Below are 72,089 nucleotides of genomic sequence, written 5' to 3' on the forward strand. Positions count from 1 at the left end.
GTTAGATGGAGTTGTGCATTGGGAAATGGAGTGTAGAGGATGCAGGGCAGACCTTGCCTATAATAGGTTTGTCCAGTGGGCTGGTAGTAGGGTCCCAAACCTTGGACCTTCCTTATTACTTAGCTTGTTTGGGTCTGTAGTTTCTAGCATGGGTATCCTATATTTTATAACCACTACTGGCCATATACCCAAAAGAAGCTCTGCCATATTACAGGGGCAGTTGCTCAACTATGTTCATGCAGCTATATTCATAATAGCCAGAAAACAAAAATAATCCAGATGTCCCTCAACCAAAGAATAAATAAAGAAAATGTGGTATATTACACAATTTAGGATTACTCAGCCCTTAAAAACAATGATATAACAAAATTTGAAAGGCAAATGGATGGAAATATAAAGACACTCATGGTATGTGCATAAGTGGATATTGGTCATAAAGTACAGAATAACCATGGTTTTCCTTCTTTTCTTCCATCATTTCTATAGAGAGACTGCCACATTGTAAGAGGAGCTAAGGTAGGAGGAGTAAAGAGAGGAAGAGGAGGAGAAAGAAGAGGAAGAGGAAAAGGAAGTGAAGGAGCTAAGAGAGAGATGGAGATGGAGAGAGGGGGACATGGAGGCTGATGTTATCTTGACTGTAGTAGTCAAAGGTAGTTGTTATATCTAGGTTGGGTATTGGGTTACACTTCTGATTGTAAGGATATCTTGTTATTGATCATTACTAAATATATAAGCCTTTGGATAATCTAAGCATTAAAGTCTCATCTGTACGGAGCCTGTGTGGTTGACAGAATGCTCTGGGCAATGCCCAGCCTTGCCAAGACAGCCTGGACGATTGGCAGAGCCATCTTCCATGCTGGTGTCTTGCGGGTGGCAGGGCTGGTGTTTCTAGTGGGCCGTTTCTAGCTGTGACGCACACCTGGTTTCTGGCCAAGCAACATGGCATCTGAGCACAGCAGAGCTGCTGCAGCTTAGACAGTTGGATTAACTGGCGGCCAATTTCTTTTAAATAATTACTACAGCACCACATAGTTGGAATAATTCAGCATTCAGGCTTTCCAGGGTGTTTTTTTGTTTTGTTTTGTTTTGGATTTTTTGTGACATGCAGTCTAGATTTCTCTATGTCATTCCATGGCTTCTTACCTCTTTTCCTTTTGGTATTGAATCATATTCCACTTCATATTCTACTTTCTGGACATATCCACAGTTTATCTATACATTCATCTACTATAAGGCACCTGAAATTTCTTCTAAGGACTAGCAATTGTGAATTTAGTTGCTACACATAATTTTCTGTATGCTTTCTAGTGATCCTAAGATTTCAACAATGTGGAGCAAATGTCAAGGGTTATGATTACTGAAATTTATGCTTATTTTTTCAACTTGAAAGTACAATTTTGTATCATTGACAGTAATAATGAGAATCCCTGGCGCTCTACAACCTTGGCTGTAGTGTTTGGTGCTTTCAGTGTACCAGAGGTGTATGTGAAATCTCTGCTGTGCAGGAGGCCTCATATCTAATCAGAAAGTGGGTACTTACCTCTTATCCATAATACTACTATTTTACCAGTGGGTATATGTTGTCAGGTAAGTCAGTGTTGTAGCATGCAGAGTCGAGTGCTGGGTGTTGAGTTTTATAAAAAGATAAGGATATGTGTTTTTGTAGAGCACAGTATGGTGAGATGGGTCCATGCTGAGGCATCCTTTCCCACTGAGGTACCAGCCATACAACAGGTATGGTGTAGAATAGAGTTTATTTGGGGCATATGAAGGGAAGTTGAAAAGGGATTAGAGACAGAGAAAGATAGACACATACACACACACAGAGAGAGAGAGAGAGAGAGAGAGAGAGAGAGAGAGAGAGAGAGAGAGAGGAGGCTGGCCAGGAACACAGGAACACCTCGAGAGAGAGGGAGGGGGAAGGGGAGAGAGAAAGAGAGAAATAAAGGGGTCAGGGAGAGAAGAGAGTGAGTGAGAGAAGGGGCAGAGAGAGGAATGAAGGGCCAAACAGCCCTTTTATAGCAAGCCAGGCTGACCAGGCTGTTGCCAGGTAACTGTTAGGCTGAGCCTAGAAAGAATGCCAACACCCCTCTGTTTTGGTTTAATTATAAAAGGAGAAACTAGAAAGAGGTGATGGTGAAGTAGAAATAGTGCTGTCATGATCTTTAGCTACTTCATGCTGACTTTGGGGTAGCATGTTTTTCGGAAACCTAAGAAAATGGGGGTAAGGATGTTGGTCAAGTCTTAGGAGAGTTGGCTGTTTCCTTGCTGTCCAAGGTCTGTGGAAACATTTGTAGGTAGAAGGAACAGGTCCAGTAGAAGCATCTGTAAGAGTAGGCTGAATCATCTGTGTATTGCTTCTCTGGAGCTGTCTGGAATGTAGATTTTGAATAAATGCCTGGACTTGGCTTGATGCTGAAACACACATATATTAGAGATAGAAAATAAAGTTAAGTACATTTGGGAGAAACTTTTTTTCTTAGGTGTGCATTTGATACTCTTAGACCTTGGTGGTTAAGGTAAGGGGAGTCCCAATCCCATGGAACAGGAGAGTAATACCGTCCTCTGGAATAGGTAACAGGAAAAAACTTAGGCTATTGATGGGTAGATGTACTTACCCAGATGGAGTCTGTTTGGTATATGAGAGGTGGATCTAGTGGTTTTCTGGAGCTTATAAGTTTATAAAAGAGATAAAGTTTTTAACAGCATGAAAGGTTTTTAAGGTGAGCTTAGGGAAGACAAAAACCTTTCCTGGAGCAGAAGGAGCAAGAAAGGCTTTTGCCCTCTGTCTAGAAGACTGAATGTATATAAATTTAGCATGATGAGAAACAATTTTTAATTTGTATTTAAAAAAAAAGTTAAAGGAAAGTCAAAACCTTGATCCTGTGAATATGACAATTGATCATACAAAAGGTGATCAAAGGAAACTTAGCTTTTGAAGTATGATAGCATATAGTGTAGATTTAGCATGAGAAATAATTTAAGTCTATAGTAAAAAGATAACTAAAAAAAACCTTAAAATTTGAACTTATGATTACAGAAGTGGATCGAATAGTAGAATGTTTTATTATAGAGAGGCTAATTTACAAGAACTATTTTGGTTAATGTTAGGACAGTGGCATAATAAGGGGAGGAAATATGAAGCATTTAGTCATTGGAAACTGAGTTTAGATAAGGAAGTAGCATAAGGTTATATCTGTGAAAGGTTACATCTGAACTTGTGTATCCTTTATATTGAAGCTTGTGAGCAAAGCAAACCTGTCTGTCTTTTTGATACATGATCTGGTAGTCTTAGCTAGTTTACTAATTGACTAATGAGCTAATATAGTGTAGACAACCTTGGAGTAAGGAGCTAGAGGTCTGTTTTCTAGCTGTCAAGCTATCAGTTAGCTTAGCTGTCAATGTAATCAGAAATCTGGGAAGAATACATTATAATCTAGATGTCATATATTAATTAAAATGACAGAAGTTGGTCTATAGTCAACTACTTAAACAATTTCCAGGTCCCTGTGGTTTCCACTGCAATTTGGGCAGAGTCAGTGTGGCCATCAGGCCCAGAAGATGAGAAGCTTTTTCCTGTTTGTACATGCAAAATGAGCAATAACCCGTCTTTACTTAGGCAATATGAGGCATTTAACTCTCTAGATGTCCTCTGTCCACAGTTTAGGCTAAGCCCTGGCAGCAGGCAAAGCAATGGAGCTGAGCAGTGTTTCTCAGTGGTTATCATACCACAACCCAGGTAGTGTCTTGTTGCTATGCCCACATCTTCTCGGAGACCTTGGAGATTTACTGTTATAATTTGGGAATCTCTGTCTGTCACAATAAGCTTAAACATTTAATGTTACATTTAGCAAATTTCTGGAAAGATTGAAGGCTAGTATCAATCATATCTGAGCTACACAATGTATTTCTTTTTAATTATTTGTTCTGGAATGTATCTAGCACATGAAGAGAGTATATTATAATGTAATAACAGTAATGTCAGTAGCAAAAACAAGGCCAAACATATATTTAAGGCAGTGAACTCTAACCTTTTTACTTAAATTAACATTAAAATCTTTATTTACCAAGGCAGGATAAAAATCATATGTTAACCTTATCTAACTGAAGTGTCTTTGGAGACCTTAAGTCAGGCTATTCTAAAGTGAGGAGGCATGAAATGGGACCTGCCAATGACAAAAATGGCAGATAGTCATGAGACCGCCTTTAACCAAAGTAGCATATGACCACCTTTAGCTAAGATGGGGCTGAAGCATGTGTCATACCTTAGAATTGAGGGGCAGGAGTGCTGTGTATCTTAGAATGGAAAGGTAGAAGCATGGCAGAGACAAACATAAAGACAAATCTATATGGTATGAGGAGTGCATGGTATAGCTTGGTGGGGGATGGTAGCCACAGGACTGCAAAAGTATGGGCTGGGGAAATCAGGCATTGATGCTTTGATTGGGGTGGGGGGCAAGAGAACAAGTGCACCCAGGGAAGGTGAGAGGTGGTACTCCACCTGCCTCCCAGTAACTCTATCCACTGCAGCAAATGACTAGCCATGATGGCAGTGGCAGATCAAGTGAAGGCCAAAACAAGATCTCAAGAGTGTTGTTTGAGTCAAGGGGGTGGGGAACTAGAAGCAGATAGCAAAAGAATAAGGCTGCCAGAAAATGAGGGGAAGGAGGAGCGGAAAATGAAGTGGGAGTTGGTTGGAGCAAAGCTTGTATATAGGAATCTTTCCATTTTTCAGATCGCTGACAAAAGTTGTAAACGTTTTCTTTTTAAAGAGCCATTAAGTGGCCATTTAGAGTTTTTACTTAGTGGGTATTGGGGCAGAATTTAACTTGTGAATTTGGAGGGGAGATATCCCAGTAGGGAACCTAGAATTAGCACAAAGACATTTCCTTTCTGGGTTAGAGTAAAAGTTATTAATAATATTATTCCTACCACTGTTCTGAGGTCATCACATTGTCATGTGATAAAGTGGAGGCTGAGCTTGAGCCAGCACCCAAGTGGCTAAGAGAATGGTTCACCTAGGCCTAGGATTTCTCAGCAGTGAGAAAGGAACCATGACAGGGAGAGAGAGAGATCTCATTCAAGGGAAAAGTTCCTAAAATGAAGAGCCATCGAAAAAGCTGGTCATGACTGTGAATACCTCTGTCCTTAAGGACACCAGGGGGTGGCTATGAGCTCAACAGCCCTCCCTTGGGACCATGGATGTTTACACTGATCAGCAAGGAGGAGGGAGCTTACCAGTTTGCCTGTATTTGTATGGATAGGTTTAGCAAGCAATCCAATGGCTGGAAAGCCCATGTGGTGGTAGTGAAAAATATTAACCTGTGAGTTTGTAAATCTGAGTCATGGGAAATGCAAACCTACAAGTTTCTAAATCCAAGTCTTGGCACTAAATGTTGTGTTTTATATATTAAAAAAGAGCCAAAGATATGCTTTATAGACTGTGGTATGGTGAGGTGGGAGGTGTGCCTCAGCAGGCCCTTGAGATTCCAGCCATACAACTAGAGTTTCTTTAGGGAATGGGAAGGGGAGTTGAGAAGGGAGTAAAGACAGAGAAAGACAGACGCATGGGGTGCGGTGGGGGGAGAGGAGAGGTCAGCCAGGAACACCTGGAAAGAGAAGGAGGAGGTCTGGGAATGGGAGAGAAAGAGAAGGGGTCAAGGAGAGAAGAGAGTTATATAGAAAGGGCAGAGAGACCGAGGTAGGCCAAACAGACCCTATCATAGCAAGTCAGGGCCAACTTGGCTATTCCCAGGTAACTGTTGGGTAGAACCTTGAAAGAACACCAACACTAGGTAAGACTATTGATGTCTTTCTTCCCAGCAGACTGCATAGCAGCTTGTGGCACTATAAAAGCTTGTCAAGCAGGTAGAGTTTTTTTCCTGATTACTTTGAATTTGATTTCTCTATATTCTGCATCCGAAGTAGGTAGAGAGGTAGAGTCTCTAGTAATATAGCTTTGTCATCTAGTTATAATGTGCAGCTGTGCAAGAACAACATCCTTTATGTGTGGTGGGGTTCTGTAGTCTGCCTGTTCATTTATAAATTAAGTTTTAGAAGCTGAATGATCTTTGGGATCCTCAACTTTAAAGTACTCATTGACTGTTTTTATTGTGTAGCTCAAGGAGAGATGTCCTACTTCCCTTTACAGTTAAAGCTGGCTCTACTAGTTCTGACTCAAGTGTCGCCTCTGAAAAGTGGGATTCAGCAAATCCTAATTTTATAGCAATAGTTTCATTGGAGGGTTGTCAAAAATTTACCAGGAAAGATGAAGTCCAGCCAACATAAGTTGATTCAAATAGTGTTCTATCTATAGTCTGTGTGTTTACAGCCAGGAATACTGTGTTGCTGCCTGCCAAGAAGAACATGTTCAGAGTCTATTGAGACAACTTAATCTTCAGTTTGTTAACTATGGGAAAATGCATATTGCAGACTACAGCTAGTACAGCTAAGCAAAGTGGAAACATATTCTAATGCTAAAGTTTTGCTGCCAATTTAAGTTTATTTATTCTTTCTTCTTAGAGCTTTTCAAAGAAAGGTCAGAAATATTAATGGCATGATAAGTCAGCAGAACTATTTTTCATATTTCCTTTCATGTCAAAACTGGCATCTTCTCTAAGAGACAAAGATTCTCATCTTAAGTGAAGTTTTTCAATAATATACAGCAAATCTGTCACTTTCTATAGAGTATTCTTACATGTATCAGCTCACTTTATATTCACAATCAGGTTGCAAGCAATATATTTGATGGTACCTTAATTTTATTTATTGGAGTCAGATCTAGAAGATGTTTAAAAGCAATGAGTAAACTTTTAAGTATTTCAAACTATCATGATTTTATTTAATCCCATAAATAACACGAAGAATAACAATTATTGATTTTATTCTCTTTAGAGTCAAGTTTTTAAATTCATTGTTCAGGTTGTATATGATTATGTACCTCTTTCTTTCTGATTAATGGCTCCTTTCTCACAAAATGTAGTCAAGGCATACTGAATTCAATCTTTATAAAGCATATACGATGTTATTAAAAATCTCATAGTGTCTTTTATTTATTTAGATTGGAACTAATGGAGCTGTTTCAACATTGAAAAGGATTGTTTCTCCTTACTCCATGGGTTCACATGCTTGGAGTTTTCATTTTGCTGCTAGGCAAATAGTCCACTGGCATGCCCGTGTCTCTAAAATTCCAAGCTCTATGCAGAAGAGTACAAATGTCATATGGGACAAAACTATAGGTCTGATGTTAAATACAATTAAGAATAACTATTGCATATAAAAATGGTAACTTTTAACCCTCCTTCCCCACCATAGATTTATGTGGTGGAATAGAACAAGTATTCTTTCTGTAGTTGGAGACGGGAGCATAATTTATATTTTCAGGATGTTCTTCCAAAAAATACCATGCTGTGAGGAGAAGCACAGCTGCCAAACTGAAAGGCCATGAAGCAGCCTGAGTGTACGGTCCACACATATGAATGAGGACTCTGTGTAGCAAGTCCTAGGTGAGAGATGGAAAACCAGACATTCCATGAAGTTATGACAAATAAGGGGTTGTAAAAAAAAATGGCAAAGGCATGGATATTTCACCCATGAAGACAAGTATGTAGCTAAAAAAAATCCATGCATGGTTTTTGTCAAACAAACCATATCTTTGTGGGAAATATTTTCTCAGTTTCTTAAACAGTGTTTTGACATTTACTCAAAAATTTTTAGCAATAGAATCATGCCGTATGAAAGACAATTGAAAACATATTTACACAAAAGTTGTTCTATAAATTTTAATGTTATTCATAATAGCCAAAATTGTGAATAACTCAAACATCCTCCAATTGCTGCTGAACAGGGAAACAAATATGGTATATTCATACAACAGAATAGAATCAAATGTTGATATATCCAATTGCATGGATGATCTTTGAAAGCATCTCGGTAAGTGAGGGATATATTATTGCTTTCATTTGATATGCACACAATAGGCAAATTTATAGAGACAGTGTGTGGATAAATTGTGGTGAGAATTTGAAATGAAAGTGAGTGCTTAATGAGTACAGGGTTTCTTCTGAGATAAAGAAAATATTCTTGATTTACATATTGATGATGTTTGTACAGAATTCTAAAATACACTATGAACAATCGCATTGTGTAGTTTAAAATCATTAACATGATATACTTTATGCTATATGAATTGATGTATTTTGTAATTTTCAGAATTAGAGAAACAAAACCCAACAGGTAGATGACCACTTTAAGGAAAAAATAAAAAAAAATGACAAACGTTAAGAAAACTGCCAAATGAATATTATAAACTCATTGCTGTCTTAGTTAAGGTTTCTGTTGCTATAATAAGACATCATAACGGTTTTATTTTATCTTATAATTCTCAGATCACGTTCTATTTCTCAGAGTTATAGGGACAGAATTCAAACAAAGTAAGAACCTGGAGGCAGAAGTTGATGTAGAGATCATGAAGAGGTTCTGCTTACTAGCTTGGTCTCCATGGCTTGCTTATAGAAGTCAGAACCATCAGCCCACTGCTAGCACCACCCACAGTGAGCTGGGCCCTCCCATATCAACCACTAATTACAAAACCATCCTACAGACTTGCCCACAGGTAAATTACATGGAGGCATTTTCTTCTTTGAGGGTTTGTCCTTTTAAAATGGTTCTAATTTATGACATAAAGGTAGCCAGGACAACTGCCTTCTGGTACTTTTATCACCATCAAGAATACATATGGTAACAAATGCTGACAGATGCAGTAAAAGAGGAACTTTTATACACTGTTGGTCAGAGTGTAAAATAGTGCAGCTGAAAGAGTTAAAAATTTGTAAACCTTCCACAGATGGAGTCAAGAGTGCAGATCAGCTTGTTCTGCATTCTGGGTCCTAGGAAACTAGCTATCCACAAGACAAAATAGATGATAGATTGAATAGAGTTCAGAGCTGGGAGTTCAAGATAGTGTGACCAAGCGCTATGGGTACCAGGAACTAAAAACTGACCATAAGATATATTGAATAGGGTTTGAGCTGAGAGTTCAAGTTAGCATTCCTGTGCACCCTGGATGCCAGGAGAGTTTGAGTTGGGAGTTCTCAGCGTGCCTGTACATCCTGGATACCAGGAACTTGGCTGATTACATATAGGCTCGTAGAGAATAGCCTGTTCCTTGTGCCCTGTCACAAACTGAATAATGGGCTGGGACTTTCCACAGGTGCTCTCCAATAGCCCTCCCTTACTCCCCCTGGGTTGTGGTCCTCCCACACCTGAGTTGTGGTTTTGGGCTTTAAATTCTCTCTGTCTCCAAAGCCCCGGGGTCAGACCCCATTGCCCCTGCATGGGCTACAGGTCTTGACCTCAGTATACTGATTAAAATATGCCTCTTGCTGATTACATCAAGTTTGGTGTCTTGCAGTTATTGGGGTGGCTGCGAATTCCTGAGGCTTGGGTGAGGTCCTCCCTTCGTGGAGGCCTTACACAGCCACTTAGGAAATCTGTTTGGAGATTTCTCAAAACTGTGGAAATAGAACTGGCATATGGGCCAGCCTTATTTTTCCTCTGCATACTGTTTGTTTTTGAAATACTCAAGGTTCTTTTTCTTATAAACCTCTTGTCAATGAAGTGTTTGAATCGATGCAAAAAACAAACAAAAAATTCTCCCTCCCAAAATACAGTATACAAGGGTCCTCATTGAGAGGGTCATCTCTTTCTAGCTTCAGTGTTCTAAATTCTTAAATGGCTTGCTAGAATTAATTGGGCATTTTTTTCCTACCTTGAACTCTGTTACCTTCCACCCATAGGGTTTGGCTTCATCTGGTGTTGTGTAGCAGTTTCCTCCCAGATTCATTCAATCCTACAGAGAAGCTGAAGACAGACATTAAATAACTCAAATAACTTCAGAGAGTCACTGTGGAGATTCACTAGGCCCCTTCCTCAACAAGACTATATAAAGAATAAAGACTGCAAAGATTCACTCCTAGACAAGACAAGCAGCAAAGAAGATCCTGAAACTAGATCAGCCACCTGAAAAAGCAGAAAGCAGCTGAGCTGCTTGGAAGGAGAAGCAAAAAAGATTCCCAGACAAGACAAGCCACAAAGAAGACTCTGATACCTGACTAGCTACACTGAAGTGGTTTAGACCACCTGAATCACTAGGAAAAGGGTACTCTCCAACCTGTTGAGCTGCCTGAAAGCTGTGTAGTGTGCCCCCAAGTTCACAGCATTTGTGAGCTGCCATCCATACTGTGGTGGCCTTTGGTGATGCAGCTGTCTTTGAGTCATTTCAAGTAACCCTCATCCATATTTCTTTAAGGATCCCTAATAAAACCAATGGTTGATCAAGTCGTATTTTGGTGATATCCGTACTTCAGTATGCCATGGACTCCCCAACTAGTGTTAACAGACATGGGCCTTGTCTCCCCAGGAAAAGTCTTTCCAAACAATATCTGGGTAGTTGCATGTTTTTTACTTCTGCATTTTTTAACTTGATTGCTTAATACATTTAAATTTAAAGTTCAGATTTAGGGTTAAAATTGGGCAAAGCCTTTTGTTAAATCAAAGTAGTGAACAACAAAACTTGATTGTGGTGCTCTGAAAGCCAGTAGACTATTGAACCTGCTTTGACTTTGAGATCTATGTACATTCACTCTTAAATCAAAGGATTATGGTCCCGAACACCATGACCACCACCCCCCCAGACGACCTAGATTATCTTTTGGTTCTCTACATTTAGATTGGGGTCTAGCACCTCTTGAGTGATAAAAGATGTCTTTCTTTCCTGTATTTTTATATAACTTCCTTGGGAAGATTTTGTTGGCTCAGAAAGGTAATTTTTGGTCCTCAACTCAGTACCACTATGAGACAAGAGAAGGAAGAAGGAAATCTGCCATGATGGGAGGAGAAAAAAGATGCCATGCTTGAGAAGCTGGGGGACAGAGAGCATAGCTACCATGTAGGAGCTAGGGAAGCATGGTCACAAGAGGGCCCCCTGACTGGGTCTAGGGCATCAAAGGTGGACTATAGATTTTAGTAAGTAATAATATGGGAATATCAGATGGAGGTAGATTAGCCATGTGGAGGTTAGGAAGTGGCCCAGTTATTGAGCTGTTTAAGGCTGTGTGTGTGTGTCTTTTATTTGAGATCCCAGAACATTGGGGTGGATAGTGAAAAATGTGCTACCTCCACCTGGATTGATTTGAGTAGATTTTAATTGGGTACTACTTTAAGGACTATTTTCATTAAGTTAAAAAAATGACCTTGATTCAGAATACACTATCACTATTTAAGAGCTGTTTTAGTTTGGGCAGGATAATTTAATCATTCTTATTTTAATTTTCTTATCTAATATTATTTGTATTACTTTTCATTTTTTAGAGTTATAGCTTTTAGATTGCATGTGTTATTTTTTGCACTAACAATGAGGGTAATGCAAATCAATACCAAAAGTGATATTTAATCTCACACTTGTTAAGATGTCTATTTTTTAAATAAAAGATATGTACTTAGATGTGTGGTATCAGGTATGCACTTCCTCCAGCTGTTGGCCCCATATTCCAGGTGTCAGCTGTAGAGTGCATGTTGGAGTCCTTCTGTGGTTCTTTGTCCTCCTTGTCAAATGCAGCTGCACACTGTGATGGGAATGGTGGTAGAAGAAAAGGCCTTCTTCCAGTATCTTAGTGTTACAGCTCTTTTAGATAAAGGCCCTCTCTGACAATCTTCAGTGAAACAGCTCTCTTAGGTGATCTTAGCTTGTGCAGATACCTTTATTTGGATTGGGCTTGTAAGCATACACATTTTTTTTGGGGGGGTGGAAAAGGAATATATATATATATATATATATATATATATATATATATATATATACTCTGTAGAGTGGAAAGGAGTTTTAAGAGTGAATGAAATCATTGGCTGGAGTTTAAAGTACGGTGAATGCCTCATTTATATGGAGAGGCATTCCAGGAATTCCAGGTACTTGCTGGGCAGGTTCTTATGGGGGGTGGATGGGAATTGATCTACTACATCTTCCCCAGGTTTGGGGTGTTGGGCTCCCCAGACTATTTCAGAGAAGGAAAAGCCCTGTTGGTAAAGAGAGTCCTCCATTTTGCAAGGAGCTCAGAGGAGCTATCTGGTCATGGTAGATTGTGACCTTAATTATCAGGGTTTCCCCAAATGTATGTATACAAATCAGAACCCTGATGATTTCTGTTTTTTAACGGATATTGGCAAAACTATTGGTGAGGAGAATTTCTATGGGCTTACAGAGGTTAGAATATGGGCATTCTATAAAATTTCTATGACTTCTTTTTATGTAATACTTTATTTGAATTATATTCATAGTATCAGTATTAGTAACATTACAAGAATACTTCAAAATTTGTTTAGATATCTATTTTATTAAGATCCTTATATATTCTGGACATTAGTGGATTGTCAGATATGGAGCTGGTAAATAGTTATTTTGTTGCACCTGCTTTGTCTAAATTCTGTGTCCTTTGTCTTACAAGGTTTTCAGTTCCACGTGGTACCATTTATTAATTGTTGATATTAGTGCCTATGCTATATATCAGTGTTCTGGTCAGAAATTCTTTGCTTATTCAAATGAAGTCAAAGGTTTCCCCCATTTTATCTTCTATCAGGTTCAGTATATCTTCTTTAAATAGAGTTCTTTCACCCATTGGAAGTTGAGTTTTGTGCAAGGCAGTGAGTGTTGAATTATTTGTGCTTTTCTCCATGACAAAATCCAGTTTTACCATCACCATTTTTTCAGTATATATTTCTGTACTCTTTTAAAAAATCACGTATCCATGTGTGTTTCCATTTTTTCATTAAGTTATTTACTTATTTACTTTATATCCTGATCACAGCCCTTCCCTCCTTTTCTTCCAGTCCCACCATCATATACCTCTCCCACTCTCTTTCCCCGCCCCCTTTTCCTAAGAGAAGTAGCCCACCCCACCCCCAAGGGTACCAACCCTCCCAGGGACATCATGTAAGAGGAGGAGGAGTAGGAGTAAATGTATCTTCTACCAAGTCCAGCCAAAGCAAACCAGCTAGAGGAAAAGGATACAAAGTCTGGGTTACCTCATTCAGAATATTTTCTATTTCCATGCACTTGCCTGCAAATTTCATGATGGCCTAGTTTTTAACAACTGAATAATATTCCATTGTATAAACATGCCACATTTTCTTTACCCATTCTTCAGTTGAGACATATCTAAGTTGTTTCCAGTTTCTGACTATTATGAGTAATGCTGCTATGAGCATAGTTGAGCATATGGCCTTGTGTTATGGTGGAACATCTTCCCAATTTTCTGAGAAACTTCTAAATTGATTTCCAAAGTCGTTCTACAAGCTTGCACCCCCACCAGCAATGGAGGAGTTCCACATCTTTCCAAGCACAAGCTGTCCATAGGTGTGTGGGTTTATTTCTGGGTCTTTGAGTCAAATTCATTAAACAGCCTATCTGGTTCTGTACCAATATCATGAATTTGGTAATGATCTTTAGGTATTTATTTTTATTTTATGGAATATTTAGAGGATTATATGTATTAGTTCTTCTTTGAAAGTCTGGTAGAATTTTTCAGTAAAACCACTTGGCCCTGGGGTTTGTTTGTTGTTGTTTGATTTGTTTTGGGTTTTTTTGTTTTGGCTGGGAGACTTTTAATGACTACTTTTATTTCCATAGGGGTTATAGGATTATTTAAATTGTTTATATGATCTTGATTTAACTTTGGTAAGTGGCATCTATCAAGAAATCTTTCATTTCATTTAGGTTTTCCATTTTGTGGAATACAGGATTTTGAAGTACTACCTAGTGGTTATTTGGGTATCCTTAGTGTCTATAGTTATGTCCCTACTTTTATCTCTGACCTTGTTAATTTGGATATTGTCTCTCTGCCTTTTAGTTACTTTGGCTAAAGGTTTGTCTATCCTGTTGATTTACTCAAAAAAAAAAAAAACAGCTCTTCATTTCATTTATTCTTTGTATTGTTCTCTTTGTTTCTAATTTATTGATTTCAGTCTTGAATTTGATTATTTCCTGCTGTCTACTCCTGTTGGGTATGTTTGTTTCTTTTTATTCTAGAACTTTCAGGTGTGTTTTAAGTTGCTAGTAATGAGATCTCTCCAAATTGTTTTATACAGGCACCCAATGCTATGAACTTTCCTCTTAGCACTGCTTTTTTTGTGTTCCACAAATTTGGGTATATTTTGCCTTCATTTTCATTGTATTCTAGAAAGACTTCAATTTATTTATGTCTTCCCTGACTCATTGGTCATTGAGTAGAGAGTCATTCAGTTTCCATGAGTTTGTAGCTTTTCTGTTGTTGTTGAAGACCAATTTTAAACCGTGGTAGTCTGATAAGATACAAGAGATTATCTCAATTTTCTTGTATCTGTTGAGGCTTGATTTGTGACTGAATATATTGTCAATCTTAGAGAAAGTTCCATGAAGTGCTAAGAAGAAGGTATATTCTTTTGTTTGGGGAAATGTTTTGTTCGTATCTGTTAAGTTCACTTGATTCATAATATCTGTTAGTTTCATTATTTCTGTTTTATTTTTGTCTGGATGACCCGTCAATTGGTGATAGTGGGGTGTTTTAGTCTCTCACTATTAATGTCGGGGATTCAATGTACAATTTAAACTTTAGTAATATTTCTTTTACAAATGTGGGTGCCCATTAGGGCGTAGATGTTCAGAATTAAAATATCAACGTGGTAGATTTTTCCTTTTATGAGTCTGAAATATTCTTTCTGGTACCTTTTGATTAATTTTGGTTGAAAGACTATTTCATTAGATATTAGAATGGCTATTCCAGCTTGATTTTGGGGTTCATTTTCTTGGTTTCTTGGGTTTTCTAGCCCTTTACTTTGAGGCAATGTCTATCTGTTGCTGATGTGTGTTTCTTATATGTAGATCATGTTTTCACATCCATTCCATTATCCTGTGTCTTTTCATTGTGTAAATGAGCCCATTGATGTTAAGAGATGCTAATGACTAATTTTTGTTAATTCCTGTTATTTTGATGGTATTGGCGGTTGTGTGTGTGTGCTTCCCTTCTTTTTATTTGGCAGATGTTATTTATTTCTTGTGTTTTCTTGTGTATACTTAACATCCTTGGGTTGGAATTTTCCTTCTAGTATCTTCTGTAGGGCTGGAGTTGTGGATAGATGTTGTTTAAATTTGGCTTTGTCATGGAAAATCTCATTTTCTCCAGTTCTAATGATTCATTTACTTCTGGTTATAGTAGGCTAGTCTGATATCTCTGGTCTTTTGGAGTCTAGAAACTGTCTGGCTAGGCCCTTCTTTCTTTTAGAGTCACCGTATAGAAGTCTAGTGTAATTCTGATAGGTCTGTCTTAATATGTTACTTGTATTTTCCCCCTTGCAGTTTTCAATATTCTTTCTTTGTTCTGTACATTTAGTATTTTGATTATTATGTGGTGGAAGGATTTTCTTTTCTGGTCTTTTCTATTTGGTGTTCTGTAAGTTTCTTATATGTTTACAGACATTCTTTAGGTTGGGGAAATTTTCTTCTGTGATTTTACTGAAGATATTTTCTGGGCCTTGGAATTAGGAATCTTCCTCTATTCCTATTATTCTTTGGTTTGGTCTTTTCATCATGTCCCATATCTCTTGGATATTTTGTGTCAGGAACTTTTAGATTTAACATTTTCTTTGACTCATGTATTGATTTCTTCTAAAGCATTTACTATGCCTGAGGTTATCTCTTCCATCTCCTGTACTCTGTTGTTGATGCTTGAGTCTGTAGTTCTTCTTCTTTTCCCTAGGTTTTCCATCTCCAGGATTGCCTTGGTTTGTGTTTTCTTTATTGCTTCTATTTTTTTCATATCTTGAATAGTGTTATTCATTTTTTCACTTGTTTGATGATTTGTCTTTTATTTCTTTAAGGGATTTTTTTTCTTTTGCTCTTTAATGGTCTCTATCATCTTTATAAGAGTAGATTTAAGAACATTTTCTTGCTTGCAATGTGTTAGGATATCCAGGGCCTGCTGTAGTAGGATAACTGGGCTCTAGTGGTCAATATTGCCCTGGATCTTGTTGACTGTATTCTTATGCTGGTTTATAGCCATTTGCTTTTCCCTGGTGTTGGCTGACAGGCCTCTTCAGGGAAACAAGCAGAGCAGTAAGCCTGATAATGGAGTTCAGGGAACAGCATGCTGTTCTCTCTTCTGGCTGTGCCCCAGGTGGATCTGGATGTTCCTGGAGCTGCTTAGGACTCTTCCAGAAGTCAGGCAGAGTCTTGGGTCAAATGATGGAGATCAGGGTACACTGTGCAGCTCAGCTCTGCTCTTGAAATTATTTTGTGACAATTACTACAGCCTAGTTAATATCTAAGCCAGTAATATTTCATCTCCTTCCTGTAAGTTTTAATTTTCCATTTTCATAACAAAAAAACAGTTCTAATATCTGTTTTCAGGATAAATTTATACTTTTACCATCAGCATCTTTGACTACTTTGAACCTATTTGTATTTTCAGAAACATTATGCTATTGTAGTTTCTAGACAAGAGAATTTAAAGTTGGCCCTAACCTCTTCATATAATGATCAGAGATCCTCAATATCTTTTGTGGACACATTGGAAACCTAGGTGACAATTTACCACTTCTTGTCACTTCTGAGTCTTTGTAAAAAAGGCATATTCAGATTGTGTGAAGCACTCTTAGACAGTACAAGGAAGACATAGAGATTGCCTGAATCTCATGGAGTCTTTGTACAACTCAGATGAAAGTTATATTCATAACAAAAGGGGAAAATTTAAAATAAGAATGGAATCCAACCTTAAAATTTTTACTCCTTCAGAGTGAAACTGTAAATAATCATATCTAGATTTGTGGAATGTGATGTTTAATTAGAATTTAATAAATGAAGAAAATAATAGCTGTATAAAAGAAACAATATATCTAAACAGATATCACAGATAATACATAAAACTATACTCTCTTCCATGGGATATTTTTCTATTTTCTTTTGCAATATATTTTAGAGGGAAGTCAGCAAACTTTTGTCTGTAAAGGGCCAGTTGGAAATTATTTCAGACTTTTCTCTGCACATATGATTTCTTCTATTTTCATTGTGGGCTCATAGCAAATACACACAGCATACAAACAAATGACCATAGTTATATTTAAATTTTATTCATGGACAATAAAATAACAATTTCATACAGTTTTCATGTCACAGGATGCTATTCCTCTTTTTGATAAGTATTTTTGACTCTGTAAAAATGAAAAGCATAGACTGGGAGATGGTTCATGAGTATAGTGCTTTCTGTGGAAGCATGAGGATCTGAGTTCATTTTCCTAGCATCTATATGAAAGGCTGGGTGTAGTGGTGCCAGCTTGGGACCCCAGCTCTTGGGAAGTTGAGATGTGAGTATCCACAGGACTTTCTGACCAGCCAGGCTCATTTAAATGCCAAGTTCCAGGTTCAATGAGAAACTATCTCAAAAAAATAAGATGGAGAGCAAAAGAGGAAGATATAAAATGTTGACCATGTAGCCTTCACAGTCACAAACATGGGTACACACATGTATACACCACACACAAACGTGCACACATACACAAACACACATACACATACATACATACACACAAACATTAAAAACATTGTTAATTCATACATTGTTCCAAAACACATGGCAGACTGAATTAAGCTTACAACTTCGAGTCAGTTCTTGTAACAGGAAATGTAAAAAAGAAGGCACCATCCCAAAATAACTCTTGCTGCTTTCTGCCCCTCACCCCCAACTGCAGTCTTACCTCCATGACTAGCCCCATGCTGCGACCACCCATGTCTGATTCAGACCTGCAAAATCTCGCCACCCAACTAGCTATGTTCCCAAGGCTGGTTACTACCACGCCAGCCCCTCACTTCCAAATTCCCATGGCCTTTTGGGGTGGACTCCCTGCAAACACAAGTTTGCCAATGTACCTTTCTCCCTGGAACCTAGTTGAGTCACTGCGTGAAGGAAAACATCACACAAACTTAGTTCAGAATCAACACTTAACTAGTTGATGCTGGGTGCAGCAACTAGCATCCTAAATTGTAAACTATACTAAATTTAACTCCTCTGGTGGTGAATCCTGGTGGATCTGCCATCTAATCCAGGGGCCTCTTGTTAGCTACATATTGTTCTCTAACCTTACCCAGTCCAAAAGCAAGTATCTGCTCCTGACTCCCCCTTTCTCTCTCTGACCTGGAAGTCCTGCCTACTCCTCACCCAGTGATTGGTTCCTAGAAATCTTTATTCATTAGGGGATGGTTCACAGGAAGTCACTGAGTATGTGATTCACTTTTCTTCCTAGAAAGCCCCTCTAGGGGAAGCAGAATAAACATCAAAATACAAACAGCACCAGGGCTATCCACATCAAGTTCTGACCAATATTTTAGAAAGTAAAGATTTATGGGATAAACAAAAAATATTCTATATTCATGAAAAACTGATACTTAGCACTATTTTAAAACAAGTACTACAAGACTGAACTGCTAAAATTGTCACTAGGTGGCTCTGTATTCTTCATGTTACCTTCCTTGTAACTAAGCTTTATTCAGAAGCTATCATTGCAATGTGTTCAGCACTAGGTGGCATCAATTACTGACAGCATCTGTTTGCATCCTCTTGTTTTGAAATTTAGATTCCTAAGAATATTTGTGATTCCCATTTTTTTCTGTGTAATGTGGAATGCATGATTAGGTTCTATTCTTATTATAAGACTGAATAGTTGCTTTCATGACAGTGTAATTACTCACTGTAACTGTAGAAACTAAAGAAAATTAACATGTTTTATTAGTAGGTTTCGGTTTCTTCTCCTTAAGTACTTAGTAAAATAGGTACATACCAGGTAACTCAATAATTCAGAATGGATGTTGACTTTATTGAAAATATATTCTGAATATATTATCATTGAGGTGGAATCACCTTTTGTACTGACTTGCTAGCCTTTGGAATACAAACTTGATTCTGGGGATTGAAACATAGGTTCTCATGCTTACACAGCAATTTTTAAAATTAGAAGTTATTGTCAATAACTTGCATGATGGGAAACTAACTTTCAAATTTTACAAGTTATATAAAAGTGCCTGTGTAATATGTAGACAAATTACTAGCAACTTTAAAAGTAAAATGTTTGAAGGATAGTGATAGTTAGCTTTGGGGTTTGCTAATTTTACCTTCTTTATCACCTCTATAATTTAAATTGCCTTCCAGTTGAAGAAGAATAAGTGAGGGAATCCACTCCTATTGTTTTATTTTTATTTGTATACCCATGAGGCTAGTTCTGTTTTTTCTTAACTTAAATGTTTCTGTGTATAAGAAATAAAGTGTATTATGTGTTTGCATGAATATTCACAGTTTGGTGAGTATTCACAAGAAATGATACTAAAAACAACTCATCAATTAGCAGGTTTTGAAAATCTAATAAAAATGTTTAAATTGTTGGGCAGTCCATTGTGGTAGGGTCGAGTAAAACATACTCAATTATTGTTGTCTCTTCATTCCTTCACATTTCCAAATAAAAAATGAATTTTCTTTTGATCTTGCTTTTATTCATGTGTACATTAAGTCAAGGAGCTCCATAATTAAATTGATAGATTCTGAAACTGGTAGTATGCTCTTATCACTGCAAACCAATATCTATTTGCTGTCCCAACCATTTATTAAAGGACTAATAATGGTTATATACTATAATTTTTCTTTTAATTAATTAATTTATTCACTTTGCAACCCTACCACAGCCTCCCTTCTGGACCTCCAAAGTCTTTTTCTATTCTGAGAAGGGGGAAGTCATGCCCTGGCCCTCAGTATCATGTCACACTGGCACATAAAGTCACTGCAGGACTTGGCACATCCTTTCCCACTGAGGTTTGACAATGCAGTCCATTAGAGGAACAGTATCCACAGACAGGCAACAGAGTAAGGAATAGCCCCCATTTCAGTTGTTTGAGGACACACATGATGACCGAACAACACTTTTGTTACATGTGTTGGGAAAGGGATAGGTACAGCTCATGTTGGTTGGTGGTTCAGTCTTTGTGAGCCAGTCTCTAAGGGTTCAGGTTAGTTGACTCTGTTAGTCTTTTAGAGTCACTATCCCTTCCAGGTCCTTTAATTCCTCCTCCAACTTTTCCATAGACTTCCTGTGAGTCTCTGCTTCTGTTTCAGTCAGAAGCTGGGTGGAGCCTCTCAGGGGACTTCTATGCTAGTATACAAACAATTTAAAAGTACACCTGAATGCTCTAGGTTTGTTTGTATAATAATGTATTTTAAAGGAGGATTTTACATTCCTCCTTTAAAGAATGTCCTTCTTGTTAATGCTGAAGAGTCCTTGATAATCAGACAGCATGAATCCAGGGGGCGAAGGTTTGGCTAATGTCTCAGCAAAATGGAAAATGCTGGGACATTCAGTACAGCACTTAAGGCTGTGGAACAAACTCTAAAAATATGGGATCTATCTATCTATCTATGTATAATTTTTCAACTATGCAAAATATAAGGATGCAATATGTATTATGAGGGGCTTCACGAATATAAAGGAACAAAGGCAGCTAGTTACACTATGAGCCCAGCATGTCAGAAAGATATAAAAGCAGGCAGATACAAAGGCAGGCAGATTCCCGAATTCAAGGTCAGAGATAGAAGTTCCTCCTTTTTAGAATTTTTCTCTATTGAGACCTGAGCTATCTGGAGATCTCCAGATTTCTGGAGAGCAAAAACAGTTCCTCAGTATTTTTTTTTCTAAAAGGATTTCTGACTTGGTTGGAAGATTCAATAATTTTTTATAGCAGCTTTTCTGATTTTGGTCAGAAACACCATGAGCTATCTAGATAGCATTTACAATTTTTACTAGCAGAGCATATTGTCTTGACCAAAGAATTTTTTTAGAATAGTAAGAAAAAGCTGTTTACAGCACAGCAGAGCAGAAAACACACACACACACACACACACACACACACACACACACATGGGTGGGGAATCTGGAAAGCCATCTGAGTAGAACCTAGTTCTCTAGCTTGGATTCACAATTTGACTTCCAGTGTCTTTTAGCCACTCTCAGACACCCTTTCTCTCAGAACCCCTCTCCATGTTGAGTCTTGTCCTTGGCAGAACCTGAATATGATACCTCCTGTAACCAGGCAGGAACTCCAGGGGAGTGATAGGGACATCAATTCCCCTACAAAACTTAGAATCCAAAATTTATCCTGCCTACAAGAAATGCAGGGATATGGGATTGGAGAAGACCGAGAGAATGGCCAACCAATAACCAGCCCAAATTATAACCCATCCCATGGACAACACCAATCCCCAACACAATTAATCATACTCTGTTACGCTTGCAGAAACGAGTCTAGCATGGATGCCAACTGAGAGTCTCTACCCAGCAGCTGACTCAAACAGATGCAGAGATCCACAGCCAAATAATGAATGGAGCTTGGGTACTCTCGTGGAAGAGTAAGGGGAAGAATTTTGGGCCCTGAAGGGGATAGGAACGCCACAGGAAAACCAACAGAGTCAACTAATCTGGACCCTTAGGACTTTCAGAGACTGAACCACCAACCAATGAGCATACACAAGATGGACCTAGACCCCCCCTCCCCTGACACACACTTATATATGTGCAATTTGGTCTTCATGTGGGTCCTATAATAACTAGAGCAGGAGCTGTTCCTAAAGCTGTTGCATGTCTGTGAATCCCACTACCCTAACTTGGCTACCTTGTCTGTCCTGGGTGGGAGAGAATGTGCCTAGCCTTGCAGAGACTTGTCAGAGTGTGAGGATATAAGGGGGAGCTCTACCCTCTCAGAGGATAAGGGGAGGGGAGAGATGGAGAGGAGAAGGTTTGTGGGAAGGGTGACCAGAAGGGGGCCAGTGAGCAGGATGTAAAGTGAATAAATGAAAATAAATTGAGAAAAAGAAAAAAAACTGCTTTTTAAATCATCACTTTCATACATAAATCAAACTATCAAGGAAAGTGAAGTAAATGTTGGCATTAATAAAATGAATCTCTATCAATTGCACATGGTATGCTTTGAGTTACATTTCTATTAGAAAATTTCTAGAGTATATCAAGGTTAAACCCCTATACAACATGCTTAAGAGAAGTTGAATAGCTGAGAAAAGAAAGAAGTAAAAGTTGGTAAAAAGATTGAAAAACATAAGGTGTTATTAGCCTTGGCATATAGTATAATGAAGAACACAAATGTTAGACTTCCATTTGAAAATCTATAATCAGTATTTTTCTGTAATTTTATTAAAACCAGTGTTTATATAGAGCTGTTGCATATAGTTGTAAAGACCATTTTCTATATAAAATTCTTGAACTCATAGTCTCTACTGATAGTTAGCTTTTTGTCACTGTACCAAATACCTGACAAAAACTATTTAATAGAGTAATGGTTTATTTTGGCTCATAATTTCAGAGGATTGACTCTAGGGTTGCTTGGCTTCATTTCTGTTGGCTTCTGTTGAAGCAAGGCATCATGCTAAGGTGAATATAGTCTGACAAAACTGCTCACTGCTCATCCATTATAATGAGGAAGGAGAGATAGAGATAATATCTTAGTTAGGGCTTCTATTGCTAGGAAGAGACACCATGGCCATGGGAACTCTGAGTTAACAGTTTCAGAGGTTTAGTCCATTATTATCATGGTGGGAAGCATAGGCATGGAGGAAGACATGGTGTTAGAGAAGCAGCTGAGAATTCTACTGCTGGATCAGCAACCAGCAGGAAGAGAGCATGGCAAGGGGCCTGGCACAAGCATTTGAAACCTCAAAGTCCACCCCCCACTGAGACATTTCTTCCAACAGGCCACACCTCCTAATAGTGTTCTTCTCTATGGGCCTATGGAGCATTTTAATTCAAACTACTACATGTAGAGATGAGATAGAGATGGAATAGAGACAGAGAGAGGTAGCAGAGAGAGGTGGAGTAGGGGAGGAGGGAAGGGAGAAGAAGGAGGAAGGAATGGAAGCAGAGAAAAAGAGGGAGCGAGGGAGGGAGGGAGAGAGAGAGAGAGAGAGAGAGAGAGAGAGAGAGAGAGAGAGAGAGATCCTATTTCAATTGCTTCTTCCAAGCTTCACTTGGAGTCACTTGTGATTGAAGAATGAAAAATTATGAAAATCATTATATATTTTTTTTTCTTTAGGTTTTTCTTTAAAGGACATGGAAAACTCTCTGAAACGAGCCAAGAACGTAGATCTGGTTCCAGATCCAGCTGACTACATGGAAAAGATAAGTCATTTAGGTGTTGACCACAAATGACCAGGCAGGGTTGTGTCCAGAGCAAGTGAGAAATAGTTAATCAGAAATAGTTGGTAAATGACAGGGTAGGGCACAGTGACATGGTAAAACTACATTTTTGAGAGGAATGAGTATACAGAGTGTTTTTCACATGACCCTGAATTATTTAGGTTGGGTTGCTCTGGAATGTTCCACTATTTTTATGTTATGTATCCTTGACAATCCCTCACCCACCTCCTCACTCCTCTGGTTTGTGGTTTTCCCCTTTAAAAAGCCCTTCAGCTTGCAGGTCTTTTGTCAAATTCAGCTAAGCAATTTGACTATTGGCCTGCCAACTCTCCCTAATAAGCCTCTGCTAATTGCATCCAGGTACAGTGTCTTGCGATTTTTGGGTGGCCGTGACTTCCTGAGACTTGAGTAAGGGTCTCCGGAGTTTGGGGGTCTTCAGTGATCAGTCACTTAGAGATAATACCTTTAACACACCAACCTTCTTTTGAGGCAACACATCATATTACGTGTGTATTCAGCAGAAGAAAGGGAATCCTTTAAATAATTTACATTCAAGTAATATGAGGCTACCTGTCATACTGCCTCTGTGCCAGTGTCCTTGAGTCATCTGTAATTTTACATTTCATACTGTATATATTATCTGTAGAAATTTGTAAATTTAATTTTTTAAAAAATGTTTGTCATGACTTATTCTGTGCTCTACTAAGTATTATACTAGTTCCTAATGTTGTGAAAATACTACTTTTATTTAGCTTTTTCATGAATTAATCATGTTATTTTTGCTCTATTGAGTTTAATCCTTTATTATATAGTTTTATAATAAATTGGTGACCACATTTTCCTTATAATCTGTTACAATTTTTATCTGTGATATGTTTTGTAATATGGTAGCATAATGTGGTGGGAGGGAGTCTGCATTAGCAGACTCATGCTAAGGCATCCTCCCAAGGTACCAGTCATGTGACAGGTCTACTATAAAATCAAGTTTATTTGGGGGGCATAAGTAGGGGGATGAGAAGAGAGTGGAGGCAGAGAAAGAAAGGGCAGAAAAGGATGAAAAGAGAGAGGAGAGAGAAAAAAGGGAATAGGCTTTGAATATAGCTGCCCACAGAGGCCAGAATTAGCCATAGGATTCCTTTTACCTAATTACAGGTAATTAATTGTAAATTATCTGCTGAGGTTTCTGAGAGGCAAGCCTTCATCTTCTGCAAGAGCAGTAAAGGGTCATAATCTCTGAGTACCTTTCCAGACTTGAATCTGTATTTTAAAGTACAGATCTAATTTTGTTAATAATTTGCATCATCTGTAATCTATTTTGGTTAGTTTAGTTTTGATTTCTTTACCTCTAGATGAAATACTAATTGGCTTATGTTTATAGTTTCTAGTTTTCTACACATATAATTATATTCATACATCTTCATTTCACTATTGCTTAGGTAAAAACTCAGGTTTAAAAAATAAACAACTTGGTTTTCTACTGTAAAACTACTATGTAATTTACACTTTGAGTTTTACCAATAGATTATGTAGAATTATCCACCAAATATTTGGGATATTTGACTACTTCTTTGTGGATATTGACAAATTGCCATTGATTTCATTTTGCAACATTTCTCCCCTTGTATCATAGCTACAGGAAATTTAAAAATATTTTGTTTATGTATTTATTTTTTCACAGTATTCTGAGAACTCAAAAAGAGATACTGTTTTTCTCATACATGTATTATGGTTTGTTCTAGAGTTTTGAGTATTTGTATCTTCAGTCAAGATCTTTTTCTTTTTTGTTGTTCATTTTGTTTTTGTTTTGTTATTATTATTATGTTTTTGGAGTTTTTCTTTGTGGGGCAAGCTGGCTTAGTACTTCCTTTGTGGCCCAGGTAGGACTTGAACTCCTGGAAATCATCCTGTCAACTTCCTGATTCCTGGTATTACAGGGTTATGACACCATCCCTTCACTATTTTTTCCTTTCAATATTGTGGCTAGGGCCTTGAACATATCAGGAAAGCATGAAGCTCCATCTCCAAAATAATTCATTGAATAGATTGGATCTAAAAGATGTATTACTCTCCCCACACACTTTAATTTTCCTTTTATAGTTCATTCATTTTTAGTTTTCTCTTTTCTTTCTTCTCCATTTATCTACCTTTCTACCCTCAAGTGCCTTAGCAGCAATAAGAATCCAAGCCAGGTATTTGCTCATGCTAGATAAATAAATACTCTACTATTGAAGTATAATCGCTAGTTGTTTGAATGAAAGTGTCCCCTGTAGGTTCACATATTTTAACCCTTGGTCCCCAATTTGTAGCTCTGTTTGGGGAAGTTTTGTAAGTGTGGCCTTGTTGGTTTAGGCTTTGAGAAAAAAATAATGGCTCATGCCACCCACTTTCAGTTCTCTCTCTGGTTTGAGCTGGGGTTTGAAGATCTGAGTTCTCAGCTTCTTGTTCCTGCTGTAGTGCTTGCCTTTTGCTGCTTACTTCTATGTGTTGGCTTGGTCATGGTGTTTTATCACAGGAACAATTGAGTAACTAACAAATCAGTTTTTATCTAAAATTTCCCTTGGTTCAAATGAGAAATAGGAATAAAATAGTTCAAGTAGAGCTGCCTTAATCATTGAAGAGCAACTACAAATTTTATATGATCTTATAAAAATATTGTTATGATTTTGTCCAACCTTCTATAGAATGGTAACAAAATTAATTGTCACTCTTCATGTTGTATTAATCCACAGTCTTGTTCAACAAATACTCTCCTATAGTCACCATGGTTGCTTTGCCTGGGGAGTGCTACTACTGTCAATTTTTTAGCCTTTCAGAAATATAAAAATTCTAAGATATTTCTCAAAATCAGGTACTCATTAGCTATCAAAAATTTGCACTATGCCTTATCCAATATTTTCAGTTTCTGAAAAGTATGGTTACACTTTTAACTATTCTTTGATTTAGAAGTGGAAGATATTTTTCTCTATTGATGTGTATGATTATGTAATCTTCACCCATATAGATAGTTGGAAATGATTATAAGAGAATATGTACTGAATACATGTTGTGTGCTATGGCAGTTTCATTTTTTTGTTCCAGGCTCTTAGGCAAAACTACTATAGTAAATGAATTGATGGTACAAACTAGGACAGTGAAATATTATAGGACCACTTTGCTAAGAAGAAAACAAGCTTCTTTATGTACATTTTATTTTAAATAAGAAAAGTTGTCTTGATATTTCCACTTTATTTTTTAAAAAATATAATTATTGGACTGAAAAGGGGGGAAAGCCAGTGGCCATGGTGGGGAATGGGCAGAGACTGCTGGTTTCATAACCATTGCTCTTCCTCTCTGACTCAAAGAGCCTCTTGGAATGGAGGCCCTCTAGGGGCAGGTGGGCCAGAGGCGCAGGTACATATAAAGATTTTTTGGCAGTTGAGTGTGGCCTTCCTGGCATCACATTGCTCTGATTTCTTCCTGTTCCATCTTGGCAAACGAACATGCCCAAATGAGCAAGCTGCTTTAGCCAGTCGCTACTCTAGGAGTGAATGGAATAAATGTCATTTATACTCAGGTACATGCCAGTGGCTTAGAGCAGGTTCCTCAGCTGGTGCCCATTGGGTTGGGGCAGGAGACAAAGCTGTGCTTTTAAGCAAACAAAGCAAAAGGAGCCCACCAATGGATCGAAATAAAGGAATACTGCCAGTGCAGAGAGCGGAACAATATGGTGGCTGAGAAAAAGAGTCAGTTAAAAAGCAAGCAGAAAGCTCAAGCTACACTGCAAAGGGTAAACCAGCTCAAAGAAGAGAAGGAAGGTTGGAGTCAAAATTAAGTTGCCGACAAAGTGTACTGAAAGATTTATTTCTTGAGCATGCACACAACTCCACTGACAATGTGCAGCCCATCAGCACTGAAACTGTGCTAACAAATTCTGATTACACAGGACAGTAGGATCTCTTTCCAGGCTCCATGGCTTTGTGACTTGAACATGAGAGGTGTGACCACCCTGCACCCCTTGGTTCAATAGCTGGACTCATCTTGTTCCATTGGAAGTTATTTTCTAGGCTCAGCTGATTAGTCACATAACTTATCTGGTCTTAAATGGTAATGGATTTTTGAAGCACTAAAAGAAAACTTAAGGTTTATGGTTAAAACGAAATTCCTGGCATTTAATATTCTTTATCAATCCTCACTTTCTCTGAAATACTTCTTTTGTAGGAATGGGAAAATGGAAGGTCATATGGGTTTTAGTGAGACAATACTATGGTTTAGAAAAGCTGAATTCCCTATGTTCCTCAATTTGTGATTTTATTCTAAAATGTGTATGGTAAATTCTAGGGATACAGAACCAATCATAATAATTTGGCCCCATTTTATTGATATTATAAACCTGTGTTAGCATAGTTGGCATTTTTCCAACATGTACACATTTTTAAAAATGACTTTATGTGAAGTAAAGAAATTCCAGCTTTCACAAAAGATGTTCTTATGGAATTTGTGGTTATCAGTATTAGAACTTTAAAAAGCTGCAGGGAAGTCGGTGCTCAATGTTTCAAATCAGAACATACAAATGAGTTCCAGCTTTGCTCTTACTTTGTGAGATTGTTAACACAAGCAAATTGTTCCACATTGAACACAGATGTTAGTTGGTGTTTGAACTTTCTTACTCAAGTGGGAATAATGTTTAGCTTGATAAATTTCTCTGTAAAGTTGGGGAAAACTAAGTTTGGTGAATGAATAAACTTAAGGCTTTGGAAATTGTAGAGTGACTTTTGAAAGTCTTGTTTCCAGGGAACATTTAGAGTTTGATCTTGTGGGTCCCTTGTTATAGAGGGCATCCCACGAGGATCTCCAGCCTGGGGACAGGGTAAGAGCAGGGAGGGTTCACTACTGTTTCTGCTGCTGCCTACAACCATGTCTCCACTGTCTGTCTGTCTCTGACCCTGCCTGGTGAGGGAGATCTGAGCCAAAGGGCACAGAGTGTGAGGAGGGAGGGGAAATTACCTGACCGCACTGCTGCTTCTGCTTGCTCGCTGCTGTTGCTGCCCGCTCACTCCCAGGTGCTGCACCTGTCTCTCCACACTGAGCTGGTCCAGGCCCAGGTTGGGTGGATAAGAAGCCGGCTAGCTGGCAAGGAGGTAGCTTGCTGTCCCAGGCAGGTTCTGGGAGAGCAGATCTCTCCCCAAGTGTTACAGCGCTTTCGACAGAAACTCTGAGACACCAGGATGATTCTCGCTCACTTTACTTCCCCTGAATAGAGCCCTTATATACAGTTTCAGGGTGGGTTAGGGTCTGGCAGCAGATTACCCCTATTGGCTTGGTCTCAGAGCTTGGAGATACCTCATCTACATGTGGGAGAGCCTGAGGCACTGTTCCTCATGACTGATGGCCGTAGACCTCTTTGTGGGAGGGGCTCTGGAGGGCTGAAGCTAAATGAAAAGAACCAGGCCCGGGAACAGATCTGAACATCTGCTGTCCAATAAGGGTCTGGGGTACAAGGCCTATGCTGGACCAAGCACCCAGCTGCTTCTTACAGCCCACCACCCCACAACTCCCCATTTTCTTTTATAAAGGAGAGGTGTCATCAGAATAAGTGTCTCCTGTGTTGGGAACAGTTTGATACTGAACCAAGACCTGATTGGTAGTTACCTTTGCAATGCTACTTATTTTTTGCTTTAGAAACTAAATGAGGCAGGGTGCCAAAGAGAAGCAAGGTTCCAATGGCTAGTATGGGGCCGAGGGGCGGGGAGAATCCAAGCCATCAAGGGGTTAGAGTACCAAGGAGTAGAGGCATTGGGAGTATATTGTGCCTGGAGGTTCTCCCAGAGCTCTTTAAGCTTTTGTACATCTCGTTCTACCAGCTCAGATTCATTGACATAGAAGCAACATTCCTCCCTCAGCAAAACACAAGTCCCTCTCTGGTTAGCAGTCAGCAAGTCCAGGGCCCTCCGAATTTGGAGAGCAAGTCCTGCTAAAGAGGTTATCTGGCGTTGAAGAGAGTCAAGGCTCTTCATAGTAGAGGCCATTGCCTAGTCAAGCTTGTCCTGGAAGTTGCTGGCCAGATGTTGTGTTTGGACAAGGGCTGCTCCAGCAGTTCCAGTAGCACCAAGTGAAACAGCAAGGCCTGGTCCAATGAGCAGAGGGATGAATATCTTTCTCTTCTTTTGGCCTCCTCCGATCTGCAAGGCGAGTTCTTCAGGTTCGTAGAGATAAACCTGAGGGGCAACAATCACAGGGGCACAGGAGCCCTAAAAATGAGGGTTGATACAGGCACCTGTAGTGCCTTTGCACCAGAGGAGGGCAGGAGGGTTGACACATACTGATGTGGTAATGGCGATGTCATGGGCACATGTGAGATGGGGTTTTGAGGAGGGCCCTACAAGGCAAAGAGGTGGGGGTAGGTCAAAGAGAGGAGTGTCTTGTGTCTTCCTTGTGGACGGGAGTCATAAAGGGAAAAGTTAATGGGAATGGCTATTAACAATGGTTGAGAGAGAGAGAGAGGCATAGAAAAAGCATTGGGAAGAATTAGGGTGGGCCATTAAGGGAAGGAGGTCTGCTGCATATTGAATGTACTGTAGCCAGGAGAGGGTAGCTTGTAGTTCTTCCTGAAACTTGTTTCCCTGTTGGATAATATTAGCATAGATAAAGGCAGATTTGGTGGGGAGGGACAAGTTCATGGGAGACATGTAGGACAGCTATGAGGTATCTGGCATAGCCGTTGGGGTAAAGTTTACCCATGATTTCAGTTCGCCAATATTTATTCCATGGATCACTGATGGAAAGCTGAAAATGAGTTTTAAGGTCGGTGAGCATGGTGCCACCTCGACAGGTGGATTCCATTCTGCAGCTCCAATATCTACAACCTCCATATGTGGAGACCTCCAGGAGACATTCACCTGTGTTTTTTGGTAAGGAAAGCAGAGAAAAGGGCTGGAGATAGTGGAGATAGATTCTGGGTGTAGGGGAATCTCAATCCTGGTTTGACATCCTTCAAGTGGGCAGTCGTGGGTTCCTATAACTTTGTTGTGTTTCTTGTAGGTTTCCCTAGCATAGAATCTTCAATGGTAGGTGTTGGGAAGACTAGGGAGAGGCTGGGAAGTAGCACAGTTAGCATGAAGGATGACAAAAATAGCCAAGAGAATAGAGGAGGGGGAGCTTGTGGAGGGCACATGGCCTGGGCAGCCATCACCAGGTCATGGATGTCCTTCCAGGAGATTCTGTTGTTTATCTGGGTGTGGTGACTCCTCCGCCTTCTCTTGCCCCTCCTTGGTTCTTGATCTGTCAGTGAGAGGTGGGTTTGTAAAGCTGGGGTGGTAATGAGGGATACACAGGAGGCACATGTTTTTATTATTCTTTGGAGCTGAGCAAGGGGAATGTTGGGGAAGCAAGCATGAAGCACTTTATATTTGTGTGTGTGCATGAATGAAATTGGTCTGCTTGCTCAGTGGAGGCTATGAATGTCCCTGTTGAGGCAGTTTGGTCAGCAAGTGCATTTCCCTCACATACAGAACCTGTCAGGGGACTGTGGGATTGGATGTGCTGGATATAGATGAGGGTGGTTCTCTCCTGTGGGAAGGCAGAGACCTGTATGAGTAGAGGGGAGAGTGGGTTGTCATCTAGTTTGACAAATGATCTTGACAACCAGGGAAGCAAACAACATCCTATACATTGTTTGAAAATAGGTTAAGGGAGGCCTTGACTTGGTGGCTGGAAGTGCTGAAAGTTCCTCCAGGTGGGAAGTTAGGCACGGTGGCTGTGGCTACAGAGGCTCATTAAAGGCCTTCTCTACGGTTCCCCATGGCGTGGCCCCAATGGCACAAGAAAGTCTTTGAGTTTCCAAAATGACTTTATTGGCATGATGGATGATGGTTGAATCTGGATGTGCACCCCTGGGGCTGGCCTGAGTTAAATAGGGAGGGAGAAAGGTGGAAAGGTCTGGGGAAGAATTCTTAATTGGCTCCCCCCTCTGGCCTTCAGGAATCTCATTAGTATGTAAATCTCTCTAGGGCCTGAGGCCTATAGTCATGCCCTCTCCCTGTGCTCTTTGGGTGAGGCTGCATTGCCGTGACTGAACAATGTAGGTCAATGGAGTTCCACACCATGTGTTAGGAGCCTGAATTCTGGGAGTATTGCAGAATAGATGCCCATCACTTACAGGCAATGAATACCTATTGGGTCTCTGGACTTTCCAGCCAGCGCTTTGACCAAAATCAGCCATCCTACCATGGTCCTATATGATCTATCTTGTGGAGAGATCCTGTGGCTTAGGAGTCAAACTGTAGTGTGGATTAGCCATGTCTGTGTCTCCTGGGATGGCTGCTCTTTGACTAGTTCTGGACATAGAGAAGAGATCAGAGTTGCCTTCTGTGTCTGGCCCATTGGGTCACAGGTGACTTTGGAATCTTAGTAAGGATTTTTCTCAAATATGATTGGTGTTTGAAATCCAGGTCATGAGTCCACACAGTTTTTATTATTCTCAATTTATGGAAATAGAGACATGTACAGTTTGATAAGAAAGGGATGCAGCCAATTTTGATGTTTCTTAACCTCTCTCACCCCCTTCCAGGGAAGCTTTCTCCCTGGACAACCCATAGAGCATGTACAGTGTTCCTGATGCCTTAGAAATAGGAAAGATGCTTGTTTGTGGGACAGGCTGGGGAAGGTTCCACTCCACAGATAATCAAATCTGCCTCAGGAAAAGTATTAATTTGTGTCACGGCCTGAGCAAAATGTTGAGGCCTGGGCTGTCCCAAGTTTGGCGGCCACTGTATCCCAGCCAAAGCTGCTGCTCCGGTCTGCTGGTCGGGGTTCAGCAAGAGAGAGAGAGTGAGGACGGTCTCGAAGAATGGAGACCAGACAGGGTGTGATTCAATCCCGTTTATTCTTCAGTCTCTCTTCCTAGTCCAAGTCCCAAGTCTAGCTGTACTCTCTAAAGAGTCTCCCTAAAGAGTATATCCCTCTGCTGTCTGCCTCTGCCTTTTATATGTCTCACTTCTAAGCCATACCTCTAAGTTACACCTTTAATCATGCCCTTAGGTCTTGTCTCTAAATCTGATCTCTAGGTCACACTCTTAAGTCACACACCTTTAATCTCACACACCCAAGGAAAGTCCTGGGTATCCAAAGCAAGATGTTATCAGAGTGTGCTCAGCTGTTGTAGGCTATTGTAATACAAGTCTCATGTCAGGGTATATGGCTCAAGATGGCTGAAAAGCTGATAGCCGCTTTCTGCTAAAAGTCGGCCCCCAACAAACTTGTTCTGTTTGTTCATGGCTTTCAGTCTGTGAGATTTCTCTTTTTTTGTAATACAATTTTATTTCTTTCAACTAATTAAAAGACAACACCTTTGGAACAACAACAAAAGTATAATTACTTCTACAACTTGCATTGAAGAAATGCTTTCAAATATCAGTATATTTTATATTTCTCCACTGTTTCACTTATAATCAGAAAAGTTGGTAAACACACACACACAAAATAAACTCCACCATGCCCATCTTGTTTTTGATGAACTAAGGTTTGGAAGTTGAAGTTCTTTCACAACCTAACTGAAGCAGAACAGAATTAAAATGAGATTATCTGTATCTTTCTCATAGGCTTAATAACTTGGATGCCAAACTATACACTAGAAATATTACTTCCATCTCAGTGACAAAGTAATAAAACCCATGTTTCTGAAGCAAAATGCTATAAGAACATAAATAGCTGTTCTCTTTGACATTAGCATAAAAATAGTATTTTCCTGGTCACAAAGTGCATAACATCAAAATAATAGTAATTATAAATTCTCTAAAAATAAACCAGTCTGCTACTGCTATTTTACACTTTCCTTATGCCCAGCACCTGTTGAGTCTAAGTGTGCATTCTTTGACTATGATATTGCAAGGACCATGATGCCAGTACTTAAATAAAATGACCTCTTAAGATCTCAATTTCCTTGTATTAGTATTTATGTAGATTCTAATTCTGTGACATCAAAAATATACTCCCTTATTTTGTTTTTACTTTAAGTAAAGCTTAAAGAATTAGTGTTTTTAAAATGAGTGAGTTTATATTATTTCAAGGGCTTATGTCCTAAGAACTTCTTCAGATGCCCTTTAAGGGAGTGAAAATAAAGATATAAAAAGAATCACACAAGATCATTTAAAAATAGGGCTTTATATATTGAAGAGGGGAATAAAAATGTTTTAGAAGCTGTAAAGTAAAAATAATCATGCAAGTGAAAGCTATGTTATTTTCTCTGACCTATGACATGGAAAAGACAGTTTCTTGCCATGGCTGTTAATAGATTTGTGTAAAAATAGAATAGATACCTATAAGGTTATTAGGGAATTGTGACCCAGTAGAACTTTGGCTTAGCTATTTGTTGGTACATTTCTATTTTGAAATGTGTTACATTGTAGTTATGGGTCTCAGAATATAAGCCTAGAAATATCTGGCAATGCTCTATACCACAGGTGATCTATCACTATCATTGAATCATTCAAAAAAGTAGTATACTGTTCAGAAGAGGTAAGAGTGCAATGGTACTGGAAAGAAATAACCTATATATATTTATCCTAGGTGCAGTCAGAGAGAAGTAACCAAATGTAGTGGTTTAAGCAATTGTAATATTTTGTATATGTTTATCCAAGTGCAAACATAATTCTAAGTGATACCAGTCCATTCTTTTAAAAATCTTAGAGTTCTTGTACAGAGATAGATTTTATTTAGTTTTGTTTCAACAGCTCAATAGCTATATCATCTGATGCCATAATAATTTTTCAGATTCATATAAAAAATTGAATTAGAATTGTAAATTCATAAAATGATTTGCCTATGTAGTCTAGAGTGACCTTTGTGGGCAAATTTTCAAGCTTTTAGAAGCTAGATATATAATGTCGTTTGAAGCAAAAAATATTTAAAGACTGTTTCCTACATACTACAGAATTTGCTTTCACTGATGCAGGGGGACTTTAAAAACATAACTGCTTTTTTACTAAAGTAAAGCTCTTTAAAGGGAAGGTGAAATGCTGTGCAGAACAAATTAGTGTCATATAATAGTATCCCCTAACTCAGACCCTTCAGAGATTCCAGAGACTAAGCCATCAACTGTCTGTATTCCCCCATGCCAGTGCATATATAGCTGAGGACTGCCTTGTCTGACCTCAGTGGGAGAAGATGTGCCTAATCCTGTAGAGATTTGATGCCCCAGGGAAGCAGGATACTGGGGTGTGAGGTATGGGTGCGTGGGTGAAAGGGGTGGGTAGGTGGAGGAGTACCTTACCTTCTCAGAGGCAAAAGGTAGAGGGGCATGGAGTGAATAACGCTAGGAAGGGAGACTTGGAAGGGGAGAAACACATGGAATGTAAATAAATAAAATAATTTAATTATAAAAAAGAAATAAAAGAGAACTTAAAGTAGAAATTCTAGTGGGGTAAAATATGTATTTGAATCCCTCCCTAGCAAAACAACATAAGCAACAAAATGAGCAAAATCCGAATTTTGAGAAATGATTGTATTAGTTGCTTGGCTTGTTGCTGTGACAAAATACTGGACAAAAACATCTTATGAAAGCAAATGCTAATTTGGGCCTAGAGCCCATGGAATTTCACCACTCATAATGGACAGGTCTTCCCAGCTCAATTAATATAATCTAGATAATCCATCAGCCATCTCTAGAAGCTTGTCTCCTAGATAATTCTAGGCCCCCTTAGGATGACAATCAAGATTAATGATTATAACAGTATAGAGAAAATGAGAAATTTTTTGTTTTGCTTTCAAAACAAATGTAAAAGACAATAGAATAAAAGAAAGGTGTGATGAAGAATATAAAGCAAGCCAAGGTATATGAACTCTGGAAATAGAACTTAAACCAATTATAACAAAATACATATAAACAAAAGGAAATTTAAATGCTTATTAGATATTGGATGATATTATACTTATAAGTTAGGACAGATAATGATCCCAGCTCTTTTTTAAAAAAAATTTTATTTAATCTTGGATTTTTGCACTCCAGATTTTATCTCCTTCCTGGTCTACCCTCTGACTGTTCCCCATTCCATACCTCCTCCCCCACCTTGTCTCCACAGGGATATCCTTATGAGCAAACCTCTACACCCACCCTACCAGAACTCCCCACTGAGGCCTCCAGTCTCTTGAAGGTTAGGTGCATCTTCTCTGACTGAGTCCAGACCCAGAAGTTCTCTGCTGTATATGTGTTGGGGGTCTCATATCAGCTGGTGTATGCTGCCTGGTTGGTGGTCCAATGTCTGAGAGATCCCACCTCTTAAGACATCTTTTTTATTGAGAGATGTGTTAAAAAATCTACAGGTGTATCACACACACACACACACACACACACAGCTGATATATATATATATATATATATATATATATATATGAAATATATATATATATGAAAGTATACCTAGGGTAGAGTGTTTAGTAAAGAGATAAGCTTTTATATGGCTGAAACAGTTGAGGTGCATTATATTTTTAATCTACTTTAAATAAATAATATATAATTTCTCATAATAAATCATTAAAGCATTTCTTTACTAAACAATAAAAGGAATAGTTTATAATGATATACCCTTTGGACATGATATTCCATGTATTCTTAATTCACAAATATTTTAATCTTAAAAGTGTATGGACTATAAAATGGTATCTGCCAACTTGTTAGTATTTTCATTTAAGTAACTGCTAAGCATTTTATTGATATTTGACTTTTGTATATTTTAAAACTTTGAACCTTCTTTAATCCCCAAGATAAATTCTGCCTTATGGTTTGCATGCCAAATATACAAACTATAGAAATCAGATAGAAGAATGGTTCAGTATGTGACTAACTTGATTTTCTAAAGAAGATCAAAACAGTGTAACAAAATATTCAAAATCAAACTTTAAGAAAGTGCTTTTGGAGTAAAGGATGGAAAAAAAATATAATTTTGAATGTTGATATTATACACGTGATGGAAATGATCCAGAATAAGATGTATTTTTGGAAAAAACATTAAATGTTGAATTTGAAGTAATGGTTCCTTGGCAATGATAGCAAAGTTAAACAAAATTGGGTTGGTATTATTTTTTCAAAATATCATTATTAAATAGAAAAAAGCATCAAAGTAGGTGTGCTCGTGTTTTCTAATGAAAAATTCACAACAATCATTTCATATTCAAAATAGTTTTCCTTCAAAAATATTCTAGCCATAATGAAGTAAATGTAGCATATATTGTCTATTAATCGATAAATGAAGAAAATAAATGTATTACACAAAATAAAGCTATCCATCTTTTTAAAAGAAAGAAACCTTGTGATTTGTAACAACATGAATGGAGTCTAAATAATCCAGGTTTAGAAGGACAAGTATCACCTGTGCTCACTTATTTGTGAACTTTAAAACGACCAAACTCAAAGCAGCAGTAAATAGCATAGTAGTTACAAAAGGCTGGGGTTTGATGGGGGGCAGCATGAGGAGAGAATTAAATGATATATAACCTTTATTAGATACAAAAAATGCTTTATTTAACCCTTGAGATATATTTTACAACACAGTGAAGACAGAAAATATAATGTGTCAAAAACCTAGTAATTTCCAATGTAACATAAACCATTGACTTCCAGTTCTATTTTATGTTCCATATTTGCTAAATTACCTTATTCAATAAAATATTTGTTCAATGAGATATATAGATCTTTGGTGGAACATAGAGCTTGTAATGTTCTTTCCAAAAGTTGTGCAACATAAAGTGATAAAGGAAATTACAATTGCCCTTTAGTCATGGACCAATATTTATTAAACATATGATCTTGGCTATTTAAATTCTTTGGACCATGGATTTTTAAAATGTATATATTAAGTAGAACAAAAATGAAATTCTAGGAGTTGTTTTTAGTTAAAATGTTGCATTCTAGTGAGAATAGAATTTCATAAAACCTGGAATAGTTGTGCCCTGTAAAATGAAAGTATGTTGGTATGACTGCTATGATACTGTGGAAATGTTGTGAAATTAAACCACTAAGTGAAATCCCTACTGCTCTTTCTTACACATTGTTTTATTGTGTGATATTAAATAGCTGCTTTGTTCTATTATGGCTGTAGCCCCTTAGTTCTTCTTGAAATACCTTTCATGTGTATACTGAGAAGTAGGGCTATGCATGTTTGAGCACATTTATAAATCAAAGATTCTGTCACAGGCAGAAAATAGTCAACAATAACAATACTATTACACTTCAATGACTTTAAAAAAAAAAGAGAATACATCAAGTGATGAACATACATCCTCCCTCTTTTACTCTCCAATTCAATAAAAAAAAACTATGCAGGTTTTAAACATTTTCCAGTTATTTGTATATTGACAGCTTTATTAAATGTCATTGTCCTGGCTGCATCTCCACATCTTTCTAGAATACAACTTATCTTTGTTTAAAGTCTATTTTGGCAGATATTAAAATGACTACACTCACTTGCTAAGTCCTTTTGCTCAGAATATTTTTTCCATCCTTTTACTCTGAGGTGATTTCTATCCTTGATGTTGAGGTGTGTTTCTTAGATATAGCAGAAGGCTTAATCCTGCTAACTAATCCAATCTGTTAGTCTATGTCTTATTGTTGGAGAATTGAGATCATTGATGCTGAGAAATATCAATGAACAATTTTTGTTGATTCTTGTTATTTTCATTGTGATATAGGTTTTTCCACCCTCTTTTGATTTGCTGATCTGAGATTATTTTCCCTTGTGTTGTCTTGGGTGCAGTTAATATCTTCAGGTTAAAATATTCTTCTGACATCTTCTGTAGAGCTGGATTTGTAGACAGATATTGCTTAAAGTTGATTTTATTACAGAATATTTTTGTTTCTGTATTTATTATGATTGAAAGTTTTGTTGGTATAATAGTCTGGGCTGGCATCTGTGGTCTCTTAGAATTCATATAACATCTGTCAAGGCCCTTCTGGCTTTTAGATTCTACATTAAGAAGTCAGATATTATTGTAATAGGCCAGTTTTTATATATTATTTGGTATTTTTCCCTTGAATCTTTTAATATTCCTTCTTGTTTTTCTGTACATTTAGTGTTTTGATTAGTAGGAGTTGTAGGACATTTCTTTCCTAGTCCAGTCTAATTTGTGTTCTCTGTGGTTCTTATATGTTAATGGACATGGTTTTTATTTAGGGATATAAAATAAAAAAAACATGTCCACTAACATATAAGATTTTTATTAGGGATATAGTCTTCAATGATTTTATTAAGAAGAGACAGAGGGGGACTTTAGATTTCCAAGGCAAAAAAATCCAAAGAAGAAGAGCCATAATTTTTCATACCTAGTTTTATTTCAGTTTTGGATTTTCCTTAGTGATTTTATTCTACTTTGGTCTTTGAAGTGTTTTCTTTATTCAATTTTGCTGCTTATTTTTGCTTTTATAGACTTAATGAATGGGTTTATTAATTATTTAAGACCCTTGAGTATATCCATAATAGCTATTTTGAAGTCTTTGTCTTGTTCTTTAGCTATGTTGTATTTCTTACGGACCACTGTAGTAGCATTGCTTGGCTCTTGTGAGGGAAACATTGTCCTTGCTGTTAATGATTCTACATTTTTATGCTGGAGTCTAAGTATCTGGGTTTTGGATGATTCTAATTTAGGTGCTAGTATTTAGTCTTTTCTTTGTTGGATGGGTGTTCTTTTTTTCTATTTCCCTGTTAGGAGAGTATGGTAGGTCTTGGTTGTACTGTAGGCAATATGTGGGTCTCCCTACCCTTGTGGATTGTTGGCCAATATGGTCCATATGAGCAAAAGGAACAGAGATGTTTAGCAGGATGTTTGGAAACCGTGTGAGTATGTATGGTGAGTAACCACAGCAGAACCAGCTATCAAGAAGCAGATTAACTTGATTTTGGATGATTCAAGGCTTATAACATTTTGAGAGACTGAGGGTAGGAACATTCAGGATGGGCAAAGGTCATTGGCTAGGGGCTTAGGATACCTGAAATGCCTCATTAACAAGGGGAAGCATTTTAGGAATCACAGGTACTGGTTGAACAGGTTCTTGTCAGGACAACAGAAATTGATCCTGTAATCTAATTGATGGTATATCACATTCCTCAGGTAGAGTTGTATGTTCAGGCTTAGAATCCCCCAGACACAGAGAAGGAGAAGCCCCACTAATAAATTGAGTCCCCCATCACTCCCTGAGCTCCAGAAGGCTATTTGGTCAGTGGTAGAGTTGAACCTTAATTAGCAGAGCTTTCCCAAAGGAATGCTTCTGTGATTTTGCCAAGTGAGATCACTCAGCTTCCTATATTTCTACATTTTAGGGGCTGTCAGGAATTAATGGGGATGGTCTAAAAGTCAGGTGATGAGAGGGCCCATAGGAAGGAGGGAAGCTATATCTGCCATGAGGAACTATAGATTTTCAGGGAGAGCAGAGGGAAGAAAAGCCCCTGCAGGCGGTCTAGAACTGGGAGGAGACTCTGAAATTTGCAATGATGGACAGAAAGTAAAGTAAAGATCACTTTTGTTGGCTTTCTAATTGTGTTCCTGATGTTATTTTGTATTTATTCTGTTTGATTTTTTAAATTTTTGAGATAATAGTATTAATATATCATTTCCCTCTTCCTTTCCCTTACTCTGATCCTTCCCATGTAACCTGCCTTGCTCTCTTTCAAATTCATGGCCTCTGTGTTCTTTGATGATAAATACATATATTCCTAACTGTATAAACACAACCTTCTTAGTCTATATGTTTCTTGACCTCTTTGCAACCAATGTAGAACCATTATGGAAAACAACCAATCAAAATTCAGAGTTATGAATCCCAAGTCCCAGCTGGTAAATCTACAATACAATTTCAGCACCGAAGTCTTATTGATGGTTAAAGAAGAAGGCGAAGAAAGACTATACAAGCCAGAGAAACAGTACATTTGCTTAGAGCTTGTGTATTTTAGTAATGTTAGAAGCTATATTCATAAAGTTTCACCATTTCTATCTGTCCAAACACAAACCAAACAAAGCATGACATCAGTATACCTGCTATTGTGGAAGTGAAGAAATATTATAAAGCCTCAATCCTAGACAAAGGACTATAAGCAACTAAGGAATTTCAGGCGTGGGAAAAATTCTCTTCCCAAGGAAAGAACACAGCAATTGCTTGTTCAATACCAAAATGACCAGCCCTGAAATCATATGCAGGTAAATATTATACAGTTTGCTTAAGGTTTCATGATCTTTCAAAAATTTCTCTATTTTTAAACTTTCTATTTCTTCTTTTCAGTCTGTAAACACACTCAAATATGCACATAAATATAATCAAATAGGTGAAGAAATTCTTAAATATTTCTTATATACTTACACCAACAAGTTTTAATCTTTTCTCTTTCTAGGAGCTTTATTTTTGTCACATTAAATCATAAATCTAAAATATGTTATATAAAATGGGATATATGATACATATCTATAACCCCAGAAACTGAGAAGTAGAGGCAGGAGGATTGAAAGCTAGAGGCCAGACTGGGCTACATAGCAAAACTTTGCTTAAAAACCAAAGATAATAAGCTCCGTGGATAAAAGCATTAGTTACCAAGTCTAATGACTTGAGTTTGATTCCTGAAAATCGTGTGGTAGAAGGTGAGATTAACTCACACAAGTTATTCTATGACTTCCACAAATGAACCACAGCGTTTCCTTCAAATAAATAAATAAGTGTAAATATATTTTTAAATCAACAATAATAATGATAATGACAAAAATATGTGATAACATCCACAAATAGGAGAAAATATGTGACCTTTGTCTTTCTGATTCTGGGTTACCTCACTTAGCATTTTGATTGCTTCCAGCTCTATTACCATTTACCTGAAAATTTCATTTTTTTTCTTAACAGTGGAATAACATTTCATTGTGTATATATGTGCCACACTTCATTATTCAGTCATTCATTGGTGGACATTTAGGCTGTTTTCAATATCTGGCTATTACGAATAGGTCAGCAATGAATATGGATGAGCAAGTATCTCTGTAGTAGGACACAGAATCTTTTGGTTATCTGCTCAGAAGTGTTATAGCTGGGTAATGTGGAAGATATATTTCTAGCTTTTTAGGCAAAGATTCATCCTGAGCATACAAGTTAGTAAATCACAGGAGCAGTGAATAAGTGCTTTACCCACATCCATATCAGAATTTATTACTTTTTATCTTGGCCACTATAACTGTGGTAAGAAAAAAATCTCAAAGTAATTTTAATTTGCATGATGTCTAAGGAAGATGCTCATTTAAAATTTTCTTGGCTATTTGTAGTTTATCATTTGAAAATCCTTAGTTTAATTTTAAGATCCATTTTTTAAAAAGATTTGTTTTTTAATTTTATGTATAAGAGTTCACCATTGCTCTGTTCAGACACACCAGAAGAGGGAATCAGATCCCATTACAGATGGTTGTAAGTCACCATGTGGTTGCTGGGAATTGAACTCAGGACCTCTGGAAGAGCAGTTGGTGCTCTTAACCACCGAGCCATTTCTCCAGGTCAGGATCCATTTTTTTAATTGGTAGTTTGCACTCTTGTTTATTTTTTGTCTTCTAGATTTTAGTCCTCTGTCAGATATATAAGTGATAAATATATTTTCCACTCTATGGATTGCCTATTCACTTGAATGATATTGTGTTTTATTGTACATACACTTTTTAGTTTCATGAAGTCCCACTTCTGAATTGTTAACTTTAACACTTACACTATTTTGGACCCTGATGCCAACATATATATATATATATATATATATATATATATATATATATATATATATATATATACATATATATATATATATATATATATATGTTTTAATTTATTTGTGTTTTTCTAAGTATGTGAATTAAGTAATTTCTCTTATTTTCAAACTAAAGAAACTGTATTAAAGATTATCCTATTTTTCCAAAGGTATTGGTCCTAAGAAATTTTTTCAGATGTATTTCAGGAACTAAAATGCTATTAGGTAGTTCAAAAAAATCATTGGCTCATATTTACTATAATTGAAAGTCATGGGCTCTAAGGATAGGTGAGAATTGTGTGCACTAGAAATTTAGTTTATCTCTTTATGACTACACTCCAACTTAGATTTTTTTTTTAAAGTAACAATAATGACTTTCAAAATTCAACAAATAGATGCAGGGTAATTGATAAAGTCATTATGTATTTGATGTCTTGTTTTAGACAAAACAGTGTTTGTTGTCACAAGGAACATAGGCCTCTAATAGTATATTCTCAATCAATTCTACATGTGATTTGAAAGAAATAACTCAGAACACTTAATAACTTTTTGGTATCATTTCTGTTTATTTTGTATTTATAATATTCCTCAAAAATCTCATGTTCCCAGCCCATGGTACTGCTGTCTGGCATAGAGCTACTAAGAAGTTATTTATAGTAGGAAGCCTTCAGGTCACTGAAGATATGTTCTTTCTGGGGATAGTGAGAAGCCAACCCATCTTTTTCCTCTCCTTCATCACTTAGTATTGATGAAGTAATTGGCTTTGGACTGTACATGTTCCGTGTCATGATGCACTTGTCACCACAGACTTGGAAGGAAAGTAATGAAACCAACATATCACAGTCTCTCTCTCTCTCTCTCTCTCTCTCTCTCTCTCTCTCTCTCTCTCTCTGTCATATATATATATATATATATATATATATATATATATATATTCAAAATTGTAAGCCAAAACAAGCCTTTTATCTTAAAAAATTCATTATCTTGGGTATTTATTACAGAGATACAAAACTGATGATCTCAATTGCAAATTCTTAAGTAACAGGGCATAATATTGACATATAGTTGACCTATGAAAATTTACCTGAAGAGTATAGCAACCATTAAAGTCATCAAATACTGTAAATATGACCTTGCATAAAGGAGGGTATATGCATGAAATTTGTCCTATATACATTTGGATAGACATGAGGTTTCACTGATGTAGGAGAGATGAAACTCCTTCTATCTCAAGCAGTGTTACAATAGAATGGATAGGTAGAGCTACAAAATTTGTATATGCATCATATCAAAGAGCTTGCAGGGTCAGTTTCATGGGAACTTCATTCATTCACATAGCAGTGGAGGGAGAGTTTAGAAAATGAGCTGGAAGATACCTGACTAAACATGGTAACATTAAAGAATAAATTATTACTGCCCTAAAACTACCCTACTAATGAGAAGTAATATTTGGAGTTTGTGTGTGCTTGTCTGTGTACTATCTCACAAGGTAGCTTTTATATTCTGGAAACACTATGCATTTAGGTTAATTTGGGGTTTAAATATATTTGGCTTATTAAAGTCATAAATTTTAATACCCACAGCTTCAATAGGCTTTAGGTTTTACTTTAAAATATTTTATCCTTTTAAGTCTAGAAAATTTAACAGTCACATTTTGAACTTTATTCATTTAATTTTTAGATAATTTTACACACCTAAACAATACAAAACAACCATTTTCATGTCTCACTGTCCAGCCTCTTCAGCTATTCCATCTTCTCATGCATCTTTCTCACATTCAAACCAACTAGTTTTACTTCGTGATTCATTGAGATTAAACAGGACTGTTTGTGTGTCTCTGGGTTTAGAGCCATCCACCATAGTATGTTGCTTTCAGGAGTGAATATACAGCTAAAGGTAGTGGGTTTCCATCTCCCAGTGTCTATCAATAGCCAGTTGTTTAGAGGTAAGTACTAGAACCCGCTGAGCTTCTCTACCTTTTTAAACTTATTTTTGACTGGGTTGGGTTTGTGTGGATCCAGTGCAGGTTACTATAGTTGTGGTGAGTTAATAATTCCAAGAGTTGTATTAGTCTGAAGAATGGCATTGTAGTTCTTCATCCTATTGTTTCATTCTTACGTGTACTTCCTGTCCCTGTTTCTCAGTGTTTCCATGGCCCTAGAAGGAGTTGAATAAATGCCTTGTTTAAGGATGGGACAACAACCATATGCCTGTGTATTCATAGCCTTTCATTGTAGAGAGAAGGTTTGCTGATTAAGGACAGGAGCTAATTGTGTAAATATAATGTTTAGAAGGCAGTTTGTTGCCTTGTCAATTTAAACATCAGTTATAAATTCCCTCCTTCGGCATATGATTTTCCCATATGTGTGGGTAATGTGTGTTCATTTTTTAAAAGGTGGTGGGACCTGGGAGAATAAAGCCTAAAAATGAGCAGACTAAAGTTGCATACAATAGCTAACTTTATTAAAAGCATAAAAATTTTATACCCTGAGGATTAACAAAGGTCATTTCAGTAAAGTTCTTTTGAGTTCAAGCTGTTTACAATCACAAAGACAAGATGAACATTGCAAAAATATGCTTTTCCTTAGAGGCATATAAACAAATAAGGATAGCCAGTTGTGAAGAATAATCCAAAACAAACTCATTTCTATCCACTATAACTGGGAGGACACGCCAGCAAATTATAAGAATAATTTTGTGTTTTTGAAGAAACTGAGGTCATAAGCCTCTTCTTTTGTTTACGTGGAGTTTTCTCACAAGCACTGAGCATTCCCCTCACAAGCCTGCATTCTTCACTGTGTTCTAATAAAGGTTTAATCAAGGAGGAAAGTGGTAAGATTGGAAAAATGAGCATGCAGAAAGGGAAGGGTGATTAACTGTGATAAAGAGTTTGTAAAGAAGCTATGTGGAACTTGCTTCAAAGCTCAAGGCTAAAAACATATAAAAGCAGGATTGAAGGAGACTATCCTGCATGACTGGATGGTGTTGCTCCTTAAAGGAGGAATACTGATCATTGTCATTAGTTCCAGGTATGAGATACATCTGCAGAGGTATATCAGGAAGCCTCAGAAGCACCCAGAACAGTATCAGTTCTTAATCTTTTTGGCCCATCAGAACTAGAGGGTAAGATTTATTATAGAAGACACAGCATATTTTGGCTATAAGATACTGGGAACTTAGTGTGACACTGAACTAGAAACTTCCTCCATGCTAGGTAGCATGTAATCCAAGGAGGATGTTGGGTAGGTTTCTGGAGAAGAAAATGTCTTATCTCTCATGCTTAACTGTGAATTTTATGAACTAGAAGTCTAACCTTCAATGAAGGATATGCCTAGCTGTATGATAGTGTTTGACTGTGGATGGGGGGCAACTAATGCTCTGTGATTAGATTTGAGACCCACTCAAGAGGAGATGATTCATAGCTGACAATTTTAATCTTGGCTAACAATTATTTCTTAAGGTCCTTCAGAAAATATTTGGTTTGGTTAAAATCATCTCATGGGCCAGTAAGATGGATCATCAAGTAAAGGCACTTGCTGCACTGGTGTCATTACCTGAGAACAGTCCCTAGATCCCACAAGGCAAGAAGAGAAAAAAAACCTGAAAGTTGTCTTTTAATTTCTACACATATATTATGACATGCATACCTGCATTTATGTATGTCATGTACACACATGTGCATGCACACATGCACACACACAAGCACACACACACACACACACATATACACACACATATTTAGGAGAAATATGTCAGTAGACTTTAAAGCAAAATAGCTAAACTATCCACTTTAACATTGCTTACTGTAAGCTTAGGAGGTAACAAAAATGAAATATTTGTTCTTGTCTCAAGTATTTTGCAATATTTAATTGCCATAAATTGTTGCCCATCTTAATAAAATGTTGCTTTTATTTATTCAGGTTTTACAATGTATTGTCACTTTTCCTGCTGACACAGTTGCTAAACATCTCTCTAAACAGTATTCTGAACTGAATATGACTATGAGATATGAGAAGACAGAATACGGAGGTAAGACTGGAAAAGTGTTATTACTAATAGTTTTTGTTGGAGAAAATGGCAGATCATTTGTCAATGTATCATATTATAGTTAATTTAAAAAATATTTTGATTTATATAAAGTGTCCAAGTTTGATGTTTCAAACAAACACATTTTAATACAAGTAAACTTTCAAAATATTTAACAAGAGTATTTCCCCCGGTTTTATTTGCATTTGGTTATCAAAGACTAAGAACTTATGCTTTGAAAAATGTTCTGTTTAAATTTATATTTTATATTTTATTATAACTATTAATCATATGGCTGTCAAAAAAGTAAAAACATGTTCATCTGTACCTAATAGAAATGTGGATATAGTAGCCCATTATCACTAACTGGCCTCTTTCTTGTGCTTAGTGGGGCTAAGCATGGGCTAGAAATTTATGGATGCTTACAAATCATTGTCTGTTTTGTTCAACTTGAAGAACATAAAGTGTCAAGCCAAATTTGGAAAATAATAAACCAAATGAATCTCAATTCCTTGCAAGGAACAGCACTGTGCTATTCTTTTATTTGATTTAAAGCAAGTGTGTATTTATATTCAGAGGAAGATCTTTGTAATTCATGGACCGATCTACTAGAAACATCACTCCATCTCTTTTTCCTTATAATTACAAGTGATGAAAGACATGACAATTGCAAATCTAAGCTGCTGTTCCATGAACTTAATGGCAGACTACAGGATTTTGGTAGCTAATCTTATTGTTCAGTATTACTAAGGTATGGGAAGTACAAGTTTTATTTTACTTTAGCCAAATCAGAAGTTTTATAATTAATATAATAGAGATCATTATGACTTAAAAATAATCTCATAGGGCATAATACAAGTATTTTTGAAATAGCAATAGGTTTTATTTTATATCTTCACAAATGTCTAGACTATGCATGATCCTTAATCTTGTGGAACTATATGAGACTTTATAGATGAGACTAAAATTTCATCAAGTTCACACATATTTTGTACATAGAGTGAAACTATTTTCATTTGTACTCACACCCTTATGTCATTTGTATTGGAAACAAAACATTTGGAATAATAAATAATTTAATTAATGTCACTTAGTCATGAATATGAGCTTTCTGAAGTATTATGTACAGCAAAACTATTTTGTAATTTAATTCCTCTCTTGCCTGCTTTCTGTGCATTTGATTCTCTAGTATATATTTTACTTTGTGGCAAATAATCAATGAAATATATCTTAAATCAGAGCAAGGGGAATTTAGGATGCATTTAAAGAACTAATTTTTCAGTTCTCTGATTATTGGCTTCTTTAGCCTTCACTCAGTTACTTTTCCTGATGCAGTAGTATGAAAAGCAGCCATGCTATTCTTTTCTAAATGGATCATGGCAGAAAAGATAGAGAATATCAAAATTTTCTTCTAGACAAGATTTGGATTGTTCTCAGCACAGTAAGTTCTATTCTTTGGGAGGTTCATAATTCAACCAAGAGAGAAAAGTTTAAACTGTGGAGAAGCAATGCATGCATAACAAAGAAAAGGAAGCAAAGAATGAGAAAATATTCCCAAATATGAAGTGAAAAGGCTTCTCTGGCTTTTACAATCTTCCCACATCTTCTTCCACAGTGATGGGGCAGGCTGTATTTCAGAATGTGTATGTATTTATTATACATATATAATAATATATACATAAATGTTGCCATGACACACACACACACAAAAATGTACACACACATATACATACACACACATACAGACGCACACCCCCACACAATTAAAGAAAAAGAGACCATAAATTTGAAAAAATGCAAAGAGAGAAATATGAGAAAGTTTGGAAGGAGGAAAAATAAGGAAGAAATGTTGTAAATGTTGTAATTACATTATTGAAATGGCTAAGGTAACACTATCTTCTCCTGACATGTCTGCCTCCGCAGTCTGCAGCCTTACACACACACACACACACACACACACACACACACACACACACACACAAACCTCAGCCACTTGGCAGAACTTTTGGGACTGTCTGTGAACCTGATAATGGTTCAAACATAATAACCAGAATAATCAACTTTTCTGCAGTCTAAAACAGAAAACTAAAATAAGAGAAAATGCAAATCAAAAATAATTTTCATGTGGTGTCATTAAGCTTTACAAAATGACAAATGTTGTTCCAACCCTCATCAGACACTGACATAACTATGAATTTTGTCTTTAAGATGTTGTAGCTCTGAGTTTCCTGACCAAGATATTCTGACCACTCTTGGTCACCAGCTTATTTTTAAAGGACTCATATACTATACTCTTAATTGGCTTAATTAGTATGGTTTTCAATAACTATCTTGTGTAGATAATTTCATTATAATTTCTAAATGATTTTTGAATAAATAATTAAAAATAGATAAAATAAAATGGGGTAAGACATTATTCTAGTTTTCCTTTTAATTTTGTAACTATTTTCTCGTAGCAGAAAAGTTTAAAATAGTATCAGAATTCCAATAATATGCACATAAGAAAGCAGGTTTTTGAAACATACATCTTCTGTTACATCCTCTGCTACATATGTATCTAGAACCATGGATTTCTTCATGTACACTTTTTGGTTGGTGGTTTAGTCCCTAGGAACTCTGGGTGGTTCAGTTAGTTTATATTGTCCTTCCTATGGGGTTTTAGTCCCCTTCAGCTCCTTCAGTCCTTCCTGTAGTTCTTCCATTGAGGTATCCTGGTGCAATCTGATGGTTGGCTGTGGGTATCTGCATCTGTATTGGTGAGGTGCTGGTAGAACCTCTCAGGGAATAGCCGTACCAGGCTCTTGTCAGCAAGTGCTTCTTGGCATCAGCAATAGTGTGGGGGTTTGGTGTCTGCAGAGGGGATGGATCCCTAGGATCAGTCTTCTCAAGACTTAGAAATGCTAACAAGAACTCTTTGGTTGATTATATATTCTTGCATGAATTAGGTGAATATCAAATGTCTTATGAATACAAGGCATCACCTACAAGTTTTTCCCCATCATGTCTTTTCTCCAAAACAGCCCCTTCACTTACCATGAAAAATGGGGTTTGCCTTTTATTAACATGGCAGGACAATTTTAGCTGTAATTTTAGTCCAGATCTTTCCTTGAGCAACCCTGCAATGAATGTCATCTTTTAACTTGCTACAGTACATATAGGCATGTTTTAAGCTAAATAGTAAATTCACCTGGAGAAATCATAATCACTTCAACAAATGTTGCTGGAAAAATTACATATCTACACATGAATGAGAAACTTAATCCTTATATTTAATCCTGTGCAGGTGTTTGTGCATCTCATACACAGACCCACAACTCTCCAAATGGATCAAAGATACTGTGTAAAACCCAAAATACTATAACTGCTACAAAAAGCTAGGGAATATACTACAAGATATAGGCATAGATAACAGATTTTCTAAATAGAACTCAAGATGGTTAGAAGACAAGATCAACAATGGAGAAATGAGACTTCTTGAAATTAAAATGCTTCTGCTCAACAAAGGAAGCTGTTGTTGGGCTTGGAGACAGCAAAATACACATGATATGACAGTAGACAGGAAAAGAATACTAGGAGCAGAAAGAATTGAAGTGGGATGGAGACGAAGGGATATAGAAAAGGGGATACTGGTAGCAGCACAACAAAACTAAGGACGTATGAGAAAACAATACAGAAACCTGCTACTGTACAAGGCAACTGAAAAATACAATTGAACAAAGTTTAAATGAGCTCATAATTTATGAGTAAATAATATTTCTCCCAGAAGTCATAGATTATTAAACAGAAAACTCAGTACCAGATATAACATACTTCCCTATTAGTGATTATCCAGAGAATCCCAAAATAATATATGCTATTACCATTGATCTCAGTTACCCATGGAAACTGCATGGTAAAACAGAATCATTGAAGATAGAATAGACTTCAGATAAAAGATACGGAAAAAATCATGCTATAAACCAACTAACAATTTCTTCCCTACTGGCTAGTGTTCATAATGTTAGAAAGTGGTGCACAGACTGCTGAGAGAGAAAAGTAATCAACATATGGACCTTGTAAACTGTTAACTAAGATATAACTACTTCTGCAATAGTGGCATGGCAGGTATAAGGATAGCCAACTGCTTTCTAGTAGTGTTTGAGGGCCTTCTCATCAGAGTGAAATCCTGAGGTTGTGGAGCAAGGGGAAACACTCCTTCACTGCTGAAGCAAACTTGTACAACCACTCTGAAAGTCAATTTGGCAGTTTCTTAGAAGTTTGGGAATACCTGAAGACCCAGCTATATCACTCCTGGGTGTATACCCAATAGATGCTCCACCATTCCACAAAGACACTTGTGATCTGATATAAATCTGGGGATAGGGCTGAGAAATTGGAATTGGAGAATGAGAAAGACAAGGAAAATTGTCTACCTCATTCCCTGGCTATTGTGTCCAAAGGGTTTACAGGGAGCCACTTCTATCCATTATTTTCCAAACAATCTTTATTACTGAACTGTACCCTTTACTATTATTAAGTAGAAATGGGACCTGGGATGGAGAGAGGAGACAGAGGAAAAAGGGGGGAAGGAACAGGTAGTAGAAGGAACAGAAGAGAAATACAGAGGATCAGGAAATCGAATGGAAACATGTAGCAAAGAGGGATGGGAAACTGAGGGTAGCCACTAGAAAGTCCCAGACTTCATAGAAGCAAGAGGCTCTCAGTAACCAATGTCGATGACTTTAGATGAAATATCCAACAAAGGGGAAATATAACCTGTAGAGACCACCTCCAGTAGATAGGCATAGTGCCCACTAGAGGGATGGGGTCACTAACGCTTGTCAAAAACTTTAACCCAGAAATGTTCCTATCCAAAGGCTAATCAGGGACAAAAATGGAACAGAGACTGAGGGAAAAGCCATCCAGAGACCACCCCACCTAGGAATCCATCTCATCTACAGACACTATTGCTGATGCCAAGATGTTGAGAACCGAACTAGCCCCACGTTGGGGCAGCCAAAATAAATGTTGCAGCCCAGGCAAAATGTTGAGGCCTGGGCCGACCCACGTTTGGGCGGCCACTGTATCCCGGCCCAAATTGCCGCTCCGGTCTTCAGGTTGGGGGTTCAGCAAGAGCGAGGGTGAGGGCAGATTCAACCTAATGTCTGATGTGTATGAATCTCTCTCTCTGGTCTCCCTAATGTCTGGTTCTGTCTTCTATAGTCTCCCTAATGTCTGAATCCTACTGTCTGCCTCTGCATTTTATATGTCTTACTTCTAAGCCACGCCTCTAAGTTACACCTTTAATCATGCCCTTAGGTCTTGTCTCTAACTCTGATCTCTATACTTCTAAGTCACACACCTTTAATCTCACACACCTTTAATCTCAAGGTATCTAAACCAAGATTATCGGAGTGTTCTCAGCTGTTGTAGGCTATTGTAATCCAAGTCTCATGTCAGGGTATATGGCTCAAGATGGCTGCAAAGCTGATAGCCGCTTTCTGCTAAAAGTCGGCCCCCAACACCAAGAAGCACTTGCTGACAGAAGCCTGACAAGCATGTTCTTTGAGAGGTTCTACCAGCACTTGACAAATACAGTTGCAGATACTTGCAGCCAACCATTGGACTGAGCCTGGGGACCCCAATGGAGGAGTTGGGGGAAGGACTGAAGGAGCTGAAGTGTATTGTAACCCCACAGGATGAAAAATATCAAGTGGACCATGCAGAGCTCCCAGGGACTAAACCACCAACCAAAGAGTATAATTGGAGGGAGCCAGGATTCCAGATACATATGTAGCAGAGGATAGATCTATCTGACATCAATGGGAGGAGAGAGAGGGTTGATGCCCCAGAGTAGGGAGATACTAGAGGGGTAAGGCAAGAGTGGGTGAATGGGTAATGAAGCATCCTCATAGAGGCAAAGGGAAGGGAGGAGAGGTGGGATAGGATGGGGAGGTTGGTGGAGGGGTAGCCAAGAAAAGGGATATCATTTGCAATGTAAATTAATAATAATAATAATAATAATAATAATAATAATAATAATAATAATAATAATAAATCAGAAGACATCATGAACTTTGGAGGCAATTGGAAGGAACATGAGAATATCAACCTGAGGTAACCCAGCCCCCAAAGACATGCATTACAGCAGCCTTGCATGGCTGTCATCTGAGAGGCCCTACAAACAGCTGACTGAAACAGATACAGATACTTATACTCAAGCATTGGACTGAAGTTGGGGACCCCTATGGTTGAGTTATGGAAAGGCTAGAAGAAGCTGGGGAGGAGGGTGTATTCATACAAAGATCAGCAGTCTCAACTAATTTAGTCTCCTAGGAGCTCCCAGAGGCTGAGCCACCAACTAGGCAGCATATATGGGCCAGGGCCCAGGCACATATATAGCAGACAATTGCCTGGTCTGGCATCAGTGGGAGAAAATGTGCCTTATCCTTGAAAGACTTGAGACCCCAGGGAAGGGAGATGCCTGGTAGAGGGGTGGATGGGGGTGGTGAGCACTCTCTTGAAGGCAAAGGATAGAAGGAATGGAATGAGGAACTGTGGGAGGGGGAACTGGGAAGGGGAAAATGGCTGGAATGTAAATAAATAAAATAATTAAAAAAAAATAATGTGTAGCCCAGGCTGACCTCTAACATGTGCTCCTCCTGCCTCTGTCTTCTTCAGCAAATTCTACCAGTGTGTGCTACCACATCTGGCCTTATTTGTGATTGTCAGAAGCCAGAAACAACCCAGATATCCCACAACAGAATGGATACAGAAAATGTGATTTGTTTACACAATAAAATAAATACTACTCAGCTATTAAGAATGAGGACATCATGAGTATTGCAGGCAAATGGATGAAGCTAGAAAATATCATTCTGAGGGAGGTAACTCAGAACCAAAAGGACATGCATGGTATGTACTCACTAATAAGTGTATATTAGCTGAAACAGCACAGAATACCCAGGATACAATCCACAGAACTCAAGAAGGCTTTGTCATTTCAAGTTATAGTAAGACTAGACATGGCTTCTCCTATTGAGGCTAGAAGAGACAGTCCAGCAGAGGGAAATGGTAGCAAAGGGGGGCAACAGAATCAGAGATAGGCCCTTCTCCTGCTATTAGGAGTCCCACATGAAGATCAAGCTGCACAACTGTTAAAAAATTGCAGAGGGCCTAGATCAGTCCCATGCATATGCCATTATTGGAGGTTCAGTCTCTTTGGGTCCCTTTGTGACCAGGTTAGTTGATTTTGTAGGTTTTCTTCAGATTAAATATTTAATTTTAGCATTGATATTTGTGAAAAAATACTTTCATTTTGGGATGTTCTTTATCCCTCTAGCTCCTTTAATCTTTCCTCTCCCTCTTCTGCAGGATTCCCCAAGCTCTGCCTAATATTTGGTTGTGGGCCTCTGCATTACTGCCTATCAGTTGATGGGTAAATCCTCTCATATGACAGTTATGCCAAGTTCCTGTCTGCAAGTATAGCAGAACTTGAGCTTGCTCCCATGGCGTGGGTCTAAAGCTATGCCAGTCACTCTTTGGCCCTTCCGTTAAATTCCCTCAACTTATGCTCTATCTTTACTCTTCTTGCATAACTTGTAGGCAGGAAAAATTGTAGGTCAAAGGTTTTGAGACTGGCTTGGTGTACCAATCCCTCCACTGGAAGTCTTGCTAGGTTACGGGATATGGTCTGATCAAGTACCATATCCCTCATTGCTAGGAGCCTTACCTAGGGTGACCGTTCTAGATTACTGAGAATTTCCATTGCCCTAAATTTTTAGCTTGTCCCAAAGATGAATTCTGCTCCCCCCACAATTTTAATTGTCTCTCCCGATACTCTTTCCCTCTGTCCTCTCTCCACCTGATCCAGTCTACACACTTATGGACACTTGACTTTTGACAAACTCCAAAGTATTTATTCATCAATGAAAGTATCTTTTCTCATAAATATCAATGCTAAAATCAAACATTTAATTTTTGATAATTTTTGCCTGAATGTATGTAAGTGTACCATGTGTGTACAGAGCCAGTGGAGGTCAAGAGAGATGGTGAATTACCTGGAACTAGAGTTATAGATGTTTGTGACTGCCATGTAGTTGCTAGGAAATGAGCTTAAGTCTTCTGCAAGAGCCACGACAGGTCCTAACCCTGGAGCAAACTTTCTTTTTTTTTTTTTTTTTTTTGTTTGTTTGGTTTTTTTGTTTTGTTTTGTTTTTTTTTTTTTTTTTTGCTTCTATGACTTTTATTTTTGCATGTAAACCACTGGGGAAGTCTTGATGGTGGGCACCCTAGAGATTACACTGGAGTTCTGAGGGCTCCAGACACTAGCTGGGAAGTCAGGTGACAAAAACAATGATTCAGACCAATCTCATAATTACAAAGCTCGGGTCCCCAGCAGGGTTCCTGGTGGTCAGGTGTGGATGTCTAAGGAAGCAGTGACAGGAGAGGGGCAAGCACTGGGCCGGCCTTGAGCTGCCTGGATGACATCAGGGACAGAGGACCTAAGCAGCTGGTGGCTCCAGGCTCTCCAGTCCATGCTTTACTGGGCCAGGGGGTTCCTGAAGGACCTGCCAGCAAACTTGGCTTTGCTGCCCAGCTCTTCCTCGATTCTAAGGATCCGATTGTACTTGGCCAGGCGCTCAGATCGGCAAGGGGCACCAGTCTTGATCTGTCCAGTGCAGAGCCCCACCACCAGGTCGGCGATGAAAGTGTCCTCTGTTTCCCCAGATCGGTGGGACACCATGACGATCCAGTCATTGGACTGGGCCAGCTTACACACCTGCAGAGACTCAGTCACTGAGCCGATCTGGTTCACTTTGAGCAGGAGGCAGTTGCAGGACTTCTCGCCTGCGGCCTTGGCAATCCACTTAGGGTTGGTCACTATGAGGTCATCGCCCACCACCTGGATGCCTGCACCAGCTGTGAACTTCTGCCAAGCATCCCAGTCGTCCTGGTCAAAGGGGTCTTCAATGGACACCACTGGGTAGTCCTTGATGAAGGATTTGTACAGGTCCGCCAGCTGGTCGGGTGTGATGTACCTGCTGGGGTCATCTGGAGACCTGAAGTTCAGGTCGTACTTGCCAGAACTGTAGAACTCGGAGGCGGCCACATCCATGCCGATGACAACCTGGTCCGTGTAGCCGGCCTTTGCGATTGCAGACTTGAACAGCTCCAGAGCTTCTTTGTTCTCCAGGATGTTCGGTGAGAATCCACCCTCATCACCCACATTGGTGGCGTCCTTCCCGTACTTCTCCTTGATGACATTCTTCAGGTTGTGGTAAACCTCTGCTCCAATGTGCATGGCTTCCCGGAAAGAGGATGCCCCCACAGGCAGGATCATGAACTCTTTCATGGCCAGCTTGTTGCCAGCATGAGAACCGCCATTGATCACATTGAAAGCTGGGACTGGCAAGATGACCTCAGGGTTGCCGGCCAAGTCAGCAATGTGACAGTAAAGGGGCACCCCCTTTTCCACGGCACCAGCTTTTCAGACAGCCAGGGACACTCCCAGATGGCATTTGCACCAAATTTAGACTTATTCTCGGTGCCGTCCATCTCGATCATCAGCTGGTCAATCTTCTCCTGCTCCACAACATTCACTTTCTTGCTAACCAGAGCAGGTGCAATAGTGTTATTGATGTGCTCCACAGCCTGTGAGACACCCTTCCCCATGAAGCGGGTCTTATCATTGTCTCAGAGCTCTAGGGCCTCGTAGATGACAGTGGATGCACCACTGGGCACCGCAGCTCGGGAGAGACCTTTTGCGGTGTACAGATCCACTTCAACAGTGGGATTCCGACGGGAATCAAAGATCTCTCTGGCATGGATCTTGAGAATGGACATGGTGAACTTCTGGGAGTCGGCTCGCTGCAAAGGAGAGAAACTCGAGCAAACTTTTCAACATTAAATCAAATGTTTAAAAATAGATTTTATTTTTCAGAGTAGTTTCAGATTAACAGCCAAATTTAGTAGGCATTCACACTTGTTCTTCCTTCTTCATGAGCTTCATGTGGTCTGTTAGTTGAATCTTTGTTGTTTCAAGCTTTTGGGCTAATCTACGCTTATCAGTGAGTAAATACCTTGTGTGTTCTTTTGTGATTGGGTTACCTCACTCAGGATGATATTTTCTAGTTCCATCCATTTACCTAAGAATTTCTCGAATTCATTATTTTTAAAGCTGAGTAATATTCCATTGTGTAAATGTACCACAATTTTTTGTATCCATTCCTCTGTTGAAGGGCATCTGGGTTCCTTCCAGCATCTGGCTCTTATAAATAAGGGTGCTATGAACATAGTGGAGCATATATCTTTGTTATATGTTGGGGCATTTTCTGGGTATATGCCCAGGAGTGGTATAGCTGGATCCTCAGGTAGTGCTATGTCCAATTTTCTGAGGAACCGCCAGACTGATTTCCAGAGTGGTTGTACCAGCTTGCAACCCCACCAACAATGAAGGAGTGTTCCTCTTTCTCCACATCCTTGTCAGCATCTACTATCACCTGAGTTTTTGATCTTAGCCATTCTGACTGGTGTGAGGTGGTATCTCAGGGTTGTTTTGATTTGCATTTCCCTGATGACTAAGGATGTTGAGCATTTCTTAAGGTGCTTCTCGGCCATTTGTGTTTCCTCAGTGGAGAATTCTTTGTTTAGCTCTGTACCCCATTTTTAATGGGGTTATTTTGTTGTTTGGCATCTAATTTCTTGAGTTCTTTCTATATATTCGATATTAACCCTCTATTGGATGTAGGATTGGTAATGATCTTTTCCCAATCTGTTGGTTGCCATTTTGTCTTATTGACAGTGTCCTTTGGACAGGCGAATTTTCAAGGCTTAAAGTTACTTTCTCTTCTTCTTCTTCTTCTTCTTCTTCTTCTTCTTCTTCTTCTTCTTCTTCTTCTTCTTCTTCTCTCTCTCTCTCTCTCTCTCTCTCTCTCTCTCTCTCTCTCTCTGCTCTCTTTCTGTCTTGCTCGCTTGCTCACAGCTTGAAGCTGCACATACTCTGCATTCTCCTGTGTACTCTGCTTTTTTCCTGTGTGCTTTTCTTTTCTCGAATGCTCATACTACTATACACACATCTCTCACACACCACATGCACTCTCCTTTCACTCACACATACACTCTCCACACACACCTCACATTCTCTCTTTACTCATTCTTTGCATGCTCTTCTCATGCTCTCTGCATTCACCTCACATTCTCTCTCATTCAATCTTCACATGCTCACTATGGGCTCACTCACTCACTCACTCACTTGCCTTTCTCTTGATCCTGTCTTTTATTGATACTCCAAAAGCAGGTTGAAAAAAAGACATTGTATAATCATTGCTAAGTCAAATTCAAAATAATGAGCGCATCCCACAAAGAATCAAGATTTATAATTGTTCCCCAAAGTTTCAAGCTTTCCATATTCCCAGGCCTGTAGCCAACATAATAATAACTGCAAACTTTTCATTACTTAAACTTTAACTTTGACTTACTATACTTCAGAGCTCACAGCTCCAAGATCAGCTACTTGCATTTTCCTGTGAAGCTCTAATGGTAAATGACATGGGCAAAGCTGCCAGGCAATGGCCAGAAAGAATCAAGTTAACCTTTAACTCAGTAGTTCTGCTAGCTTTCTGCTTCTGTACACTGCACACAATGACTCTCCTAAGAGTCCCAGTGTTTGACTTAGTTTTACTAGTATAAGATTTTATGTATTTTATACTTTCTTATACAGGAAACAACTCTTAAATATTGTGCAAAACTTTTTTTATAACTTCAATAGATTTTTCCTTTTTTGAGGTCCCAATGTTGGCTCTATTTCATTTTCTAATAATTTCTACAAACTTTCGTTGCAAGTCAAGCATTAATCTGGAATTACCATTGTTCAGTTATTGCATTGTTTCCAAAATGAGAACACACAGCATGCACTTGGTTCATTAGGACTGTGCTGTGCCGTGCCCTATGCCTCAATTTTTAATTGTTTAAGAATCATTACATCAAGGAACATCTAGTTTCACAGAATTCAGCACAGCAGAAGGAAAAAGAAGGAAGAAAGTCAGATATAATAGAATAATTATGCACACCAAGGCCAATTGAAAAGCAGTCACGCCCAAATTAAATCTATACAGCCATTGTCCAGGGCTAAGGTTAGGAGAAATGGAGCAGCTGTTTTTTACAAAGAGCTTCTGTGGGCTTCTCAGATGTCTTCATCCCGGCCTACTGCTGGCAATCTCTGTCATGGTATGGTGTCCTTAGCATATGCATGAGAGAAAAAATGGAATATCTGTCTTTCTGTTTCTGGTTTATTTATTTAATACGGTGATCTTTAGTTTCATTTTGAGCAATGAGTGTTACTTCATTCTTACTTACAGTTGAATAATACTTCATGTTATAGACATATTATAAATGAACACAATTTATATACATATTATATATGAACACAATAAAATATCACAACAATATGAAATGAGAGATCTAGTGAGAGGGCACATGGTGTAAAGCAATTTGCTGTTAATCCTGATAAGCTGAGTTCCATCCCTAGTACTCAACTCTTATGAGTTGTCCTCTGACCTTGACATGTGTGCTCTGTCCTACACACATGTACCCCTAGTAAATAAGCAAATACATAATAAGCAATAAACACTGAAATGAATGTAAGTTTTGTTTTGAGACATTGTTTCTCTGTGTATCCCTGACTGCTCTGGAACGCATTCTCTAGACAAAGCTCACTTTGTACTTAGGGATCTGCCTGCCTCTGTCTCCTGAATGCTATGATTGAAGGTATGTGCCACCATGCCTAGTGATTTTTTTCTATCATACAACACTATTTTCATTATCCAGTTCTCTACCATTACATCATTTCTCACAATGTTTGTTTAGTTAGAGTCAAGCTTTGAGCAATTCACTTCCATTTTAAATAATCATGATATTTTATTATGTTCCAAGTAGTACTCAAGTTCTTGAGCATGGCTTTCCAGTAATTCTAAATGCCTAAAACTAACCACTGCAGGACATGAGAGTCCAACTTAGGATCTTATGAGAAGTCCAGGGTAGAGTTCTCTAGGGAACGCCACTGAGGATGCCTTACTTGTGCAAAAGGTAAAATGGAGAAAAGACTTAGAAACATGATTATTTGAAGGCAGGGAGTTTCACAGTGCTGACCTACCACCACAAAGGCTCTGAATGAGCGTTCCTGTGTTTTCTAAGAACTGTAAGGACTTCATGGAAAATGGCTGAGACTGAGTGAAGGAAGGATGGAAAAGACTAGGGAACAGAGAGGTCAGAGAAGTAATGAGTCAGGGGATGAGGATTGGTGAGGGCATGTTGACAGCACAGAAGCTCTGCTATAGACTTCATACCTTATTCTGCAGGAAATGTGAAGTTAATTGAAGGATTTTGATTTAATTTATATTTAAGAGACCTTATACGTATATGTATGAGCATATTCATGTATGTATTTACTTGTGATATGTCTCTAGGCCACTAAAGTCATTGAAATGTGAATCTGTGTTTGACTTGTATTTTCTGTATTTCTCCTCACCTAGTTTCAAGTATTTATTGATATCGTGACTGGATGAATAGCTGTCAACTAACTGTCAACAGAAATGATACTATCTAACCTAAAACTTAGCAATGCTTAAAAGGTAAAAACTTTACATTTTAATCACCAAAACCATGTAGTCACATTTTGATCTCAATATTTTACTTTACAGAATTTAGAAGTGTCACTTTCTGGCTTTAAATAACAGGCAATTATTAGAATTTACATTGATATATCTTCTGAATTGCTGCACACACAGGCAGTCAGGCTGCTTGAAGTCATAAATGAAATGGTAATGAAATTCTTTTTGAGTTGTTAACAACTGGAGCTTCATATTCTGTAACTTGTGGGAAAAATAAAGTGATTCTTGCTGTCATGTATTGTTTGAGCCTCATAACACCTGTCATTATGTGCCCATAGAGGAACTGGCTGGAACTACCTTCCATTCTTCAAGTGCACTCCTTCCACTGTTGTCCACAGAATACAATGGAGAAAAATAAAAATTGGTACACATTGTAATGCTTGTCAATTCGATTGTATTATATAGTTGCTAGAATGTAAATTAATGCTAACACATAATATAGGTTCTTTTTTCCTTTATTGAAAATATTTTTTTTCATACAATTTATTCTGATTATAGTTTTCCTTCCTCTACACCTCCCAATCTCCCGCTTCACTTCCATCTAGTTCCACATACCCTTTGTCTCTCCTTAGATAAAAAAAAACAGGTGCAGGTGAGCTAGCTCTGCCTCCTGTCTTCTGGGCAATGGTTCCATTGAGGAAGAGATGCCCTTCTTGCAGCCCCATCCCTTGCAATCTATGTCAGACTGAAGAGCTTGCTTCAGGGTCATTAGAGTGACAGAACTAGCCATATCTCTCATAAGCTACAACATTTGAGAGGGCAGGTTCTGTACCTTGCCTGGGTAATAGGGTAGAGCTGGCCCTGTTTGTGGGGTTTATGAGTGAGCCAATATATTCTTTTGCGTTTGGGTGAAATGTTATGTAAATACCTGTTATGTCCATTTGGTTCATAAGTTCTAGTATGAGTTTGAGTAAGAGTAAAGAGTTTGAAAAAGAACTTGCAAGAAAATGGACCAAAGAAGCAAGCTGGTATAACCATTCTAATATATAACACAATAGACTTCCAACCAAAGTTAATCAAAAGAGATAGATAAGGATACTTTTTCAAACTCTGTACTCTCAAATCTAGTATTTCTTAGTTTTTGTCTGTATGTTCTGTTATTTGGTGAAAGTAGTGTATTGAAGTCTCCCAGTATCATTGTGTGAAAATCAATGTGTAATTTAAGGTTTAGTCAAGTTTCTTTCACAAACCTGGGTATACTTGCCTTCAAAGCATAGATGTTATGAATTGAAAAGTTATCCTTTTTTAGATTTTTTCTTTGATGTGTATGAAATATTCATCCCTATCTCTTTTGATTAACTTTGGTTGGAAGTCTATTGTGTTATATATTAGAATGGTTATACCAGCTTTTTTCTTGAGTCCATTTGCTTACAAGTTATCTTTCAAACTCTTTTCTCTGAGGTAATGTTTACCTTTGATGTTGAGACTTGTTTCTTGTATGCAGTGGAAGGATGTATCCTATTTTTACATCTATTTTGTTAGTTTCCATCTTTTTATTGGGGAATTGAGTACATTGATATTGATACATATCAATGACCAATGATTGTCAATTCCTTTTATTTTGTTGGTGGTGGTGGTACTGGTGATCTTGTGTGTGTGTGTGTGTGTGTGTGTGTGTGTGTGGTGTTTGAATGTTTGTGGGTGTGCTTCCATTCTTTAGGTTTTCTTGGTGAGGGGTTATATATTGTCTGTGTTTGTATGGTGTAGTTAACCTCATTGGATTGGAGTTTTCTTTTTGGTATCTTCAGTAGGGTTATATTTGTAGATAAATATTATTTAAATTTGGATTTATTATGGAATATCTTGTTTTCTCTATATATGGTGATTGAAAATTTTGTTAGATATACTTGCCTGTATAGCATCTGTGGTCTCCCAAAGTCTGCAGCACATCTCTCCATCTACTTTTGGCTTTTAGATTCTCCATTGAGAAGTTAGGGCTAATACTAGTAGGTCTGCCTTTATATATTACCTAGATTTTTCATTTCCCATTTCTAGAATTGCTTACCTACATTTTTCATTTCCTGAATTCCCTCACTTTGTGTATTGTATGTTACTTCTATTTCCATTTTCAGGTCTTAAACAGTTTCATTCATTTCTTTTAACTGCTTGTTTTGTTTTGACTTTCTTTAAGGGATTTACTCATTTTCTCCATTTTTTTGTCTTTTTCTGAATGTCTTTACGAGATTTATTTAGTTCTTCATCAAGGACCTCTATTGTCTTCTGTTGCTTTGGAATATTCAGGGTTTGCTGTAGTAGGATAGCTGGTGTTGACATATTGCCCTAGCTATTGTTGATTGTGTTCTTATGCTAGTGTACAATTATCTGAGATTGGGTTGCTTATAAGTCTAAGTGTTGACTTCTGAGTTTTATTTTGTTAGACACATATTTTGTTCTTTGGTTTCTGTTTCCTCTCGTGTCTTCTGGCCTGCATGGTCTGTGACTGAGCAGATTGTCTCCACTCAAGTTGGAAGCTGGAATTCTGGTGGCTGGTACAGTATCTTGTCAAGCAGGAATTCTCCTCCCAAATTTGGAGCTGGAGTTTTCATGGCCTTTGTGACCACTGATCTAGCAAGGAGTCTCTCCCTGGCTTGGAGGCTGGAGTTCTGGTGGGCCTGTGTGGCCTCTCATCCAGTAGGCAGTCTCTGTCCAAATTGGGGCCTATACCTTCTGGCAGGCATGGCCTGTGTTTGGGCATGATGTGTCTATTGGAATTGGAGGCTGGTCTCCTGGCAAGTGTGTCCTGTGGTTGGCCAGGTGTTTGCCTGAGGGAACTGAGAAAGTTTGGAAAGGCCATGGGCTTACCTTGTCTTCTGGCAGGCATGACTCATGGTTGCCCACAGTTGTCTGCTGGAGTTTGAGGCCTGTGTACAGTGACAAGTTCGGGGGTGGACTGATATTAGGTCCACTGGAAGTTAGAGTGGAGAGAGTCTGCAGGCAGTCAGCCTATATAGATTCTTTGGTATCTGTCAGAAGATGATAATGTTCAGTCTGCAGTTCTTTACAATTCTAGCCCAGCTCTTCAGTTTTGACTTTATGGAAATAACATGAAGTTAAAAAAAACCTAATGAGTGTGTAGGACATTTGAACAGTGTTATTTCTTTCTAAATTCATCTACATCCATATTGTACAAAATCATGACTTAGTACCCTCAAGTTCAGAATTCCTTGGAAAATTAACCTAAGTGTGTAAACTAATTCCAGACTGCTTTCTTTTGCTGCTGTCTATTTTTTACCGTTGAAAGATCCAATTTATTATTTTTTGAACTTTGAGCCCTCAGTACCTCTTAGCTAATTGAGAAGGACTTCAGCACTCTGGAAATTATACCTTGTATTGAAAACTAGAGCAGTTAGGATTTAATTGCCTCAAATTTTCTTGAAATTTTGTTACTTAATTTGCTTGTCTGAAAACTGAAATTTAAGAGGTTGTTCACGGACATGACAATATCACCATCAACATATGTGATTTAGATATTGTCTTAGTTAGGATTTTTATTGCTGCAAAGTGACATCATGACCAAGACAATTCTTATAAAGGACACTTAATTAGGGATGGCTTACAGGTTCATGTTGCCTGTGCCCTGGATAGCTCTCAGCCCGACCCTACCTGCTCTTGGGGTTTGGGGGCGAGTTGGCATGGAATCAAAGACACAAACTCCTCCAGGAGCAGGTGAGAATGCTGCAGCAAGCTCATCTGAGCACTGATGCAAGCTCCTTTAATATCCTCTACCCACATTCCCATTGGTTTCAAAAAAGTATCTATTCTAAACAGCAGTTACTGATTGGCTGGCATTATTTGCACCAGCAATCCTTGGTCTCTCAGGCAGTCCTCAATTAGGTCCTCCTGCACGACATGCCTTTTCAGCTGCATATACCCCTGCCTTTACATAGAGGCAGCCTTACCATTCCTGCTATAGTTCAGAGGTTCAGTCCACTATTATCAAGGCAAGAAGTGTGGCATGATGCAAACAAGCCTGGTACTAGAGGAGCTGAGAGTTCTGTATCTTGTTCCAAAGGCAAACAGAAGAATACTAACTTTCAGGCAGCTAGGATGAGGGTCTTAAACCCCACACCAACAGTGGCACAATTCGTCCAACAAAGCCACACGTCCTAATAATGCCACACCCTAGGTAAAGCATATTCAAACAACCACAGATACATCACATCAAACAAATGTACATATATGCTATCAAATATACATACCACTTAATGTACATTATACATATATGCTCTTATTATGTGTCAGTTTAAAATTTCATACACAGACACACACACACACACACACACACACACACACACACATTTCTTAAAGTTCTCTTCTATGTAACAGGAATTTGTCAAAGAAGAATTCTATCCTTTGCTTTTAAATGACCATTGTTATCATATATATTATTTGTTTGGAATATGACGTGTTACTTAAAAACTTAAGAAGATTTTTACAGATGAATTGGTAAAAATGATCAGAATAGACAACATACATGTGTAAATTTTTTCAGTTGATTCTATTTTTAATTAATTATTTTATTTTTTTACATTCCAAATGTTGTCACCTCCCAGTCACCCCCTCCCAGAGTTCTTCACTCCATCCACCCTTCCCCTTCGCCTCTGAGAGGTTGGCCTCCTGCCCCAGGCATCAAGTCTCTATGGGAGTAGGTGTATCCTCTCCCTCTGGGGCCAGACAAGTCAGTTGGTCCTCTGCTACATATGCTCTTTTGTTGGTGGCTTAGTACATATGTAAATTATTATACTAGTTAGGACTTTCACATGCATGCCATGTTCAAAATACAATCTTAATTTTGTTTATATTTTCCTTTAGTTCAACATTTTTGCCAATTTTTGAAAAATATATGAAAGCCTAATTTTTGTTTTATTGTATGTTGCTATAATGAAAATTTGTTTACAACTTTTTAAAAGTTAAGAAGTCAGATTATCATTTTCTTGGTTAAATTAGAACAATATAGAAGTCTCATGGAATCATGTTCAGTACAGTTTATAAATCAAGGACTTCCTATTTAGTCCATGTTACATGAACACAAGATATATTATTATATACAAAATGGGAAAGTTACATAAAAATAGTTTTAATGCTGAAAGACAAATGTCTGTACCACAAGCTGCAAGTCATATTAAAGGATCAGAGTTTTGAGTTTGGATTTTGAACACCTTGATTTTGAATCTCTTAATTGTACTTATTATTTGTCTGGCAAGTTAAGCAGATTACCTAATCCTTCTGCACTTCTGTGTAAAAATGAACTAATGAAAACAGTTACTCCTTAGGCTGTTTTTTTTTTGTTGTTTTTTTTTTTGTTTTGTTTTGTTTTTTTTTTGTATCAAATCATTAAATCTGGACCTTAGCAGGCTTTAGAAAACTGTATGCATTTTCTTTTCAGAAAAGTTTAGAAATCATAGGGATGAGAAAAAACAGCAAGAAAGGAACATACGAATGTGCAGGCAGTAAGAGAGGTTAGGAAATCAGTAGTTGAGAAAAGAGTCAGCAGGAGTGATAGCAGGATGAGAGGGGTGAATGGAATCATAGTGCGTTATATGCAAATACACAACTGTCAAAAACCACAAAAAATGTGCAAGAAACTGCATAATGGTAGAAGAAAATGTGAATGAACTAGCAAGCTGACCAGGAAATTTTACCTGAACAATGTAGAGGAAAGCCAGAGGAAGACTGGCGACAGAAAAGATATTTTAAGGCATTTACATTATAAACGCAAGAGGGCACTGTGTGCCTTGAAGATAGCACAAGCTGTGCTCCTGAAAGCTGCTTCTGAGGAAAATTCAGCCTACTGAAATTCAAATAACAAAAAAGGAAGCTTTGCCTACACACAGGGACACGGTAGAATAAGAGATAAACAGAATCAATGTATATTACTATTAATAATTAGAGAAAATTTCTGGAATTGGCTTCTACAAAGCAGATGAAAATTGTAACTTAACTTTACAAAAGAATTAAATCAATCAACAGAACACTAACAGAAACAAGATCTTAAAAGAGCACTTACTGTCATATAGGAACACATTAGAACAGAGTGGAAAAACTCAAGAAAGTGACTACAAAATAAGGAATGTTTGCCAGAAAACAGAAGTACATGTGGTTTAAATCAATTTCACCAAATAAATAAATCTCTGAATAAGTCAAAAATCAAAATTCTAAAATGGAGACATATTCCAGATTCTAACATTGAAGAACAACAAACACAGAAATCACAGCCATAGAGAGTACAGAAATTAAAAATAGTTTGCAGAAAAAGAAGCAAAACAAATAAAAAAATACAATGTTTTTTTGTTTTATTGTTTTTTCTTTTTTTCTTTTTTAAAATTTATATTGGATATTATAGTTACATTTCAGATTTTATCCCCTTACCCCATTCCCCCCCACCAAGGAAGCCCCTATCTTATTCCCCCACTCCTGCTTCTATGAGGATGTGCCCTCACCTACACCCCTACTTCCACCCCCCCCCCACCTTTGAATTCCTCCCCACTCAGTGTTCAGCCTTCATGGGATCAAGGATCTCCTCTCTCACCTATGCCCAACAAGGCCATCCTCCCCTACATATACAGCTGGAGTCATGTGTTCCTCCCTATCTGCTCCCAGGCTGATGGTTTAGACCCTGGGGAGCTCTGGTTGGTTGGTATTGTTGCTCTCCTCATGGGACCACAAACACTTTCAGCTCCTTCAGTCTTTTCTCTAACTCCTCCATTGGGAACCCATTGATCAGATCAGTGGTTAGCTGTGAACATCTGCCTCTGAATATGTCAGACTCTGGCAGACCTCTAAGGAGACAGCTATATCAGGCTCTTGTCAGCATGCACTTCCTCACATCCACATCAGTGTCTACATTTGGTGACTGCACATGGGATGGATACCCAGGTGGAATGGTCTCCAAACAGCCCCTCCTTCAGTTTCTGTCCCACACTTTGTCTCCATATGTGTGTGCTCTCTTGAGTATTTTGTTACTCCTTCTAAGTAGGACCGAGGCATCCATATTTGGTCTTCCTTCTTCATGAGCTTCATGTGGTCTGTGAGTTGAATCTTGGCTATTTCAAGCTTTTGGGCTAATATCCACTTATAAGTGAGTGCATACCATGTGTGTTCTTTTGTGATTGGGTTAACTCACTCAGGATGATATTTGCTAGTTCCATCTATTTACCTAAGAATTTTCTGAATTCATTAATTTTAATAGCTGAGTAGTACTCGATTGTGTAAATGTACCACATTTTGTATCCATTCTTCTGTTGAAGGACATCTGGGTTCTTTCCAGATCCTGGCTATTATAAATAAGGCTGCTATGAACATAGTGGAGCATATGTTCTTGTTATATGTTGGAGTATCTTCCGGGTATATGCCCAGGAGTGGTATAGGTGGGTCATCAGGTAATGCTATATCCAATTTTCTGAGGAACTGCCAGACTGATTTCCAGAGTTGTACCAGCTTGCAATCCCACCAAAATGGAGGAGTGTTCCTCTTTCTCCACATCTTCACCAGCATCTACTATGACTTGAATTTTTGATCTTAGCCATTCTGACTGGTGTGAGGTGGTATCTCAGGGTTGTTTTGATTTGCATTTCCCTGATGACTAAGGATGTTGAGCATTTCTTAAGGTGCTCCTCGGCCATTTGATTTTTCTCAGATGAGAATTTTTTGTTTAGCTCTGTACCTCATTTTTTAATGGGGTTATTTGGTTGTCTGGAGTCTAATTTCTTGAGTTCTTTGTGTATATAGGATATTAGCCCTCTATTGGATGTAGGATTAGTAATAAATGATCTTTTCCCAATCGGTTGGTTGCCATTTTGTCCTATTGACAATGTCCTTTGCCTTACAGAAGCTTTGCGATTTGATGAGATCCCATTTGTCAATTCTTGATCTTAGAGCATAAGCCATTGGTGTTCTGTTCAGGAACTTTTCCCCTATGCCTAGGTATTAAGTGTCTTCCCCACCTTCTCTTCTATTAGTTTCAATCTATCAGGTTTTATGTGAAGGGACTTTATCCACTTGGACTTGAGCTTTGTACAAGGGGATAAGAATGGATTGATTTGCATTGTTCTACATGCTGACCTCCAGTTGAACCAGCACCATTTGTTGAAAATGCTGTCCTTTTCCCACTGTACTATTGTAGCTCCTTTGTCAAAGTTCAAGTGACCATAGGTGTGTGGGTTCATTTCTGGAACTTCAATTCTATTCCATTGATCTTCATGCCTGTCTCTGTACCAATACCATGCAGTTTTTATCACTATTGCTCTGTAGTACAGTTTGAGGTCAGAGATGGTGATTCCCCCAGAAGTTCTTTTATTATTGAGAATAGTTCCTGATATCCTGGGTTTTTTTGTTATTACAAATAGATGTGCAAATGGCTCTTTCTATCTCTATGAAGAATTGATTTGGAATTTTGATTTGGATTGCATTGAATCTATAGAATGCTTTTTGGCAAATGGCCATTTTTACTAAATTAATCCTGCAAATTCTCGAGCATGGGAGATCTTTCCATCTTCTGAGGTCTTCTTCAATTTCTTTCCTCAGAGATGTGAAGTTCTTGTCATACAAATCTTTTACTTGCTTGGTTAGATTCACTCCAAGATATTTTATATTATTTGTGACTATTGTGAAGGGTATCATTTCCATAATTTCTTTCTCAGCCTGTTTATCATTTTGAGTAGAGGAAGGCTACTGATTCCTTTGAGTTGATTTTATATCCAGCCATTTTCCTGAAGTTGTTTATCAGGTTTAGGAGTTCTCTGGTGGACATTTTAGTGTTACTTATGTAACTTTCATATTGTCTGCAAATAGTGAAAGTTTGACTTCTTCCTTTCCTATCTATATCCCTTTGACTTCCTTTTGTTGTCTAATTGTTCTGGCTAGGACTTCCAGTAATATATTGAATAGGTAGGGTGAGAGTGGGCAGCCTTGTCTTAGTGGGATTGCTTCAAGTTTCTCTCCATTCAGTTTGATGTTGGCTACTGGCTTGCTGTATATTGCTTTTACTATGTTTAGCTATGGGCCTTGAATTCCTGATCTTTCTAGGACTTTTAACATGAAGGGATGTTGAGTTTTGTGAAATGCTTTCTCAGCATCTAGTCAGATGATCATGTGGTTTTTTTTCTTCAAGTTTGTTTATGTAGTGGATTTGTTTATATAGTAGGATCCATTGAACTATCCCTGCATTCCTGGGATAAAGCCAACTTGATAATGAGGAATGATTGCTTTGATGTCTTCTTGGATTTGGTTTGTGAAACTTTTTTTGAGTATATTTGCATCAATATTCATAAGAAAGATTGGTCTGAAGTTCTCTTTCTTTGTGAGGTTTAGGTATGAGTGTAATTGTAGCTTCATAGAACTTATTGGGTAGTGTTCCTTCTGTTTCTATTCTGTGGAATAGTTTGAAGAGAATTGGTGTTAGGTCTTCCTTGAAGATCTGATAGAATTCTGCACTAAAAACCATCTGGTCTCAGACGTTCTTTTGGTGGGGAGACTTTTAATGACTGCTTCTATTTCTTTAGGGGTTATGGGACTGTTTAGATGGTTTATCTGCTCCTGATTTAATTTTGGCACCTGGTGTCTGTCTAGAAAATTTTCCATTTCATCCAGATTTTCCAATTTGGTTGAGTATAGGCCTTTGTAGTAGGATCTGATGATTTTTTTTAATTCCTCAGTTTCTGTTGTTATGTCTCCCTTTTCAGTTCTGATTTTATTTTTATTTTATTTTTATTTTTATTTATTTTTTTTTTTGGTTTTTCGAGACAGGGTTTCTCTGTATAGCCTTGGCTGTCCTGGAACTCACTCTGTAGACCAGGCTGGCCTCGAACTCAGAAATCCGCCTGCCTCTGCCTCCCAAGTGCTGGGATTAAAGGCGTGCGCCACCACCACCTGGCCAGTTCTGATTTTATTAATTTGGATACAGTCTCTGTGCCCTTTGGTTAGTCTGGCTAAAGGTTTATCTATCCTGTTGATTTTCTCAAAGAACCAACTCCTGGTTTTGTTGATAATTTGTATAGTTCTTTCTGTTTCTACAGGTTTTATTTCAGCCCTAATTTTGATTATTTCCTGCTGTCTACTCTTCTTGGGTGTGTTTGCTTCTTTTTGTTCTAAAGCTTTCAGGTGTGCTGTCGGGTTGTTAGTGTATGCTCTCTCCAGTTTCTTTTTGTGGGCACTTAGAGCTATGAGTTTTCCTCTTAGTACTGCTTTTATGGAGTCCCACAAGTTTTAGTATAATGCTTCCTCATTTTCATTAAATTCTAAAACGTCTTTAATTTCTTTCTTTATTTCTTCCTTGACCAAGTCATCATTGAGTAGAACATTGTTCAGTTTCCACGTGTATGTGAACTTTCCATTGTTTTTGCCATTACTAAAGACCAGCCTTAGTCCATGGTGATCTGATAGGATGCAAGAGATTACTTAAATCTTTTTGTATCTGTTGAGGCCTGTTTTCTGACCAATTATATGCTCTATTTGGAGAAGGTACCACGAGGTACTGAGAAAAAGGTATATTCTTTTGTTTTAGGATGAAATGTTCTATAAATATCAGTTAAATCCATTTGGTTCATTTAGTTTCATTTCTGTTAGTTTCATTGTGTCTCTGTTTAGTTTTTGTTTCCATGATGTGTCCATTGCTGAGAGTGGGTTGTTGAAATCGCCTATTATTATTGTGTGAGGTACAATGTATGCTTTGAGCTTTAGTAAAGTTTCTTTTATGTATGTTGGTGCCCTCGCATTTGGGGCATAGATGTTCAGAATTGAGAGTTCATTTGGTTGATTTTTCCTTTGATGAGTGTGAGGTGTCCTTCCTTTTGATTACTTTTGGTTGAAAATATATTTTATTTGATATTAGAATTGCTACTCCAGCTTGTTTCTTGGGACTATTTCCTTGGAAAATTCTTTTCCAGTCTTTTATTCTTATGTAGTTTCTGTCTTTTTCACAGAGGTGCATTTCATGTATGTAGCAAAATTCTGGGTCCTGTTTATTTATCCAGTCTGATAGTCTTCATCTTTTTATTGGAGAATCGAGTCCATTGTTAATAAGAGATTTTAAGGAAAAAATGATTGTTGCTTCCTGTTATTTTTGTTCTTAGAGATGGAATTATGCTTGTGTAACTATCTTCTTTTGGGGTTGTTGGAAGATTACTTCCTTGCTTTTTCTAGGTTGAAGTTTCCCTTCTTGTGTTGGAGTTTTCTACCAATTAGCCTTTGAAGTGCTGGACTTGTAGGAAGATATTGTGTAAATTTGGTTTTGTCATGGAATATCTTGGTTTCTCCATCAATATTGATTGAGAGTTTTGCTGGGTATAGTAGTCTGGGCAGGCATTTGTGTTCTTTTAGGGCCTGTATGGTATCAGTCCGGAATCTTCTGGCTTTTATAGTCTCTGGTGAGAGGTCTGCTGTAAGTCTTATGGGTCTGCCTTTATATATTACTTTACCTTTTTCTCTTACTGCTTTTAGTATTTTTTTGTTTGTGTTGTACATTTGGTGTTTTGATTATTATGTGATGGGAGGTATTTCTTTTCTGGTCTAGTCTATTTGAAGTTCTGTAGGCTTCTTGTATATTCATGGACATCTCTTTCTTTAGGTTAGGGAAGTTTTCCTGTATAATTTTGTGGAAGATATTTACTGGCCCTTTAAATTGGAAATCTTCACCCTCATGTATACCTATTATCCTTAGGTTTGGCCTTCTCATTGTGTCCTGGATTTTCTGGATGTTTTGGGTTAGAAGCTTTTTTCATTTTCTTTGACAGTTGTGTCAATGTTGTTTTCCATGGTATTTTCTGCACCTGCAATGTTCTCTTCTTTCTCTTGTATTCTGCTGGTGATTCTTAGGCTATGACTCCTGATTTCTTTCCTAGGTTTTCTATCTCTAGGGTAGTCTCCCTTTGAGCTTTCTTTACTGTTTTCACTTCCATTTTTAGATCCTGCATGGTTTTGTTTAATTCCTTCACCTGTTTGGTTGTGTTTTCTGGCAATTATTTAAGGGAGTTATTTATGTCCTTCTTAAAGTCCTCTATCATCATCATGAGAAGTGATTTTAATTCTGAATCCTGCTTTTCATGTGTAATGGGATGTACAGGAGAAGTGGGTTCTGATAATGCCAAGTAACTTTGTTTTCTGTTGCTTAAGTTCTTGTGCTTGCCTTTTGCTATTTGGTCAACTCTAGTGCTACCTGCACTCACTGTCTCTGACTGGAGACTGTCTCTTTCCAGTTATCTTGCTTGTGTCAGAACTCCTCAGGGTCCAGATGTCTCTGTGACCCTGTGGTCCTGAGCTCCAGCTGCTCTGAGTACAGTGGCTCCTCTAGAATGTCTCAGTATATGGTGTCTTCATGGGAGCAGACCAGCTAGGTGTCCGCTGCTCTGAGTGTAGTGGCTCTTCTAGGATGTCTCAGCATATTGTTTGTGCTGCTCTGAATGCAGTGGCTCCTCTAGAATGTCTC

General features: G+C 38.0%; 2 pseudogenes; one reads left to right on the forward strand and one right to left on the reverse strand.

Moving 5' to 3' along the window:
- The first annotated feature begins 26,752 nt into the window (after nt 1–26,752).
- On the forward strand, nt 26,753–27,195 carry LOC117694897 (CCAAT/enhancer-binding protein gamma-like; annotated as a pseudogene).
- A 27,229-nt stretch (nt 27,196–54,424) lies between these two features.
- On the reverse strand, nt 54,425–55,878 carry LOC117695356 (alpha-enolase pseudogene; annotated as a pseudogene).
- Nucleotides 55,879–72,089: the final 16,211 nt, after the last annotated feature.

The sequence above is a fragment of the Arvicanthis niloticus genome, chromosome X (assembly GCF_011762505.2).
Source record: "Arvicanthis niloticus isolate mArvNil1 chromosome X, mArvNil1.pat.X, whole genome shotgun sequence".
Taxonomy (NCBI): domain Eukaryota; kingdom Metazoa; phylum Chordata; class Mammalia; order Rodentia; family Muridae; genus Arvicanthis; species Arvicanthis niloticus.